The 72,089-nt window shown below is 36.9% G+C and overlaps 2 protein-coding genes across 3 annotated transcripts; both read left to right on the top strand.

The window, feature by feature from the left end:
• Positions 1 to 17,603: 17,603 nt before the first annotated feature.
• LOC132617057 (translation machinery-associated protein 22-like) lies at positions 17,604 to 30,387 on the top strand. Its single transcript, XM_060331930.1, has 7 exons — positions 17,604 to 17,897; positions 18,000 to 18,062; positions 26,346 to 26,407; positions 28,493 to 28,574; positions 28,694 to 28,761; positions 28,835 to 28,918; positions 30,037 to 30,387. The coding sequence occupies exons 1-7, from the start codon at positions 17,747 to 17,749 to the stop codon at positions 30,091 to 30,093; spliced, it is 567 nt and encodes a 188-aa protein (XP_060187913.1). The 5' UTR covers positions 17,604 to 17,746; the 3' UTR covers positions 30,094 to 30,387.
• Positions 30,388 to 38,181: 7,794 nt separating this feature from the next.
• On the top strand, positions 38,182 to 47,855 carry LOC132618102 (cytokinin dehydrogenase 3-like). Of its 2 annotated transcripts, none has more exons than XM_060333158.1 (5): positions 38,182 to 38,855; positions 43,936 to 44,063; positions 44,138 to 44,395; positions 45,963 to 46,231; positions 47,444 to 47,636. In XM_060333158.1, the coding sequence occupies exons 1-5, from the start codon at positions 38,231 to 38,233 to the stop codon at positions 47,493 to 47,495; spliced, it is 1,332 nt and encodes a 443-aa protein (XP_060189141.1). In that variant the 5' UTR covers positions 38,182 to 38,230; the 3' UTR covers positions 47,496 to 47,636. The 2 variants fall into 2 exon arrangements, with proteins under 2 accessions (XP_060189141.1, XP_060189140.1); XM_060333157.1 differs by having other exon boundaries at positions 38,183 to 38,855; positions 47,412 to 47,855.
• The last annotated feature ends 24,234 nt before the right edge of the window (positions 47,856 to 72,089 follow it).

The raw sequence follows: 72,089 nt of genomic DNA, 5'->3' as shown, positions 1-72,089 counted from the left end.
CCGGATGAAGACCTGCAAGGCTTTATTGATGAGATGCTGACAACACTGAGAATTATCCATGTCTCCGATACTGAGTCTGTAGAGTTAGCATCTTATAGACTCCGGGATGTGGCGGTTCTTTTGTACAATAACTGGATATCTTCAAGAAAGTAAAATGCACCTCCCCCAGTTTGGCAAGAATTTGTAGATGCTTTTCTTCGCCATTATTTGCCACCCGAGGTTCGAAGGAACCGAGCTGACAAGTTTCTGAATCTAAAGCAAGGGAATATGAGTGCTCGGGAGTATAGCCTTCACTTTAATTCATTGGACCGGTATGTTCCCGCTATGGTGGCCGATATGGGAGATAGAGTGCATAGATTTGTGAGTAGCTTAGGGCCACATTTGTTTTAAGATTGCTTGACAGCTTCATTGCAAGAGGGGATGGATATTTCCTGTATTCAGGCTCACGCCCAGAATTTAGAGGAACAACAACAGCCGCAGAGGGGTGAGCGTGATATTGATAGAGGGCAGAGTAAGAGGGCTAGATCTATTGGTGTTGGCAGCGACTATAGAGGGGGATCGAGGTAGTCATATTCTAGATATTCATGTCAGTCGGCGACTAGTACACTTCCTCGGTTTACGGGCAGAATATTTGACCACCTCATTCATTTAGGACAGGGTCAGAACTCGAGAGCTTCGGGTTTCCAATTTGGAGATGATTATAGTTAGAGGAGACCACCGGTCCCATGATGTAGTCAGTGCAGAAAGTTACATTCGGGCCCGTGTCGTCAAAGCTCTGATGCTTGTTATGTTTGTGGACAAACTGGGCACGTGATGCGTGATTGTCCCTCTAGGTACGGTAGAGGTGGAGTTCACCCCACAAGATCAGCAGCTGGTTGTTCTTCGTCCGTACGCCCGATAGGGCAGACTCTCCAGATTCTAGCGGGTCGAGGTAGAGGCAGAGGGGGAGCGTCCAATTCAGGTGGCACTAAGCCCCGTATATATGCTTTAGCCGGACGTCAGGATTTGGAGTCCACCCCGGATGTGGTTACAGGTATACAATCTATATTCTCTCATGACGTCTATGCATTGATAGATCCGGGTTCTACATTGTCTTATATTACTCCTTATATTGCTGGTCGTATTGGGCTGAAACCCAAGCCAATTAAGCCTTTTGAGGTATCTACTCAGGTTGGTGATCCCGTGATAGCTAGACAAGTATACAAGGATTGTGTGATTGTGGTATGCGATCGTCAGACTAAAGTTGATCTAGTTGAGCTAAAAATGCTAGATTTCGATGTGATTACGGGTATGGATTGGTTGGCCTCTTGTTATGCCAATGTCGATTGCCGAATGAAAGTAGTTCGATTCCAATTCCCGGGAGAGCCCGTGTTCGAATGGAAACGTAATACAGCTTCTCCTAGAGGTAGGTTTATTTCCTACCTTAAGGCAAGGAAGATGACAGCAAAAGGTTATATTTATCACCTAGTCCAAGTTCATGACACCGAGGCAGAGCCACCGACTTTTCAATCCATCCCGATAGTGAATGAATTTCCGGATATATTTCCAGATAAACTTCCAGGTCTTCCTCCGGAAAGAGAGATTGATTTTGCGATTGATATGTTACCAGATACTAAACCAATCTCCATTCCTCCTAACTGAATGGCTCCTGCAGAATTGAAAGAGCTAAAGGCACAATTGAAAGATTTGCTTGAGAAGGGGTTTATTAGGCCCAGTTCGTCACCGTGGGGAGCACATGTCCTATTTGTGCGCAAGAAAGATGGTTCTTTACGAATGTGTATTGATTATAGGCAGCTGAATAAGGTGACGATAAAGAATAAATATCCGCCACCTAGAATTGATGATTTGTTCGACCAATTATAGGGTGCCAAGTGGTTTTCCAAAATAGATCTGAGGTCAGGTTATCATCAAGTGAGAGTTAGAGAAGAAGATATTTCTAAAGCAGCTTTCAGAACGAGATATGACCATTATGAATTTCGGGTGATGTCATTTGGGTTGACTAATGATCCGGCGGTATTTATGAACCTGATGAATAATGTATTCAGACCTCTCTTAGATCTGTTCATGATCGTGTTTATTGATGATATTCTGGTATACTCTCGGACAGAACCCGAGCATGCAAACCATTTGCGTATTGTACTTGGGATTCTTCGGACTCGTGAATTGTATGCTAAGTTTTCGAAATGTGAATTCTGGAGGAATTCTGTAACTTTTCTAGGCCACATTATTTCAGCTGATGGCATTCGAGTTGATATTGAAGCTGTGAAGACTTGGCCAAGGCCCACAACACCTACAGAAGTCCGTAGTTTTCTGGGATTGGCAGGTTACTATAGAAGATTTGTGGAAGGGTTTTCCTCTATTTCAGCACCATTGACAAAGCTAACTTAGAAGTCAGCAAGATTCCAATGGACTGATGCTTGTGAATGCAGTTTCCAAGAATTGAAGGATAGATTAACTTCAGCCCCAGTCCTGACACTCCCAGAAGGACCAGATGGTTATGTTGTATATTGTGATGCCTCTAGTGTTGGGCTAGGATGTATGTTGATGCAGTACGGTAAAGTCATTGCCTATGCTTCAAGACAGTTGCGGAAACATGAGAAGAATTATCTGACCCATGACCTTGAGTTGGCTGCGGTTATCCATGCACTAAAGATGTGGAGACACTATTTGTATGGTGTACATGTTGATATTTATACAGATCATAAGAGTCTCCAATATATTTTCAAACAGAAGGAGTTGAATCTTCAGCAGAGACGGTGGTTGGAATTATTGAAAGATTATGATATGAGTATCTTATACCACCCTGGAAAGGCGAACGTAGTAGCTGATGCACTTAGCCGTAAATCAATAGGAAGTATATGTAAGGTTCCTTCGAAAAAAGAAAGAATTAATTCGTGAGCACCACCACCTAGCCAGCCTTGGAGTTCGCCTAATTGATTCAGGTAATGTAGAAATTGGTATTCACAACCCAACTGTTTCATCCTTAGATATGGAGGTGAGAGAGCGCCAATATGAAGACCCTCAGCTGAGTCACTATAGAGATACACTTCATGAGAAGGAGAAGTCGCCATTTGAAATTTCTACAGATGGAGTTCTTAGATATCGAGACAGGCTATGTGTTTCGAATATTGCGGGACTACATCGTCGAATTCTAGAAGAAGCTCATTACTCCCGGTATTCTATTCACCCAAGGGCGACAAAGATGTATCACGATTTTAAGCTAATGTGTTGGTCGGATGGAATGAAGAAGGACATAGCAGAATTTGTAGCTCAATGTCCAAATTGCCAACAAGTGAAAATCGAACATCAAATGCCAGGAGGATTATTGTAGGCTATGGAGATTCCAACCCGGAAATGGGAAGTGATCAACATGGATTTCATTGTAGGGCTACCCCATTCTCGAAGAAAGTATGACTCCATATGGGTGATCGTGGACAAACTCACGAAATCAGCTCATTTTCTTCCAGTCAGAACCATATATTCAGCAGAAGATTATGCAAGGTTGTATCTTAAAGAGATTGTGCGACTTCATGGTGTCCCAATATCTATTATTACAGATAGGGGAGCACAATTTACAGCTAAATTCTGGAAGTCTTTCTAAGAAGGTTTGGGTACTCAGGTAAGGCTTAGCACAGCGTTTCATCCACAAACTGATGGGCAAGCTGAACGCACTATTCAGACCTTGGAAGATATGTTATGGGCATGTGTGCTAGATTTCGGTGGTAGTTGGGATGACCACTTACCTCTTATTGAGTTTGCAAACAATAATAACTATCATTCCAGTATTCAGATGGTCCCGTACGAAGCTCTGTATGGAAGGAAGTGTAGATCCCCAATTGGGTGGTTTGAAGTAGGAGAGGTATAGCTAATAGGTCTTGAGTTGATTCAACAAGCAGTGGAGAAAGTCAAGGTTATCCGAGATCGACTAGTGACAGCCTAAAGTCGCCAGAAATCTTATGCAGACAACCGTCGGCGAGACTTAGAATTTCAAGTTAATAATTGGGTATTCTTAAAGGTATCACCGATAAAAGGGGTGATGAAATTTGGCAAGAAGGGAAAATTGAGTCCTTGATACATTAGACCTTATAAGATTGTCCGCAGGATAGGACAAGTAGCATATGAACTGGATCTACCCTCAGAACTTGAGTCAGTCCATCCAGTCTTTCACGTATCAATGCTCCGTAAGTGTGTCGGAGATCCTACTAGGATCGTGCTGGTAGATGATGTTCAAGTTACGAAAAAGTTGACTTATGAGGAGGTACACATCGCCATACTAGATAGGCAAGTACGGAGACTTAGGAACAAAGAAGTAGCTTCAGTCAAGGTCTTATGGAGAAACAATAACCAAGAGGAGATGACTTCGAAAGCAGAAGAATACATAAAGTGCAAGTACCCCCACTTGTTTCTACCCCCGGAAGAGACTCAAGATAAAATATCAACATTATGAGGTAGGTAATGCTTTCTTTTATGCTTTTGGTCGTATGTGGCCATAATTTCTTGTTATTGAGTTGTAGCCCTGTGAGGCGTGGTTATTGTGGGCTGTTTTGATAGGATGGTAGCGCTATATTATAGGGGAAACTTTGGCGAAATTTTCATAGAATTTCAGGGAACTTAACATTCGAGGACGAATGTTTTTAAATGGGGAAAAAATGTTACATCTCGGAAAATTTCATGTCGTTGCACAGTAAATATACTAACGCAGGGTGATAACGTCCAAATTCACCCTATTAATTAGAATGAGAACGGTCGTATGCAAATATAATTTACCCAACTATGAGTCGGGGTCGAATCCCACAGAGAACAATATATAGGCGATTAGGAAAAGTAGGAATTATCACCAATAACAGCTAAGCCAAACCATAGATAATATTTTGGTTTTGTTTGAGAGAAAATTATAACTAATGCAAAAATGTAAACTAACCTAGAAAGCCAGTAAAATGACCAATGGCCACAAGCATGGATATAAGGGAAACTACGCTCAAGTAACGATCCAATGTACTTCATGATTTACAAATAATGGTGAGTTTATATGACTTAGCCTCGGATAATGACTCTAAATTAGCTTCTTCCGAAGACTAACTAGACTACCTAATTGAATATCCCTAAAGCAATTACGAGCATTAAGAACACCCGAATATGGCTACAAGTAGGGGTGGGCACGGTATGGTATATACCGAATACCATATCGATACCGAAGTTTTTAATACCGCGGTTTTAGTATTATGGTATTTGGTATGAATTTAAATTTTCTTTGGTATTCGGTATGGTATTTGGTATTTATAAAATGGATACCGAAATACCGTATACCATACCGAAGTTTATACTACATATATACAATCCATATATATTATATTTACTACTGCTAAATATATAGACTAGTTTTCGTATAAAAAATTACATCACATCTCATTTAATGCCAATTTGTATCTAATAGAAAATTGTACCATCAAAGCTAACTTTTTATCCAATATTTTCATGCTTTTAGTCTTTCACATATGCTGAGGCCTAGAAGCAGCCTTTAATTTGTCTCTGCTATTTTTCCAATACATTAAGACTTGAAATGGTGGAAATGGCCTATTCTCTCTGCTGCTGAATGAAATTTTTGGTGTAAAATTGTTTAGGACCGAAGATTATGCTTAATTTTGGCTAATGTTGTTTAGACTTTGAAACTTTGACTACTCTATCGTGATTCAAATGTCCGTTGTGCAATTGATTAACGAAGAAAATTGCTTGTACTTTCTTTAAAATACGTCTATTTGTGTATGGTGTTAGTTTAATATAATTGAGAAATCTCGAAGTCATAATCCTTTATTACATGAGTATATACGTAAGTCGAAGTCAAATAAACTATGGTTACCGAATTACCGTACCGTGAAATACCGAAACCGAAATTAAAAATACCGAACCGTACCGAATTAATTTGGTATGGTAATGGTATCGTATTTTTAAAAACCGAATACCGAAGTTACCGAACCGAAGTTTCAAATACCGTACCATACCGTACCATGCCCACCCCTAGCTACAAGTGGTGTCGCCTATCCCTAGGTCGATTTCCATTAGATGAGGGTTAACGCCCCAAATTCTTGTTAATTAATCTTTCCCAATCCCGAGTTTGCCTCTTCAAGGTTTAAATCGAAATAAATGGGCAAGTCTTAGGGTTAGCTACTCCCTTAAGAATCATTCAAAATGAGATTAATTAAAGAAACAATAACCCACTTCATTAGGAATAAAATCATTCAACACATAAGCAAAACAAGAGATTCAATCCAAACTTAAACAATATATACTTCCATAAACAAGGTTCAAGTATTGAAATGAAATACTACACACATAAATATTCAATACAAAACAAGGAATTGAAGAAAGGATTAAGAAATATCTCATTAAAGTGCTTCCAATCTTCTCCTCCAATGGTGTTGGTGAAACCCTAGCCTCCAAAACTTGATGAAAAACTGCCAAAGATCTGTTTAGAAAACCCTAGTTGGCTTTTTATAGGCACTGGAATGGCAGAAATCGTCAAAGCCCAAGTTCTGGTCGAACTGGGCCGAAAATCCTTCTACGCGAACGCGCCATGTTGTTTCGCAAACGCATGGAATCATGCTCTTTATTAAGCGCGGTCGCGTGTCATTCCGGCGCGAACGTGTGGATGACCTGCGCGAACGCGCAGAGTAATTTTCCACCCAAAATTTTCAGAATGTCCAATTGTTTCCAGTTTTGCAGCTTTTTTTGCTTGTTTTCCACACTTAGGCTCTAGGGACCCCGTATTACCTGAAACACATTAAAAACCACATAAAATAACATAGACTTGCTTAAAAAACAAGTAAAACTTATAGCCGAAAAGCGTCGATTGTGGCGTAAAATCACGCCACATCACAGGGTAAGGCGTATAAGATGTTTCCGCAAGTAAGAAGTAGTACTTAACAGTTCCCATTAAGATTCCAAAGACGTTTGAAGCAAGAGAAGAGAGTTCGTTAAGAAAGGCAAAGTATACGTTGTGTTTCGGAAAGGATTTGCAAAGTACCAATTTAATGTTGACTTAATGATGTCTTAAAGAAGTGTTATAATGCCCCTTAGATTGTTAATGAAGTGTTAAACAAGTGCTAAGAAGGTTACATAAAAATTTGAGGCAAAAAGAAACGACGGAATTAATCTCGGAAAAATGGAGTTATACGACCACTTATACGGTCCGTATAACTTTATACGGTCCGTATAAGGGTCCGTATAACCTAACGGGAAGGATGTTTTCCATGATGGTGAATCACGGTCACTTATACAGACCGTATAATGTTATATGGACCGTACAAGTGTCCGTATAAGTCCCGACAGGCTGAGTTATTTTCAAGTATATAAATATGTTCCCACTTTTATTTTATCATTCTTTCACTTCGCCACTTCTCTCCAAGTCTCTAGAACATTCCACGCATTTCATATACAAGAATTCAAGGGAAATCAAAGATCAACTTCATCAAACCAAGAGAATCAAGTGTAAGGAGGCTCCTTAGGGTTCCTAGAACTCAATAAATTCTTTGGAAGAGAAACTAGGGTTTTCTTCAAGTGGAGCATTTCCATCCAAAACTCATTCCTACATAATCAAAGGTAAGTTTTATGATCATTTCATACTATTTGGAATATTGAGGGGTTTAAAGACTTGGATTATGGAAGAAAAAAGAATATGGAGCTTAAATGTGAAAATAATGATATTTTTGAGTAATAGTTGACATGAATCATGACTATTGATGTATTATGAGAAAAACCTTGTTGTAAACGATACAAATGACTTTGAGGAAGTATAATATGAGAACGAATACGATGTTGTGTGATAATGTTGGTTATGGGTGATTTGAAATGGGATTGGAAGAATTGAATAAGGTATAGTTTGATGAAGGTTGTTGATCATGATATTATAAATGTTGTTATTGACGTTTGGGAGTTGTTATATCGTATAGAGAAAGTTGTATAAATAAAGGAGATGTTTCCCAATTTTCGTTACCTTTAGCTTAAGATTAAGTATATTTCCAACTATCTAATTCTAGTAAGGATTCCTTTGAATGTAGAATTACGAACTTGGAAGGGTACGTATAGTCGGCAAGTTAGAAAGGCATAAAGGTATGTAAGGCTAGTCCCTAATTTTCTAAGGCATGATTCCTATGACATGATTCGCTTTATCTTTCTATGACCTTCTTACATTCCGAAAAATATGAGTCAATGTTTATAAAGAGCTTTCGATGAGATAAAGCTTATGCTATGTTATGAATCCAATAATGATGATGATGAGTCTAAGCCTAGAGATCCTAAAGCCCATGACACGATATTTCCACGAAGTTAATGATCCTTATACGCTTTCTTTGATGTTATTCATTATTGCTAGACCCACCTTATGATGTTAGTTCCTTCAAGGTGGGGTATGATGATTATGATTGTTCCATAATGGAATCCGGGTCCTCGACCTTACGTTACCCTGGTAGAGTTATAGTTGTCTTTAAGTTCTTATGCATGCTTTATGAGATGTATATGATGATGAGATTACACTGTGACTATAAGGCCGGATATGTCACCGCTAATGCGGGCTGCTTACGATTACAACGTGCCTAAGTGGCCGGACATGTCACCGCGAAGGCAGGCTGCTTATGAGTACACAGTGCCTAGAGGGCCGGATATGACACCACTAGTGGGCGATGGGTGATAGTTACCCGGACGCGAATTAACGATAATGGTATATATGATATGCATACATGTGTTTTCCTTTAAAGGTTAAGCAGGTTATATCCTCAGCTCATGTTTCATTGTTTCTTCACTATTCAGTACAATGTTCGTACTGACGTCCTTTCTCTTTGGACGCTGTATTCATGCCCACAGGTTGACAGGGAGACGGTGAAGATCCGTAGGAGCTTATCAGCGGATTCACAGGAGCACTCCACTATTCCGGAGGTGCTACTTATGATCATATTCTTTTGTGTAAATACTTGGGCACGACGGGGTCCTGTCCCGTCCTTATGTCTAGTACTCTAGTAGAGGCTCGTAGATACGTACGTGTGGGTAGTTGATGTTCCATGATGATCACATTGTACTTTTTTATATCATTTTTGTATCCATGAGGGATTATATGGGTCGCTTTGGAGACTATATATGTTTAGGTTGAGTATGATGATTAGCCTAATGAGAGGTGCTCGGTAGTCAGCTCTGGGTACCCGTCATGGCCCCCTAGTCGGGTCGTGACAAAAAGAGACATAGTAAAGTTCGTGTCTCGGAGTTTGAATTGTCAACAAGTGAAATATGAGCATCAGAAGCCTGGTTGTGTGATTTAGAAGAAGTGGGAGCGGATCGCTATGGACTTTGTAGTCGGATTGCCACGGACTTTGGGAAAATTTGATGCGATGTGGGTCATATGTTGACCAAATCTGCACATTTCTTACCGGTTCAGACTGCTTACAATTCTGAGAAGTTGGCCAACATCTACATCCGGGGATAGTTAGTTCACATAGGGTGCCCATTTCTACCATTTCAGATCGAACAGTTTACATCTCATTTCTAGCGGTTTATGCATAAGAAGATGGTTACTCTGGTAGAGCTCAGTATAACTTTTTCACCCTCAAACAGATGGTCACTCTGGGTGGACTATTCAAGTCCTTGAAGATATGTTGCGGGCCTGTGTGATAGACTTTTGTGGTCATTGAGACCAGTTCTTACCTTTTGTGGACTTTACTTACAGCAATAGTTATCATTGTAGTATTAAGATGACATCATTCGAGAAACTATATGGTAGAAGGTGTTGCTCTCCGATTGGTTGGTTTGATGCTTTCGAAGTTAGGCTATGGAGTACATATTTGTTGAAAGATTCCTTGGATAAGGTTAAGTTGATTCACGAGAGACTTCTGACGGCTCAGAGTAGGCAAAAGAGTTATGTGGATCAAAAGGTTTGTGAGTTAGAGTTCATGGTTGGAGAGCGGGTTCTATTGAAGGTTTCACCCATGAAGGGTGTGATGAGGTTTGGGAAGAAGGGAAAGTTGAGCCCGAGGTATATTGGCCCATTTGAGATTATTCAGCGTATTGGCAAAGTGGCCTATGATTTTGCTTCACCTCATAGTTTGTCAAGTGTTTATCTACTCTTTCATATTTCAATGTTGAAGAAGTACCATTTCGATGGCTCTCATGTGATTCAATGGGATTCGGTGTTACTTGAACAGAATTTGGCTTTCGAGGAGGAGCCGATAGTCATTTTGGATAGGCAGGTTCGGAAGTTGAGGTCGAAAAAAGTAGCTTTAGTGAAAGTTCAAAGGAGGCATCGTCCGGTTGAAGAGGCTACTTGGGAGATCGAGTCGGATATGCGGACCAGATATCTCCAGCTTTTCGAGAGTTCAGGTAATTTCTCTTCTTTACCATTCGAGGATAAACATTTATTTAAGTGGTATCTGATGTAACGACCTGTTTGGCCGTTTTGAGCTTTGGGACTTATTTTTTCCAAAATTCTCTTCCGGTAGTTTTATCTTGATATTTATGACTTGGGGGAATAGGTGACTCGATTCACGAGGAAATAGGTGAGTTTCATATCCGAATTAGAGAGATTGGAAGTTATTAAGTTAAGGAAATAAAGAAGTTTGACCAAAGTCAACATCCGGGGTAAATGGGTCTGTATCGAAGTTTTTCGATTTCAATAGGTCCGGAATGTGATTTATGGCTTAGTGGAGTCGTTGGTTCGAGTCCTAAGGGTTCGAGTGTGATTTGAGTCATTGGTTGAGAGCTAGTTAAGTTAAGGATTTGGAGTTGACCTCGGTCAACATCAAGTCATTACAACCTCTTTTCGGTGTTTTGAGTGCACGAGCAGGTTCGTAGCGTGTTTTATGATCGAAATGCATATTTGGTTTGTGTTTGGGAGGTCCCAGATGAGTTTCGGGTACTGAATAAGGATTTTGGAGACACCAGATTTTTTCATGTATGTATCTGGTTTCTTCCATCGCGTTCGCGATGCTTTAGGGTTCTAGGGGACCGTGATCGCAATATTCCGCTCGATTTCACGATGGGGGTTCGAGGTCTGGGCTAGATGATAATGTCCAAATCCACTCCTCAAAGATAAAGTGTGCACAGTCGTCGCAATAGTCAGGAATCCACAGGGAACAATATAAAGGCGATTTAAACAAGTAAGGAATTATCACCAACTAAGCTAAGCCAAACACTTTTTCAATATTTGATTTTTGGTTTGAAAACTAATAAAGATAAAACTAACTAGAAAGCGGGTAAAATGATTAATGGCCACAAGTATGAATACAAAGGAAATTATGCTCAAGTAACGATCCAATGTATTTCACGATTTTACAACTAAGAGTGAGTTTACGCTAATTAGATAATGATTTCTAAAATCTCATCAAAAGTCTCTCGACCAAATTGATGAATGTCATTACTAAGCTTTCTCAAGCCTTAGAATGTAGAAAATGTGAATGATCAATACGATCTCAAGTAACTTTCCTATCTCTAGCTCAAGTTATTAGATGAGGTTTAAAGCCTCAAATTCTTGTTAATTAATCTTTTCCAACCTCAATCTTCCTCTCTCGAGCTCAAATCGAGGTAAATGGGCGGGTCTTAGGGTTAGCTAATCCCTTAAGAAACATTAAAGAACAAGATTAATTAAAACAACATTATCTCACTTCACTAGCAATAAAAATCATTCAATGCATAAACAAAACAAAAGTTTCATCCAACACTTCAATCATAAAATATTTCATAAACAAGATTCAAGTAATGGAATGGAGTACTACACACTTACATATTTAATACATAACAAGGAATTGAAGAAATGAGTAAAAAAGTAAGAAATTTCTCATCAAAGTCTTCAAATCTTCAATCCCCAAGTGTGGATGTAAGAACCCCAGTCTCCAAAACTTGTGTTGAATGGCCAAAGATGCAAGATATTTTGCCCAAGTCTTGCTTTTATAGTTCAACAATATTCCCCATCAAAATATGACAAAAACAGCCTCCATATTTTCAGATTTTTGAATTTGCATTTCTGGCCCTTTTTTTTTTTTTTTTTGCATTTTAGTCACTTTCTCATTTTCTTCAATTTGGTCTCTTTTGACTTGTTTTCACTTGATTTCTTTTCCGATCAATTCTAAATCACATAACCCTGTAAAATAGGAGTAAACGACATTAAATGCACTATTTTCTCAATCAAACATAACAAAAGTCTAAGCTTAAAGAAGAGATAAGTTGGTAAAATACCAACTTATCACTAGGTCACGCTGGCTTTGGTGATGGCGATGGCCATGTTGCTTTCGCGATAGGTTGGGCAGGGTTGTGCTGCGTTCACAGGCTGGGATTCGCGTTCGCGAAGGTAAAGTGGAGCAGAATTGAATTCCACCTTCGAACTTAATTGTTCATAGATCAATTTTGGGAGCTCGGATTTGGGTGATTTCAAGGGCAATCTTCAAGTTTTGGCTCTGGGGTAAGTTTCTAACTTTAGTCTAAGTATTTCCCCATGATTCCATCCTTTATTTAGCGATTTCATTCACAATTAGATCTTAGAAATTGGGGTTTTCCATGGAAATATGTTTTCAAGTAAATTATCAAATTGAAGGTCGATTTTTTATTGGATTTCAATGATTTTTGTGATTCTTAACCTTCAGGCTATGAGTAAGCTGATGTAACGACCCAATTTAGCTAAGTCGCGCAGGCACCTACCTTTCCCACCTCGGTAGGCGAACCCTCAACCCAACAATAGTAAAAAATATAAACAAATAATTGAATAAGCGGAAGAGATAAAATCACGTAATTCTGACGATAATAATATAGAAAATAGCCGAAAGTAAGGAAAATACACCCCCAGAGTCTGGTCTAATCCATACAAGAGCATCTAACTAGAATATACAAGTCTGGAATATCAATAATACATCAAGTCTGAATATGTCTCGGAATTTAAAATAAGACATAAGTAAAGAAGAATCTTCAAGGCAGCGGACGTCTCATGCTCACCCTGTAGACTCTAAGCAATTCTCAGAGCGACTATCAGCCACAAGAAACAGAGGTCGATCCCACCTGGAATTCTGCATTCATAAAAGAATGCAACAAGTGCAGGTCAGTACAAACCACAGTACTGGTAAGTATCATAGGCCGACTAAGTTTAGCTAACATAATCTAGACAATAAAGTAAGATAAACAGGTAAATCAACAAGTATAAGTCAAACATAAGCCAGAAATCGAGTACACGTCATCACCTAGGTTATAGCATCTAAACCCAAGTGTGCCAAGTATCAATATATCCAATCTGAATCCAAATAACACAAGTATATCACCAAATCATCACAATCAAGTCATATATGCAATGCAATAATGTATGAAATGTAAATGCAATGCAATGCTGTGTACACATGTACTCCGGACGGAAGTATCGACGTCTCGGTAGCACAACCTATGGGGGACCCGCGGAGTCCATGTACCTCACGGTCCAGCAATAACCTGGATACTGCTACCTCACAATCCCCGCACAAACCTCGGAAATCGCTACCACACAACCTCGATTCCGGGTAACCATCGGATATCGGTCCTCACGTCACTCTCATCCAATTGAGCCCAGCTCATCACAGTGTTTCCTCAAGTATCATCAGTGTATCAACAGTATATCATGAAGGATGAGAATGCGTGAAATGAATGAGTTCAATGTCAATAATCAGATCAATATCACAAGTACCAAGTAAGGGTACGCCAACAATATCATGAAAAGGCTACATAAGCCATATAGAATACTATCCTCGTATCAATCATCAACAAGTGAGGTACTGCAATATCATCAACAAGCTATATCAATAGTCTCCAATATCTACTATCACTACGCGGCATCAAGCCAACAACAATGGAACAATCAAGTCACAACACCACGGGGTGGCTAGCCCCAATCACACAACAGGGCCCAACCAAAGACAATATTCAACCCAACTTTATACCTGAAGGTTTACATGCTTTCTCCGACAATATTATCTAAATATATGTTTCGCTAAACGAAGTCTCACCATAGGGTAAACTGTAACCTACCCGGAAGGTCGAACAACAATATCACCAACAATCACTCCTTAGGCTTTCCTTTAAGCCTCGAGATTAAGAAAGTCTAAGCATATTCGAATCATGGAATTAGAATCAAGAAGCACATCATACGAACCCTACTTCTATTCAAGACCCAAATCCCCAACCTATGGAATAGGGTTTATGAACTAGAAGGGTGAAATTAGGAATCTAAAGGTCCCAACATGAAATTAAACCTCTAGGTGATCAATTCCCATTAATAGCAAGCAAGAATAATCAATAATTCACTCAATTTCGGATTCTAGGCAAAACCCCCAAATTTGGGTATAAAACCTAACCTTAAATTCACCAATTAAGCCTTGGAAAAGGAAGACTCGAGTTACTATAGCTAATACCCATCAATATCATGCTAACCCATACTAATTCCATCAAATAAACAAGGTTTTATCATCATAAGATCATTAGAGAAGAACCCACAAAACCCCTTTTTTTTTTTCTCTTACCATTTAAGAGAAATCTAGGCATGGATTATTGATTAGGAAAAGCTAATGAATGATTTAGAGACAAGATTGCTACCTTAGAGAAGAAATCAGTGAAAAACCTCCCAAAATCGCCTCCTTAAGCCTCAAGAACGAGTACGGGAAATGATTTAATGTCTAAGGGTTTTAACATATTAAAAGGCCTTTGACTCAGCTAATATCGATTCTGCAGCAGTGGTACCGCCTCGGCGGCCAATCAGACCACCATGACGGTCCACTTACAAAGCCCTTAGTCGCTTCAGCGGCCAGGCAACCGCTATAGCGGGCACCAGAACCAGATTCCTCAAAATAACACAATATCAATCTTGAAATCCTGACTAATACTCGAGGCCATCAGCTCACAAACCACAAACAGCAGACACACATAAAAACACGCTAAGAACACACTCGTGGCCTCGGAATTCCCAACAGAGGTCTCGTTGACCGAGTCAACCCCCGATACCAAAATTCCAACTTCCCAACTCAAGTCCCAAAATGCACCCGAGCACATTGGGAACCGAACTAGATATGCACACAAGTCCTAAATGACCATTCGGACCTCCAGAATCAACGAATTCTCGAAAAAGATCCGTTTACCCAAAAGTCAACTTTGAGTCAATCATTTTTTGCTTTTAAGCCAAATTCCCCCAAAACTTATCCAAATCAACTCTGATGACGTCGGGAAGCGTGTCAACTGTCCCCGCGGGTCAAATATGAGCTAATAAAGCTCGAAAAAGGGTCAAAAAGGATCGAAAACGCAATAACGACCAAACAGGTCATTACAGCTAATTTTACGATGAAATTACGATTTTGATCTTTAAAGCTCGGGATTGTTTTTTTGCTTGACCTTTTGGACCCGGAATATTAGTATAATAATATGGGTGTCTACGGATTCGTATTCTTACGTATATACAATATTTGGACAGATAAGGCTCGTTCGAATGCTCAAAAGTAGGACAAGGTTGTGGATTGACCTTTCGGCTTCGGTATTAAGCCAAGTTGAGACTTACTAGACTCTTTATGAAGTGTTTGTGTTGGCTTAATGTAATTAAGGGGAGTAATGGGGAATTGGGGGTCCTGCACTGGTGAGGTGATGAGGACTTTTGTTGGTACCATTGCATGTTTTGGATAATACAATGAAAAGAAATAATTGTGTGAGGTAGAGAACGCCAAAGCATATTGGCATTAGCTGGTAGTGGTTAAATCTACTTGTTTGACTTGATTGTTTGCTGAAATGGGCTTATGATAGCCATACTTTCCCAATCTTTATGATACCAAGTTATTGTGCATTCAGCACTCCACTTCTCGTCTAAATTATGAAAAGAAACTATCTTTTGGCATTGACTTGATATCATGTAATTACATATTGTACGTATATTCATTCATACTTCATATGATATCACTGGCATGTTTGTTGATGGATCATATGGGATGGCCGTGGTGGCCCTATTGGATATGGTACTAGATGGGGTGATGATCACATCATAGCCTATCGGCTAGATACCCAGTATGATCTGGAGGATCTGGAATTCCGGGTGAGTATATGGACCCTATGAGTCCCTCATGTGTCACGTGAAACCTACTGCAGGAGCGTGTACATACTGGTGCATATTGTCCATTGCATCGCATCACATTTGTATTGCATACCATTCTTATTTGATTGCATTATCATGACTTGACTATTATATGGGTTCTTGAGAAGATCGGCGTTTTATGACTTACTTGATTTTTAGACTTTCTATTCTTATTTGCTTAAGCGATTATGAATTGTTGAATTGGTTATTAATGAAGTGTGGAGGTGAGTATAGGAAGGATCAACCCTCATCATCGCTTAAGTTTAGGGCAGGTCAATGATGCCTGCTAAGTACACGTGTTTTCCCGGACTCACTTTACACTTGCTGCACCTTTTTGTGTGCAGGTTCTACTCCGAGTTCGAGTAGTGGACGAGTTCCTGCCGACCGTTGAGGCATTTCTTTGGAATTATGAGACCTTGTTATTGACTTAAGGGTTATTTTACTTTACTTCCGCTTCTATGTTTTGTCGAAAGACTTTGACTTTTACTTGGGTTCTACGAGTTAGGATAGGTGCCTCAGGACCACTTTGAAATTTTAGGTCGTGACAATGTCCTAACTGTATCATATGAAAACTTTGTGCAGCTTTATCGAGTGTAAATATATGAACTGCTATCTTTATTTTCCCCCCTTTTGACGATATCAAAAAGCAAATGTAGTGCCCAAAATAAAGGTTAAATAGTGCAGAAAACAATAGTTATAAAGCTTGAAATTTTTAGTTTACCCCATCCAGTCTCTGATACCACGTTGAGGCGCCACATAAATCTACTTAAAGGGGAGAGAACCATTCGTTCCGCCACAACAACTCTTGTTGGTCCAAAAATTAAATCTCAAACTTTTTGTTATTCAATATTGAGCAAAGCACATTACTGGTTAGGGGTGTCAAATGGGCGGGTTGGGCTGAAATTGGCCCAATAAAAATGGGCTGAGGTAATAAATGGGTTGGGCTAACATTGGCCCAAAAGTTATTTGGGCTGAATTGGGTTGGGCTGAAATGGACTAAAAATGGGCTGGGTTATGACTCGCCCAACTTGACCCAATTTTTTTGAAGGGTCTATTTTCTAGAAAAATATTTTTTTGAAAAATATTTTCTAGAAATACATTTTTTGCGAAAAATATTTTCTTGAAAATTATTTTTACGGATTTTTTGTGGAAAATATTTTTTAAGAAAACAATTTTCATGGTAAATATTTTGCGAGAAAAACATTTTTCGTGAAAAATATTTCCCTTCATATTGAACACACCACAAACTTATAAGATACATGATACAAGAAAAGTGTATATATTAAACAAATAAACTAAATCTCAAGCAATAAACCCAAATTTAAGTAAATCTTAAAAATGGGCTAGTATTGGACTAAGTTGGAGCTCACTTTAAAATGAGTTATGCTGGGTTGGGCTAAAATCAGCCCAATATAAAATTATCTTAAGCCCAACCCATAAAAATTTGGGCGGATTGGGCGGGTCATCACGGCCAAATTTAACACCCCTGTTACTCCAAATTTGACACCCCTATTACTGGTTGTATTCTTTTCCTTTTTCAGTTTTTCGAAATTTGGTTTATAAAAGAAACCTCACCATTCCATTTCTTCCCATAATTAGCTTCAGAACTCGACAACATCACATAATTCCATTAGTTGAGTTCGATCTGTAATGGCAGAGAAGCCGCAGCCAGTTGAAGTACTATACTGTGGGGTGTGCGGGTTACCAGCTGAGTACTGTGAGTTCGGTGGACCTGACTTTGATAAATGCAAACCCTGGTTGATCCAAAACGCACCCCATCTCTACCCAGATCTCCTCAAAGGTTACTTATGACCCTATGAAAGCCCTGTTTATGATTTTATTTTGTAAGTAGAGTCCATTTTCCTTATCCTTTGGGATTTTGTTTCTTTGTGTCTTTTTGCAGAATCAAACGGAACAGAAACAGATAAAGTGTCTGATAAGCTTCAGTCGACTTCAATCTCTCAAGGTGAAACCCCATTTGTCATTTTAATTATAGACTAGTCATATACCTCGCAAACTTTGTGTAATATGAATATACTCCCTCCGTCCCCAAAATAAGAAAATAAGTGTCATTTTAGCTCTTTTCGCGCCCATTAAGAAAAACAACAAATACAAGAAGATGTTTCTTGAGAATTGAGCACTATTAAGAAGAAGTATTTTCAAAAAATATAAGGGTATAGTTGGAAACAATTACTATATTTTGTCTTGAATTCCTAAAGCGACAATTATTTTGGGATAAAATTTCTTTGCTAGAACAACACTTATTTTGAGACGGAGGGAGTATAATTTAATGAAATGATTTTAGTTAAACTTTCCCCACCTGGTGGGACTATACTGGGTTTGTTGTTGTTGTTGTTGTTGTTGATTTTAGTTAAACTTAGGTGTACTCTTGTTTAGTTTGATTGGCTTCTCTAAATATAGAAGGATGCTTACCAAAGTGAAAGTTATAGGACTGACGATGCTATAAAGTAGTGGACATTGGGCTGCTAAAGTCCAACATATCCACAAGATAAGTGAGCCTAGAGATGCAGATGCTAAGATGGATGTACGGTCATACAAAATTAGATAAGATTAAAAATGATCACATTTGCCAAAAGGTGCAAGTAGCACGAATTGAGGGTAAAATGTGAGAAGGTCGCTTGAGATGGTTTGGACATGTCTTTCGTTGACCCACGGGTGTGAACCGGTTCGTAGGTGTGGAAGTCGAACATTGGTAAGTGAATGTGTTCGAAGGGGATAGGGTAGACCTAACATCACATGGAAGGAAGTTGTCTCGAAAGACCTACAAGTCCTAGGTATCAATGCAGACTTAACTACAGATAAGGCACATTGGAAAGAAACGATCCATGTCGGTGATATCTACTAGTTGAGAATAGATTTTAGACTTGTTAGATAACTTTATTACTATTATTATTATTATTATTATTATTATTATTTATACACATCTATTTAACTTTATTTCACTTTTATTTTCTTTAGTATGATGATGATATGACAACAACAACCCAGTGAAATCTCACAACGTGGGGTCTGGGGAGGGTAGAGTGTGCGCAGACCTTACTCCTACCAAGGTAGGACGACTGTTTCCGAAAGACCCTCGGCTCAATAAAAAACATAAAAAGAGGTCAGATAAGGCTAAGAGATTCAAAGCGATATGGAAATGAAGTAACGCAAGCGACACAGATAACATAGAATAATCAAAGCACAGGAAATAACAGATAATAGCATAAATTAGAGCACAAGAAATTATACTACGATAATGCGACTACTAATAAGACAGGATAATGAGACTATCTACTAGCCTTCTACCCTAATGTGGGTCTTCCAAACCCTCCTATCTAAGGTCATGTCGTCGGTAAGCTGTAACTGCGCCATGTCGTGTCTAATTACCTCTCCCCAATACTTCTTTGGCCTACCCCTACCTCGTCTGAAACCATCCATGGCCAACCTCTCACACCTCCGCACTGGGGCATCTGTGTCTCTCCTCTTCACATGCCCAAACCATCTCAATCTCGCTTCTCGCATCTTGTCTTCCACCGAGGCCACTCCCACCTTGTCCCAAATATCCTCATTCCTAATCCTGTCACTCCTGGTGTGGCCACACATCCATCTCAACATTCTCATCTCAGCAACTTTCATCTTTTGAACGTGAAAAATCTTAACTGGCCAACACTCCGCCCCATACAACATAGTCGGTCTAACCACCACTTTGTAGAACTTGCCCTTAAGTTGTGGTGGCACCTTCTTATCACATAGCACTCCGGAAGCAAGCCTCCATTTCATCCACCCTGCCCCAATACGATGTGTGACATCATCGTCAATTTCCCTGCTGCCTTGCATAATAGACCCAAGATACTTGAAACTACTTTTCTTCTGGATGGCTTGGGTACCAAGCCTCAGTTCCAAGCCAACCTCCTGAGGTGGTTCACTAAACGTACACTCTAAGTACTCTGTCTTGGTCCTACTCAGCTTAAACCTTTTAGACTCCAGAGTTTGTCTCCAATCCTCCAGCTTAGCGTTAACTCCGCTACGAGTCTCGTCGATCGGGACTATGTCATCCGCGAAAAGCATACACCATGGCACCTCACCTTGAATTTGCCACGTCAATCCATCCATCACCAAGGCAAATAAAAACGGACTAAGAGCTGATCCTTGATGCAACCCCATCACAACTGGAAAGTGCTCTGAGTCTCCTCCTACTGTCCTTACCCTGGTTTTGGCTCCCTCATACATGTCCTTGATCACCCTAATGTACGCCACAGGTACACCTTTAGCCTCCAAGCATCTCCATAGGATCTCTCTTGGAACTTTGTCGTAAGCCTTTTCTAGGTCGATGAATACCATGTGTAAGTCCCTCTTCCTCTCCCTATACTGCTCCACCAGTCTCCTCACAAGATGGATGGCTTCTGTAGTTGAGCGTCCCGGCATGAATCCGAACTGATTCTCTGAAATAGACACGCCTTTCCTCGCCCTTATCTCCACCACCCTTTCCCACACTTTCATAGTATGGCTTAGCAGCTTGATACCTCTATAGTTGTTGCAACTCTGGATATCTCCCTTGTTCTTGTATAGAGGGACCCTTACACTCGACCTCCATTCTTCAGGCATCATTGCCGTCTTAAAGATGACATTAAACAACCTAGTCAGCCACTCCAAACCTGTCGGGCCCGCACTCTTCCAAAATTCCCCAGGAATCTCGTCAGGTCCGGTCGCTCCTCCCCTGCGCATCCTACGAACAACACCCTTAACTTCCTCAACCTTAATACTCCTGCAATACCCAAAATCGTGACGCCTTCCTGTATGTTCTAAATCTCCCAACACAATGTCTCTGTCCCCTTCTTCATTTAAGTGTTTGGAGAAGTATGACTGCCATCTCCGTCTAATGAGAGTCTCCTCTACCAATACTTTGCCATGCTCGTCCTTGATGCATTTCACTTGAACCACATCACGTGCCTTTCTCTCCCTCGCCTTGGCTAGCCTGAACAATTTCTGATCCCCTCCTTTCTCTTCTAGTTCAGCATAAAGGCGTTCAAAAGCTGCCGTTTTTGCCGTCGCAACCGCCAACTTCGCCTCCTTCCTCGCCATCTTATAAAGTTCCCTATTCGTCCACTGCTCCACCTCATCCTTGCTTTCTATCAACTTCGCATACGCCACCTTCTTTGCTTCCACCTTCCCTTGAACTTCTCCATTCTACCACCAGTTCCCTTGATGGTGGCCACGACTACCTGTCGAGACCCCCAACACTTCCCTTGCTACTGCCCTAATGCAACTAGCCGTCCTATCCCACATACTTGTCGCATCCCCACTACTATCCCAGGCCCCCATAACCTTCAATTTCTCTCCCATCTCCACGGCACTAGTCGTGGTCAAACTCCCCCATCTGATCCTAGGTCGGTCATCCACGACCCTCTTCTTTCTCGTCATCTTGATCCCTAAATCCATCATCAAGAGCTTATGTCGGGTTGTAAGATAGTCGCTCGGAATGACCTTGCAGTCTTTGCACAGACCTTTATCGTCCTTCCTAAGGAGTAAAAAGTCTATTTGGGTCTTAGCCACTGAACTACAGAAGGTTACCAAGTGCTCCTCCTTCTTTGGGAAACTCGAATTGGCTATCACCAACCCGAAAGCTCTTGCAAAATCCAAAAGTGAGACTCCTCCTCCATTCCTGTCCCCGAAGCCAAAGCCTCCATGCACATCGTCATAACCTCCCGAAATAGGCCCGATGTGCCTATTGAAATCACCTCCCACGAATAACTTCTCAGTAGGCGGTATGCCTCCCACTAGTTCGTCCAAATCCTCCCAAAAGAGCCTCTTCTCCTCCTCGCCTAAGCCCGCTTGCGACGCATATGCACTAATAATGTTCAAAGTGAGCCCTTCAACGACCACTTTAATCGACATCATCCTATCAGTGGCTCTCCTAACCTCTACCACCTGGTCCCTTAAATCACTATCTACTAAAATGCCCACCCTATTTCTATACTTCGACCTATATGAATGAGCTTAAATGAATAAGTGGGCATTCACATAGTGGACCCCATCTTATTTGGGATTGAGGCATAGTTGCTATAGTCTAGGTCTGACAAATGGTTAGGTATGTCGTTGAGTCGTTACCAGTTGTATTCCCTTAGTTTGGACGTTCTTCTCAATCTCTTTTCTGATGCCCCTGTTTTTATAAATTCAATTGGTTTTTTCCTCTTCAGAAGTTGAATCTTTTATTTTTATAATGTCCTATGTGGTGATCATTTTGGTGGAAGGTCTTTGTTTTTTTTTTTTTCATGTCATTGTATAGCCAAAAGAGGCCTGGTTAACAAGAAGTATACACAGAAATCTAATAAAAGAGTTTTTTTGTGTGATCTCCACGAATGAAAGCAGCATAGTCCTATGCTATTATATGATTGATTTCTCTTTGCCTTCATTGGAGTAGTGCTCCGCCATGTTATCCACATAACTTCTTGTGGAGTGATATTTGAAGCTATGTAAGTGGTGCAAGGCCTTCGTTTATTTAGTTTGGTCACAAAGATGTATAGGTTTTCTATGTATCTCTTGTTTGGGAAGGTTCCATTCGAGGTCAAAACCTCCACTTGCTTACAATTGTTAAGTAACTAACATGAAGGTCTTTCCAGAGCAACTCTGTGTAACTAGCACAGTGACCAAAGATGACAACTGCTGCTACATCCTTCTGCAGGGGGGCGTTTGGGTGTGGAGGGGAATTAGTTTGAATTCTGTGAATAGGATTTGATTTCAAAGTTACTACTTCAAATAATGTTTTGGGGCCTTAGGCTGAAAAGTGAAGAGAATGTTACATGTATTGTTTATTTGGCCCAGATTTGCTTTGCCTTCGTGAAATCCAAGAATCCTCATACTAGAAGCTGGTTTCTAGCACTGTAAAGTACTAGAGCTTGTGGGTTGGTTGACTTTTCTGTTGCCTCTTATAGAACGTTCTACTTTCACATTTTCTCTCCACCTATCCCGATAAGTTGTTTTTGCTGTCTCAGAATAAGATATATATATATATATATTGGGATGTAGTTTCATGATACTGTTCTGAAGTCTCTAAGCTCTACGTAATTTAGAAAATGCTTTTGCATATGAATATTCTGATATTGAAGTTCCTAGGTCTTAAGTTATGTAACTGAAAACAGACCCATGTATTTCTTTGAAACAGAAAAGAAGAAGAGATGAAGTTAAAATCTAAGTACCTTTCTGACACACATTTGAAGGGAAAACTGGCAGAGCAAAAAATCTGCGTAATTATTACAGAAGGGATCATCTTCTACTGAATATTGCTCCACAGAATTTCACCTCATTGGAAAAACAATTAGTAGAATCTATGACAAATGTGCACAAATTATGAACTTTAAACAGTGGGTGAGTAGTACTTGTGCCAGGTTTTACATTATATGAAGGCTCAGTTCACCTTCTTAAAAACATTACTTCATATAACCAGCAGTTTTGTTGAGAGGAACTAGGGGAGAATATTTTGGTTTTCTTTGCAACTGCTGCTCAGTTCACCTTCTTAAAAACATTACTTCATATAACCAGCAGTTTTGTTGAGAGGAACTAGGGGAGAATATTGTGGTTTTCTTTGCAACTGCTTAAGTGTTATAGTTTTTGGAGATACTTGGTAATAATGTCAATTTCTTGAATAAAATTTGAAGGCCTGACATTGTCTGTCAAGGTGCAATACAAACCAATAGGTTATAATTTATCTGGTGCTTGGTAAGCTAATGAATGCAATAACACAAAATTTAAAGCATGAAAACATTTTTCCAAATCAACATAAATTTGGTGCGTAAGCTTAATCTTCTAGCTCAAACATTTTTAAATACCTCAGTCACTTTTAAATATATGCCTAGTGTATACGAAATTTGAAAGGTGTGTAAAAAATTTGTACCATCAGGGGTCTGTTTAGTTCATTCGTTCCACTTCAATTCTTACACAGAATCATCTGATTTCAAATTTTGGTTTTGACTTCTAAGGTTTGGCAGTACTTTGGAGTGGTCGGAGAGTTCGTGATTATCTTCTTTCAGAAAAAAGAAAAGAATTATAATGAAACTTGAGCAAAATGAACTGGAAGGTAGTAGGAAGGAGTTAGAAACTTAGGAGGGGTCACCCACCCATAACCATTCCAAATCTTTGATTGAAAAAATAATTAAAAGGGGTCTAACCCTCCCAATCTCCCATAACCATTACAAATTTTTTATTGAAGAGAATTATGGTCATTGCTACCAAGTTGAAGTGGTTTGCTGGAGAAGATAAAACTGCAGCGGATGGAGTTGGGTCGTGAGTTGTGGTTGGGAATCAGTGATTCCCCAAAATTAAGGTGCATGTGAGAGAGAGGGCTAAAAAGAGTGTGATTGAAGATAAAGATGATGGCAGGAGGAGATCGACGGTGAGATCAAAGGATTTTGTTTTAGTAATCCAAATAATTTGTTAGCTGATGTTTTTTCAAGTTGTGAACTCATTAATGAATAATCAATCATGTGTTCTAGGTTTCCTTCAAAACAGGGACAGCATGTTGGGGCCCTTTTCTAAGCTGACTCGGTAGTTTTATGAGTTTTTTCCCAGAACCTCCTTTAGTCACCAAACAACTCTGTCCTTTTTGTTCTTTTTCTCCAACAATTGAGACAAAACAGAACAATCTTGTCAACCGAGCACTACCTAAGTACTAGAGCTTCAAATATGAGAAGCTTTTTTAAAGTAGGCTGGAAGCTTCTTTAAAGCACTGAAGCTGGCAGACCATATTCCCTACATTATAGTGATAAAGGGAGAGGAATTGATATTCATCAGGGGAAAAAAAAAAAAAGAATTGATGCATAGGAATGTAAAGAGACGTCGATTTCCCTTTTGAATATCAAATTTTCGTTCTACAACTTTGAGTTGAAATATTTTTGTTCTCGTTATTGAGCCATGCCTGTTGGTTTATAAATTACCATATTCCATTTATTCTTTTTGTCCCTCTTTGTTCTTTTCCCTTTCTGACCTCCTACTGTATGGTGATAAGATAATCTTTTAATGTATCAGTGTTATCTTTTCCGACGGCCTTTTACTTCTTATTGTGTTTTTGAACATCATAATATTCTGTATCATGTCCAATTTCAAAATAAATATTCTGTTATCATGTCAAGTTTATGCTGGATTGGTTTTCGTAACGGGGCCAATAGTAGTAAATGACCCTTTTCAACAAAGAACTCTAGGATTAAGAGGGTGTTTGGCTAAGCTTATAAGCTGATCAAACTGGCTTATAAGCAGTTTTAGCTTATTTACGCGTTTGGTAAACACTAAAGTACTTAGGGCAGTCCGGTGCACTAAGCTCCCGCTATGCGCAGGGTCCGGGGAAGGGCCGGACCACAAAAGTGCTTATAAGCCAAAATTAGCCAAAAGCCATATGCTGGTCATCCGTAACTTATAGCTTTTCAGCTTATAAGCACTTTTGGTTTGATCAATATTTTACTGTTTTATCCTAAATAGTTTCTCTATTTCTCAAAATATCTTTCCTAAAACAAAATTCCTAACTTCCTCTGTACTTCGTATTCGTCATCACTCCTTTTTTTAACAAGGATATTTTTAAATTATAATTCTTAGCGAACTTTACCCTCCCCAGACCTCACATTGTGGGATTTCACTGGATATGTTGTTGTTGTTGTTGTAATTCTTAGCGAACTTTTTAAGGTATTTTAGTCATTCTGATAAGAGAACAGCTTATCGGCACTTTTATTTTTTGAAAATTGGTAATTTGTATTCCTCAGCATTAAGGATATGTTGGAGACCTCCAAAAAGTTGTCCACAAGGAGCAGTAAGATAAAAACTATTTACATGCTTCCTAAAAAGTCTACCAACTGTTCTGCTCCCTCTACATTTGCTTCTTTACACCAAAAATGAAAATTTGCAATACAGTTCCACTTAATTTTCTGCAGAGTATTAAATTTATCCTCAAAACACCTCCCATTCCTCTCCTTCCAAATTGTCTACCATATGCATGATGGAACTGCTTATCGGCACTTTTATACCAAAGAAATCAACTGCTTATTAGCAGTTTCAACACTTTTATCCGAATACATAACTGCTTATATATAAAATCGGTTTCAGCGCATTATGCTTTTCAACACTTAAAGCTCATCAACTATTTACAATTAGCCAATCCAATTGGGCTCTAATTTTGGAATTCTGTTTAATCTGCCTTTTGAATTTGCATATTAAAATTGAATTTTGTTCTTATCCATCCTCTTTCTTCCTTTCGTTGGATCAGGTTATTCAGCATCTAAACCAGAAGAAGTCAAGCGTCTTCCTGGTGGAAAGATAAAAAAGAAAGTAAGAACTGTCAAATACTTCTTGTTATCTGAAGCGTGGAAATTTCTCTTTTAAGGTTTCTATGGCTCCGTCCCATCCCAATGATAATACAGGACATGGCACAAATTTTTTGTGGTGACTTTCTTGGAAGAATTCCTCCTGTTGATTCCAACAACAGCAGCATACCCAATGTAATCCCACTAGTGGGGTTTGGAGAGGGTAGTGTGTACGCAGACCTTACCCCTACATTGGAAGGTAGAGAGGTTGTTTCCGATAGACCCTCGGCTCAAGGAAAAACATTTCAAGCAGTTCGAGAAAAGGAAATAACTACAACTAAGTAAGACAATAATTGAGGTACAAGAAACAATAAATAGTAACTGAAATCGAATAACAAGGAACTACAAGAGTAATACTCCAATTACTAGTATAAAAGAAACTCTAAGAGACAACACTCTCAACTACCGACTAACGTACTACCCTAGTACGCGTCCTCCACAACTTCCTATCTAAGGTCATATCTGTCTTGTCTAATCACCTCTCCCCAATATTTCTTCTGCCTACATCTACTTCTCCTGAAACCATCTATAGCCAACCTCTCACACTTCCGTACTGGGGCATCCGTGCACCTCCTCTTCACATGCCCGAACCATCTCAGTCTTGCTTCCCGCGTCTTGTTCTCCATCGCGGTCACTCCCACCTTACCCGAATATCTTCATTTCTAATCTTATCTCTCCTAGTATGACCACACATCCATCTCAACATCCACATTTCCGTAACTCTCATCTTCTGAACATGAGCGTTCTTGAGTGGCCAACACTCCGTTCCATACAGAGTCAGTCTAACCACCACTCTGTAGAACTTGCCTTTAAGTTTTGGTAGTACCTTATCACACATGACCCCGGATATGAACCTCCACACCTGCACCAATACGATGTGTGACATCCTCGTCAATCTCCTCGTTACCTGGGATGATAGACCTGAGGTACTTGAAACTTCTTTTCTTTTGGATGGCCTGGGTATCGAGCCTCACTTCCACTCTAGCCTCATGTGTTATGTCACTGAACATGCACTTCAAATATTTTGTCTTGGTCTTGCTCAACCAAAACCTTTAGAAACCTCCAGCTTAGTGATAACTCTGTCATGAGTCTCGTATAAAATTTTGTATTACATATGTGTCAGCTTTATTCCTCAGTTATGTTATTTAGCTTCCTTTGTATGGTTATACTTTGACCAACATATTGTGAATGTGGACGATGCTAATGAAAAAGTTAAGACTTTTGCCATCATGAAAAAATAAGTTGCGATGATGCGTTTATTCTTCATTATGACATTTTCCTGGATGCTATTTTGCCTGGTTGAACATACTTGAAAGCTGGAGCTACTGTGTTTTATAAGGGTTTTTTTCCTTGTCAATGAGAAAAAAGGAAAGCTTGCTCAGGAGGTTGGGGTCAGGATCGACCTTTCTTGTCAGAAGGCAGTGTATAAGGACTAATTAAAGTACTACACTAACTGAAAGCAATAGTGCTTATAAGAATCATTTTTACCCACAAAAATCCCTGTCAGCTAGTATTCAGCAACTGCCAAAGACACTTTCCATAATCAGTTCGCGTTTATAGGTTTAGGCTAGAGTTTCATTGCAGAGATGAAAATCATTAGTACCAAATTAGTGAGTTAAAATTGTTTGACTTAATGTATCGATCTTTTTCAGTCTTCTAAATCAAGCATTTGCTTCTTTCAACCAAAGCTATTAAACCTGGCAGAGAGGGGTCCTCTGTTCTGTAACCCTCGGTGTAAAGATAAAAAACATAGAGTAGGTTTCTTAAAAGAATTCTCATCTCAGATGCTTCAATCGATTTGGCGACTAACTTCAACAATGGAATAATCAGCTAATAAGTACAGGTACGATTTCAGAAGTTTTTGTATGGCAGTATGACTGCAAATCATTTGGCATGATCTAGTTTGCCATACAAATGTAGAACGGCGAGTGACATATCCACAAGTGATCCACAATGTTCCAACTTCCTACAATCAGCCTTTAAATGTGCCCAGGACTAGAGCTCCTGAACTTAGCTACAATTGGTGATAAGTTGTTGAATTATTTTGTAGGACAAGCAAGAAATTATTATTGAAAAGGTGACGCGGAACAAGCGGAAAAGCATCACAACCATCAAAGGCCTCGAACTTTTTGGTAGCAAATACCTATAATTTAATGTATATTATGTTGCAGAATGTGTGTTCTTTCTTTAGATCCTTTTAGATTTCCAAGTTGCTGCAATTCTTAGCTTCGCTAATTTTTTGACATTTAAGGTGTTAAACTAAGCGATGCTTCCAAAAAGCTTGGTAAAAAGTTTGCTACTGGAGCTTCCTTGGTGAAGGTGCGTTGAGTTATGGTTTCTGATTTTCTCTACTACAAGTTTGTTGTATGCCTGACCTGCATTCACCCTTTAGGGACCAACTGAGAAGGAGCAGATTGATGTTCAAGGAGACATAGCTTATGACGTTGTGGACTTTATTACAAAAACCTGGCCCGATGTAATGTTAATTTCTCTCTTATCTTCAGATTTTTGCCTTTAAATGTGTTTTTTGCTGGTTATTTACTAGTATTACAGAATATTATGGCTGATTTTATAGCTGTATTTTTTAACCATCAGAATGAGTCGGTTGTGGAAAAAAGGTAATAAAAATATCACCAGAATGAGTCAAATTTCTTCCTCTTTATCTTAAGAAAGAAAGTCAAATTTCTTCCTCTTTGTCTAAGAAAGAAACTGCAATTGACAGAGATTGCATTCCTCTTGCCAAATATGCGGTCAAGGCAAAAATCTAAAGTATAGAATAAGGCATGATTTCAGTCTACTTGAAATTTAACATTTCTTTGTGTCCCCTCCAGTCTGATAAGAGCTTCACCAGATCTGAAATTTATTCTATACTTTAGATTTTGGTCCATTTCTTACGTCAACAGTACTTTAGTGCCCTCAGAATTTAACCAAATCGGGAAGAAATAATTAAGAGGCTAACCATAACTTCCTCTTTCCTGCTATTTCTATTTTCTGAGCCTGTGGGTGTACTCTTTCTCTAGTACTTTGTTTCATTGAAACTTCACATAGATGGACATGGAATTGTGTGGGAAGTTCCTTATTATTTAGTAGGCCTTTGGACATGTGATTTCATCTCATGAGATGAAATCCCAAATCATCTAAAAAGGCATGATTTGGAATTCAAATTTAAAGTTGACCCATAAGTTTATATTTTGTAAAAATAGATCCATAAGTTGATAGATATATTTACCAACCATTTATATGAAATATTAAAAGATCTACAAGTTGGTAGTATATTTATAACAAATGTATTCTCACCAACCATGTGGGAGGATTATATTAAAGAGTAGTTACACTATAACTATTGATGTTGTAATTTTTAGAAAGGTCTTCTAGTAGCGTATTAATTTTGTTATGAACTATGACTTGCTCATTTGGTAAGATTGTATAAGAATTAGAAAGTTTTTGTGGTTTTCACAACTTGTGGGGTTTTTATGTCTATAAGAAAAAATACAGTTTAAGAAATCCAAATTGCATGTCCAAACAAAACTTTAACTTCAAATCATCATGGTTTCATCTCATGATTTCTTAAGATGTTTTCTTTGTGGTTCTCAGGTTCCAGAATCTGCAATATTCTTTATAGAAGATGGAAAAAAGGTTCCCGCTGCATAAACTTAGGAGATTCTTTGTTCTTGTTTGCAGCAAGGTGTTTTATTAATGTGATGCTCATATGAATACATAAAATTTTGGAATGAGAGTTTGTATTGGAGCTATTGATGCTCCTATCCCGTCGAACCCTTTTCCCTACAGCAACTAAGGGAACCCAAAAACAGAATGAGTTTTTGCAGTTTAGATATGGTTTGGTTTGCAGCATATCTGCTTGTACAGTTGCTGCAGTACTATTTTATTTCTGAAATTTGGTATTATACTGTATTTAGTGATAGTTTGTCTCTTATTATTGAATGATGATAGTATTTATTCTTATATCAATAATTGCGAACTAAATTGGTTATCAGTGAGATGAATAACCCTATAGTAATTGGAGAGAGGAATACTGTAGGAACTATGTAACTTTTGTTTGTGTGGACTAGATTGGTTATCAGTGAGATGAATAACCCTATAGTAATTGGACAGAGGAATACTGTAGGAACTATGTAACTTTTGTTTGTGTGGACGATATTATCTAATCTTAGCCCAAAAAAAAGGAAGTAAGGTTGATAGGGCAAATGGATCCCCCAAAGTTGTAATGTAAAGCAGCTCTTTGCATTATCAATTTGACCCAACTCAAAGTGCATTTATCTGTACTCTGAGTCATAATGAGAGGAAGAAAGAAGAGACACGTGTTCATTTGATTGATGAATCCAAATACGTGTCCACTGTGCTGTAGTCTTTGTGTTGCTACTCTTGAGTAGATGATACGAATCCTTCGTAATACTTCAAACCTTTGACAGAGACACATCAGTGTCACACTAGTTAACAAGGAAATGAAACAATCCAAAAGAAAGAAAGGAAAAAGAAGCATCACTTTGTATTTTGGAATAGACGCAAGAGGGGTCCGTCTCTACAGCAGGACAACATTGTTCCTGGTTGTGGATGGCTGCTCGCCAGCTACACAAAAAAGGAAAAAATCATAGATGGAGCTGTCTTTCAAAACCAATAGGAATATATGTATCTGTTTTTCGTTAAAATCATCATCTTGATTGATTGAACCCCTTACCGACAAATTATGTGATGTGAAGAACTCTGCAATATTTCTTCATTTTGTCATTCTGTTTCTCGACACTTAACCAAATTTGGTTTCTTCCTCTTTGTGTCCATTTTTTAGCGAGTTTGCCCATGCTACTACTTGATTAACCTCCTTAAAGTCTTAAAACTCATGTTTGATTCTTGGCCCGGCCTCCATTAGTATAATTGGAGTCACTAACAAGATGTGTTTTAGACTGAAGGAATTTATGAAATTTAATTACAACAACATACCCAGTGAAATTTCACAAAGTGGGATCTGGGAAGGATAGAGTGCACACAGACCTTATCCTTATCTTGGGAGGTGGAAAGATTGTTTCCGGTAGACCCTAAGGATTTATGAAATTTATTGAGATGAAAAATTGTCTATATTTTAAAGTTGGGAGACAAACTTTGATTTTTTCAAATAAAGTTGGAGGAAAAAACAATTTGAACTTATTCAAGTCTCTATCTATTTACAATTACATAGTTATTTTCACTTTTCCAATAACTACAATAAACATGTGCGCACGAATACCTCAGCTTTCCTCTAATCTCCCCTATTGGGTAGACTTCAAGAGCTCTGGCCAATTTGTAGGATTGCCCTTCGCTGAAGGCGGTCTTTAATTTTTACCCCTCAAAATGGTGGTCTTTAAATTTTACCCTTCAGGTAGAATTTCTGCCTACATAGGCAGAATTTCAGCCGGTGTAAATTCTGCCTTAAGGCCCAAATAGGTAGAATTTGCATGGCAGAAATTCTGCCTGTGTCCATGCAAATTCTGCCTTAAGGCCCAAATAGGCAGAATTTGCATGGCAGATTTGCAAAATTCTGCCTACTTCTGCCTCGCGAAAATTCTGCCTTGTGATTTTTTTATTTTTTTTACTAAGCTGGAGTTCGAACCCACAACCTCAGAGTGTTAGGAGAGGGGCAATACTTAAAGACCACCAATTTGAAGGGCAAAAATTAAAGACTACCCCAAATGAAGGGCAATCCGCGCAAAAAAAAAAAAAATTCTTCGCCTCCCTTTAAAGTCCTACCATCAGATTTCAGAAAATGAAAGTGGTCCCGAATTTCCTTTTGACATCTTGCCTTTGACGACTCAAATTAGTACTAGTTACTTTATTTACGGATTCAGAATATGAAGTTTATGGGTTTTATATTCTAATTCTTTCAGATTTTATATATAAAATTTAAACACAGAGGTGGATTCAAAATTTACAAGTCATGAATTCCCACAGTACACCTCAAGTTAATATATAATAAAACTAGGTTCGCAGTCAAGTATTTATAAATATTTAGTGAATTTTTAATACATAATCAGAGCCTGGGCAAGAATTATTGAGTTCACATGAATCCATAGGTTACAAGCTGAATCCGCCTCTGTTTGTACATATTAAATGAATTTCTTAAAAATAAACATAAGATTTGGACCAAAATTACTGGGTTCTGCCGACCTTCATGGTAAATCTGCCCCCGGAGTGATTTTGCTCAACCCGCATGCTTCATTTGATGATGTACAAGGTTACTTGTCTAATTTTTAAAATTACTAATTCTACTTATTAGTTAATAAGGTTTAATAGTTATCTATATTTATCTTTTAAATGATATAATAATATAAACTATTTTATGTATTTTAATTTAGATTATTATAAAATAGTGTCAAGGTGGAAAAAACAACATGCTCCTGTAAATTAATCTACGAATTAAACTGCTATCAAGATTCATACAAATGCTATGTTATCCAAGAAAGTCTTTAGCATAGCTGTCTACCTCCCCCTCTTCCCAGCACATGTACAGTTTGCATAAATACATGATAGTAGATAAACTTAAACTTGTATATTGTATTAGTATGTATAGAATTATATGCTATTCATGCTCCTTTTACTTTTTAGGAGGGTCACATTTTGCCGTGTTGTTCATTAAGGTTTATATATGCCAAAGCATTTTCAAGACAGTATCCACTTTCCATATCCAACGAATTTTGTTTTATTTTTCAAAACTCTTTTTCTTCATCGCTTTTACGTACTAATGACAATGTAGTGGCATACACAGAATTTTGCTCACACTCCTTGTTGTCACATATTGACTTGTAAGTGAGTCTGAGTCTAGGACAATGTTGGTTCCCTGGCTTTACCTCTCATATATACCAATTTGATATTTACTTCGTATTATTTTCAAATGGTGGCAACCTACTTAATTAGTTTAAAATTAGTTAAATTAAAAGGCGCCATTTGATTAAATTCATGAATTAACCCACTATGAATCTACTACATTTTATTTTTACAAATAAATTTATATAGTATGTCTATTATTTTCTTTAAAAATTACTCCTATTATTTACATGCATAAATTAGGAAAATACTTTGGAAAGTGACGTTGGAAGACTTTTTGCTCAGACATCATGTAAAGCGATATTCACTTGATCTATCTTCAGTTCATTTACAAATGCAGCCTTAATATACTTGAATTGGTGCTGTTGTAAAAATAATGTTACTAAAAGCATAGGCTAAAATAGTGTGGAACTGTGTAACACCGATTCTTCTCCTTTTAACCCAAAAGTAAGCCCGTTAATCGGTTTAACCGGAACCGGACCGGTAACCGGTTAGGGAACCGGCCGGTTTCCGGTTAAAAAACCGGAACCGTTTAACCGGTTTCGGTTTACCGGTTTGAAACTTCAAACCGGAATCAGTCCGGTTCAAAGTCTCCAAAACCTTTTTTTTATTATTTTTTGTATTATATATATATATATATATATATATATATATATATATATATATATATATATATATATATATATATATATATATATATATATATATATATATTATAGTATTTATTAGTATATTGTAGGTATATTTACATATGTTATACAAGTTTATAAGTAAAGTTTAAATATTTACTGACTAACAGGCTAACAGCAAGTCAGCAATACATAATATACGTGTATACATATATATATTAAGTTATATGCTTAAGTTATAGTGTTATACTACATATACCTAAAATATAGTAAGAATATACGTATATATATCAATATACTTAGGTTATATAACTTATATATATATATATATATATATATATATATATATATATATATATATATATATATATATATATGTTTAAGTATACTATATATACTTATAACTTATATATTATAACTTATGTTATTTATAGCTTAATTTTTTTCTAAGTTTATAAATTCGTATATACGTATACATATATATATATATATATATATATATATATACCTAAAATATAGTAAAAATATACTTATATATATATATATCAATATATGTATCAATATACTTAGGTTATATAACTTAATATATATAAATATGTTTAAGTTATATATAACTTATATATATGTTTAAGTTATACTTATAGTATACTATACATTATAAGTATATTCTTAATATATTTTAGTTATTTTTCAAGTATATAACTTTCTAGTTTTTATTTTTAATATGAACACAAGTAAATAGAAGAAAGCTCAATGAGCCATATATTTTATTCATTCTTGGATAACATTTATTTGCAAGTTGTAGTTTTTTTTAACTTGCAAATAATACATGAGTTGTACAGAAATAGTAGAATAATAAAATCACTAATTTTGAATCATTTCGTTAATTTCCCCCATATCATATTCGGTCATGGAAATATCTTCAAAGTCTTTCATTTGGTCCGGTCCACTAGCTATCAAATCTTCAATTTCTTCCTCTTCGCCTTCCTCCGCTTCTAAGTTTTGGTTGCGTCGCTCCGATCTTATCCAATCGCGAATGCACACTAGTACTTGCAAGCTAAAGCCGGATAATGAATGTCTATGGTCTCCAATTTGCTGTCTTCCTTGGCTAAATGCGCTCTCCGAAGCCACGGTTGATACTTGAACCGTAAGGATATCTCGAGCCATTCTTAAAAGTACCGGATAACTTGCCTTGTACTTCTTCCACCATGCTAAGACGTCCAAGTCATCCAGTTCCTTGATATCCACATTTGGCTGCATCAAATAAAAGTTATATTCATCAAAGTTTGCAGTACAAGAAGAAGTTGGCTGTGAATGTAAAACTTTTAAACCCTACAAGCCCTTTTTGCTACTCTGAGAAGTAGTAGGGCGTGGAGCAACGGGTGTAGCACGTTCTTCCAAACTAGAATAATGAGTAAAAAATTTTCTAAACTCATCATCAATAGCGAGTTCGGCTTCAGCTAAAGATGGTTGAACTCCCTCTTCAATTTCTAAAAATGTATAAATTTGACTAACCAAATTTTTAGTATAAGACACTTTTAAACAAGGATTTAAAAGAGAACCCAATATAAATAAAGTTGGGATGGGAAAAAAATACTTCTTAAATTTGATTATCATTTCAAAAATAGCCACTTGATAACCGGGTTTATATTTATACTCTTGTAAAACTCTAGCTATTTCCGCTAAGTAGGCTAAAATTCCGGTTACCGTGGGATAGAATTGTCTAGAAAAAGCAAGAGTTGCATTATAAAAAATTTCTAAGAGTTCAACACATTCTTTAACATCTTCCCAATGCGTAAAAGTTAACCAATCATCACTATTAATATTATATTTGTTGTGAACTTATTGTATAGGAATCCTATACTCATATGCTTGTTGTAGCATAATGTAAGTGTAGTTCCACCTAGTCTCAATTTCTACTTGAATTTTCCTAGGTCTAAGGTTATTTTCCACACAAGCATTCTTAAAATCTCTAATTCTTCCCCTATTAGCATTACAAAAAAGAAACGCAACCGCATCTCTAACTTTTCGAACAGAATCTTCAAAATGCACAAGACCATCTTTAACAATTAAGTTTAAAATGTGACAACTACATCTTACATGAAAAATATTTCTTAGCGGAGGGTTTAGTTTTCTTTTTATAAGACCTATCGTCTTTGTATTATTAGAAGCATTATCTGAAGCAATACAAAATGTTTTTCTATAAATGTTATAAAATCTCATAATAGTAGACATTGAATCCGCTAAAAATTTTCCATCGTGACGACCTTTTCCTTCATCATATAAAAAAGCTATAATTCTTTTTTGCATAACCCAGTTCTCATCAACCCAATGACATGTAATAGCAAAAAAATCTAACTTGTTAAGACTAAGACCCAAATCAGCGGTAAGACAAACATTACAATTTAAAGAATTAAATACATGGCGCAAATAAAATCTATATTTTTTAAACAAATCTATAACATCGGCTCTACAAGTACTTCTAGGAATACCCTCAAATAACGGATTATAACAACGTTAAATGTAAGTAATAAACTCCAAACCCGAGGGAAAGGAAAATGGTAAACAATCATAAGCTACCATTTTAGCTATTATAGCTATTTCTACACGCTCTTTTTTCTTGTCATACTTAAAATTTCTACCGGTTCGTGGGTCTATTGTCATTTGAATACCCCCCACATTTGAACCCGTTTGCTCTCCCCAAAAATCCATATGTTTGCTTTTCATATGACCATTTAGTGTACTCGTTCCACCATCCTTACCAGTTCCTTGCTTAAAACTAAATACTTGTCCACATAGGGTACATGTAGCTGATTGGTTTTCCCTATTCTTAGTCATAAATTTCCAAACTTTAGCTGTTGGCTTACGAGTTCTAGGCGGTTTGTCTTGTGTATGTGATTGTGCAAGACATGTATCTCCTATGGAATTTTCGGGGGGTTGTGTTTCATCATCATCATCATCTTCATTAAAAGTGTCGGTAAAATGTTGTTGCATTGCCTCATGACCTAAAAGTGGATTATTTCCACCAACATCAATACCTAAATTAGGTATTTCTTCCACAAATGTTTCCTCATTAAGCCCACCCCTAACAATACCACTACTACTACCGGCACCACGTCTTAATCTCTTTGACATTATTAAATAGAATTAATTTAAATCACAATCAAATAAATCACAAGAAAATAAATTACAACAAATTAAATTGCTAGAATTAAATTGCGAAAAATAAAGATAGAGTTGGAACGAAGGTACCAAATTGCCGGATTAATTTCCAACAAAGTGAAGGCGGCTAGAATTGCAAATCCACCAAAGCTACTTCGGATTGTTGCAAAATCACCAACTCCACCAACAATATTATAATTGCAAAATTAATAATTGAAAGTTGAAACTATAATAAGACTTTGTAATATTTATTTGAGAGAAATATAAAGTGGCTAATTATTGCAAAGTAACTATAATTGAGAGATTGAGATTTGAGAGAAAGAGAAGAGTGAATTGGTGTGAATTAAAATGAATATGAAGAAGGGTTTATATAGGGGTGGGGGATGGGTTAAAGTGTTAAAAAAAAGTTTGGGGGGTTGGGGGGCCAAAAATTAATTTTATGACCGTTTGGCAACGGCCATTTTTGCAAATGGACCATTGCCAACGGTCCATTAACGGACAAAGGCCCAACGCCCAACGGCTATAATTTTTTTTTTTTATTTCACCGGTTTAATCGGTTTAACCGGTCCGGTTTCGACTTCAAAAAAATCAAAACCGAATCGGTAATAATTACGGTTAACCGGAACCGGTTCTACCAGTTCCGATTCCGATTTTACCGGTCCAGTTATCGGTTTTAACCGGTTAAATCGAATCGGTTGATAGGTTTACCCAAAAGGCAAAAGGTACCTCGAATTATATCAGCAGAACACTATACGTTATTCCCAAAAGCGTCTATAAATTACGTACGTAATTGTGATTGTGACATTTCCTTAATTGGATATAACAAACAAAAGCTTAACTCCAGACCTTTTCCATCTAAAAATATTAGTGGATCTCGTTCAAAGCGGAAGATACCTTTTACCTAATGCAAAAACTAACGTGCTTAAATATTTGGTCTTGTCAGACTAACAATTGTGCATATACACCAGCCGACAAGAATTTTTTTCAAAAAAAAAGACAAAAACAGTGCGTGGCCTAATTTTCTCCCTCGAAACAAAGCTATCAAAGATTTCCTAAATTGTCCACTGCTCTCCATACATATATATATATATATATATATATATAGCTTCTATTTTTTCCTAACTACCAACTTCTTCTCCTTTTTTCCCCTTCTCTTATAGTCTTATATTGAAGTATTAATATATATGGCTAAACTTTATTCCCCATGTTACTTAATTATTTTCTTCACTATTAGCCATTTAGTCATGTCCTTCATAGGGAAGTTACACTTGAAGCCATACGATGTTTTTTCTCAGCTTGATATTGCAACCAGACTCATCAGTAGTGCAGATTCAGCTGCCACAGTGGCAACTTCCACTGATTTTGGAAAACTTGTTCAAGAAACCCCAGCTGCAGTTCTTTACCCTTCCTCCACTGACGACATTGTCAAGCTCGTTCACTTCTCCAATAATGGCATTTCTGTCCCTTTTGGCATCGCGGCGAGAGGGCATGGCCATTCTGTGAGGGGACAGGCCATGGCACCAAATGGAGTTGTGGTGGTCATGAATTCTTTGAAGAATAGTAATAATATGATTGGAATTAGGGTTTCTTGGGACCCTATTTTAGGGTTTGGTTATGCAGATGTGGGAGGTGAGCAACTTTGGGTTGATGTTCTGCATGCAACGTTGGAGCATGGGCTTGCACCTGTCTCGTGGACTGATTATTTGTACCTCTCTGTTGGAGGAACTCTCTCTAATGCTGGAATTAGTGGCCAAACTTTCCGCTATGGTCCTCAGATTAGTAATGTTATTGAAATGGATGTTATCACAGGTAAGGCAGAATACGTAAAGACCCTTTAAATTTATACTTGGTCCTAATTATTCTAGTATTTGGCTTTTCTATAATGATTACCCCCTCGAACAATAACTGGTCTTAATTACCCCTCATATACTTGACTTTGTTATAGTCATTACCCCCTCAAAAGAAAAATGGTAAAAGAAGGAAATTTGGGTTGTACTTTACGGAGGAATAGAAAAGATATATGGAAGGAGATAAGAAAATAGCCGTTGGATGACTAAATATAAAAGAAAATGTATTTTTAGATTTTCTTACACATCAGATTAAGAGCCCGTTTGGATTAGCTAGAAAAAAATAGCTTTTAAGCATAAGTGCTTAAAGTACTTTTTAAGTGCAGAAAATTATTTTATTAATAAGCAATTACGCGTTTGGGTAAAAGTGCTTAAAGGGTTTTTAGAAGTAAGGGTAGTATTGGAATTAATAAAAAATATAAGGGATAAAAGGGTAAAGTTGTGGGTCAAACCAAAATGGCTTTTAAGCCAAAAAGAAAAAAAAATAAGTAGGGGTTGAGCAACTTCTTGGATTTTGACTTATTTTAAGCATTTTTAACTTAATTTAAGTTGTTTTTTATTTTACCAAACACCCAAATAAGTTTAAAATGACTTATAAGAGATAAAAGGGTAAAGTTGTGGGTCAAACCAAAATGACTTTTAAGCCAACAAAAAAAATTTTGGGGTTGAACAACTTCTTGATTTTGACTTATTTTAAGCACTTTTAACTTAATTTAAGCTGTTTTTTATTTTACCAAACACCCAAATAAGTTAAAAATGACTTATAAGCTGGTTTGACCAACTTATAAGCCAATCCAAACGGGCTCTAATATGATATGATTGTTATTTTATACTCTCACATGTCAAACATCACTTGAAATCACTTGGATTATAAAAAAAAAAAAAAAGAACAGGAGGGTAATTAGGATCAGTTATTGTTTGAGAGTGTAAAGATTATTAAAAGCCAAGTACAGGCGTAATTAGGACCATACATAGCTTAAGGGGATTTGAGAAAAACCCATCAAGTTTAGGAGGGTCTTTAGGTATTCTGGCGTAAAATTAAATAGGGCTTTTAACATATTTGGCCGCTTGGCCGAAAACAATTACAGCCGCTAGCATATATAATGTTGTACGAAATATGTATATTATTGATATACAAAAAGTATACATTTATCTGAGTATTATTTTGGTGGGCAGCCGTTATGCCAATTTCCTAATGAAATACACTTACATGTACCCTTTAATGAGAATTTTTTATAACCACATAAACGTTATGAAAAGTTCAAAACCACAAGTTTCAAAAGTTTTATGGCCACACAAATGTTATGACATGTTTTAACCACAAATTTCAAAAGTCTTCATCTATTTCTGAAACTTAGCCTTGATACAAATTATGTCCATAAATTAAACGGAAGGAGTAAGTCAACCTATTTAATATACTAGCTCCATTCCAATTCATGTGACATATATAGTTTGACTTAGCACTGAGTTTAATTAGTACTAATAAAGAGAGACTTTTGAAATATATTGTCCTAAATATTTTATAATATTTGTGTGACTATGACTACTAGTTTTGAAACTTTGTGTTCTTAATTATGCCATAATATTTTTGTGACTATTAAAGCTTCTCATTAAGAGTAGAATGAAAGTTTACTTATCCTTAAATGTTTTTCAATATAAAAATGTATTATTTTCTTTGGACGAACTAATAAGAAAATAATGTGATATCAATAAAGGATATAATATTTAAAAAGAATTTGACAAATAACAGGAAAAAACTGTTCTGATTCCCCAAATTGTGATATTGCTCGACAAAGGGAGTACAAGTTAAACTTTGAATAAATGTTATTCTTTTGTTTTGGAATTTAATTTTCTCTTACTTTTACATTACTTTTTGGGTAACTCCTTGGAAGTAGAATATATACTCCCTCAGTTTTAATTTATGTGAATTTATTTTCTTGTTAGTCTGTGTAAAAAAAAAAATGATCTCTTTTTATATTCGGAAACATTTTACTTTTATACAATGATTTATAACCACACAAAATATATGAGACTTATTTAACACCATAAATTTAAAAGTTTTCTCTTCTTTCTTAAATTTCGTATTCAGTCAAATAGGTTCACATGAATTGAATAGGAGGGAATAATATTTTATGAGGCGATTGTCACTTCCAAAACCTCGTTAAGGTTATTAACATGTCTTATTTGGGAGCCACCGTGTAAGGGTGTTTTTAGGGAAATTAAAGTAAATCAAACAGTTTCAGTTTGGTCTGTTCCTTGCAAGAGATGTGAGTGATACCACCCCCAATCCCCACCCCCTCGCCCTGCGCATATCTTATAGGTACCCTCTTTTTAGATCCTATACTATGAAATTTTTTTATGATGGGTGAGGCACAAATATTAAGTGGCAGACAAAAATTGTGTGAGATTCCTCTCATAATTTGCCAAGTGGAATTTCGTATCCCACTTTCAGAAAAAGGGACCAACGTCCCTATTTCTCTCTATTTCTTCATTTTCCATTCGGTCCAGCTGCTTTCTTTTTTTTTTTTTTTTTTGGCTTCAGCAGATGCTTTACTTATTTACTCAAACGAACGTTTTTTTTCCTACCTTAATATTTCTATCCACTGAAAGTCCTTATAATTTCTGGCCTAACTCTTCTATTTCTAACATTCTTGCACTGTAAAATTAATTCGTTTTCTTAGCAATTTCATCATTTTTCAAAGAAACTTAAATTCATCAAATACTCTTCAAAAAAAAAAAAAAAACACACCTGGATCCTAACAACTAATTACGTAAGTTTTGGCATTGTTTCCATGAAATCTTGAAACGAAAAGAAGTCATAAACACCTACATAAAAAAATCATACACCTTTCACCTCAATTTATGTGATATATTTTGTTTTTCAAAATTTAAATTATGTGAACTTTAAATAATATTTTAGAATGTATTTTTTCATTAAGATGAAAAAAATTGCAACTTATGGAGTAGTATTTTTCGTAAAGCCTTTGAATAGTTAAATTTTAATCTTAAAATGTTGAGTTGATCTAATCTAATTTAGTTTCGGTAATTAATTAAATTAACTTTCGTTAAATGATGCTTGGCATTAAATTGAGACGGATAAGTGAAAGATGCTCCATGTAGATCGGTTTTGGTCATGAATTTTTTCTGTTCACCAATTTTTTTTTTTTTGCATATATTTGTCTTCTTCGTTTGATGTTTGATAGTCAGAGGTGCATATAAGAGATTTAAGTTTTATGCATTCACTTTTAAGGTTCTTAGCATTGAACTCATTATGTATTTAAAATTATGAATTTTATCTACTATTTATTGTAATATCTTAGTTGATTCTTACATATAAATTTATACTTTGTGTAAAACATACTGAGGTAAAAGGAACTCAACATTAGAAGGTTAGATCTGCATCTGTGTACAATGACACTTCGATACACTGCGTTAGCATAATGACTGGAAGGTTACTTTAGTGGATGTTTTTTCTTGCTCAGATATAACCTATATTTAAGAGTAATTCATATTTGTATTCTTGTCATTATCCTTCTTTCTTTTAAATGACTTTCATTAATTAATTACGAAAATACAATTTTCTGGAAATTAATACTTCTATCAATGTCTTAGTGTGTTTTTAAATTTGTGCAATTAAATGGTCGTATTAACAAACTAAAAAACATAAAAAATTATGTTTTGTTAAGCTTTAGGCAAATGGAGATAGTAATCAAGAATTCTTGATGTAAGTTAAGGGTGGGGTGCTGGTAGGGTGATAGGAAGAAAGGGGTGGGTAAAGAGAGAAGGAGAAGTAATATGGTGTGGGACCCAAAATGTACACTTATTAATTAATGAAACCCTCACAAAATTATGACATGGCATGCATCACCCACCATAAGATTTTTCCTATACTATGTACTTATTTGCTTTGGAAAATGGCTAAATATATTCTTGTATTATTAGAAAAGTGTCAAATATACTCTTATTATATTTTGAGTCCAAATATATTTTTACCGTTAGACTATTAGTTTAAATATATTTTTATCCGATAATTTTACACTGACAATTGATGACGTAGCATGACATTGTCATCTCATCACCCTTGACCCATTTTACTCCTCCATCTTCCGCCACTAAAATTTACCCCCCTCCACCACCGTTACCACCGTATAATTACAGCTCCAGGAAAAAATTGTCCTTCCAATTATATCTATCTTATACTTCAGATATGTCGATTTATGTTGGAAGGAATAATACAAGTGATAAGGTCCATTTTGATCAAACTTTCCGGTATTGTCAAATTCGGAGTTGGATAAAAAGGGTGAGAATGCAGTGGGTTTTGGTAAGGTCCGTGAAATTCAAATGAAGGAGAAGGGGAGGAGGGATGTAGGACTGTAAGGGAGGTGGTGGAGAGTAAATCGGATCGTGTGTATAAGAAGGAGTGTTGCAAGTAGCGGTGAACGGCGGAGCAGAGGCGTATAACGGTGGTAAAGGAGCGGGGTTTGGATCAGATCTGAGTTATGGACGGTTCCTGACTGTGTTAATAGTAAATGCAAAAGTTCCTGACTTGTTTTGATGGTAAATTACCTCTCTGATTTTTTGGTTTTTCATAGTTCAAGTTGTGGACCAAAGTAATTCCAATTTAAAATTTTTGATTTCAGAACGTCAGAAAAATGAAAATATCAAAGGGCCAATCCAATTTGAGGCATTGCGATCAGGTGGGATTGAAGGATAAGATGGTGGTAATGGTGGTGGAGGGGTGGAAATTTTAGTGGTGGAAGAGGGACGGAGTAGTTAGGGTGATGAGATGACACTGCCACGTGGCATCCACATTATCAATTGTCACGTGGGATAGGATGTTCAAGGTGCACAATTTTAACAGAAGAGGGATAATTTTAAACAAATAATATAACAATAAGGGTATATTTGGACCCAAAATAAAACGAAAGATATATTTGGCTATTTTCCGTATTTGCTTACTGATACGGCATACCAGCTGGAAAAAGATAAGTCCATTATATATTGCACGTATGGACTGTTCTTGTTTCTTGTGTTTATTTCAGGTAAAGGGGAATTTGTGACTTGCTCCAAACACACGAATTCAGAGCTGTTTTTTGCAGTTTTAGGAGGTCTAGGCCAGTTTGGAATCATAACCAGAGCAAGAATTATCTTAGAGAAAGCACCAACAAGAGTACCATATATACATTTTCATGTCCTTTTTCTTGTTCAATGGAGATTTTCTAAAGATACTTTTTTGGCTTGCAGGTGAAATGGGTCAGAGTGTTGTATGCTGATTTTTCAAAATTCACAAGTGACCAAGAACAACTTATTTCCATTGATGGCATGGACTATGTGGAAGGCTCTCTTACGATGAATCAAAGTCCTCCAAATAATTGGAGATCTTCCTTTTTCTCACATTCCAACCAATCCAAAATACTTTCCTTGATATCCAAATACGGCATTATCTACTGTTTGGAAATGGTCAAGTACTATGATGATCAAAGTGCTAGTACAGTTGATGAGGTACGTACCCTTTATTACCATTTTTTGTACCACTTATTACTAGCTAGATCTGTAACTTCATAAAGAAACAAATAAAAGACAAATTCCTAAGATGATGTAAATTGGGTAATTTTGTTATGTTTTGCGTTTTAATGTATATGAGCTAACAAACCTCACCCTGTACTATATGATACATCATCATTATTTATCTAAGGCGAATTCGTTGAATTATATAGTATGGTTATGTAAACCTGGCTAGATCTCAGCCATGGAAATGATGGAGTAGGAATGATTAGAAGAAGAGCGGAAAGTCACATTTCGTACACAACAATTCTAAATTACAGGGAATGAACTTACAACAAAAATATCGAACTCCACTAACTATATAACGAACTACACAATAATCGACTTGATTAAGTTAATTAACTAAAGCTAAGTACTCTAACTACTGTAGAACTCCTCCATCTAACTAATACTACAATCAACCAATTTTTTTTTTTAAAAAAAAATAGCATCTCCCCCTTATGGTGGCGGGTCCCTTGTATATATACCCAAAAGTTATTACATAAGAGTAGGTCTAAATATCCTTAACACTTTAGCCAGTTCCTGTACGGAAGGAAAATAGAAAGCATATCTTCTATGGGACAAAAAAAAAAAAAAACTGCTAGAAAACAGGAAAAAAATATGCTTCCAAACTTACGGAAACTGGTTTCTTCTGTGAATATGTCTAAACGCCGCCATATGAACCAGGTCCAATTTGTAAGCTCCTTTCACCAAATCAGGTAGTCTATTAGGAGAAGAGATCACTCTGTTTGTTCTTCCTTTACTCCATTTAGCCAACGAATCCACAACCTGGTTTGCTTCTCTGTAACAATGTTGAATCTTGCAATCGCCATGTTCAATTAGTGTCTTGCCCTGTTGTATCGTGTCTTTCATCTGCCATGGAATATTGCTCTTTCCCAGTAACATATTTACAACCAAAAGAGAATCGCATTCTAGAATGATATGCCTCAAGCCATTGTTCCTGGCCCAATTCAGTCCAAAAGATGCAGCCTTTGCCTCTGCCAAGTTGCTGCTGATATTACCAACAGGGCAATGGAAAGCCATTATCATTACTCCATTCATATCTCTCTGCAGATGCCTCCTATCCCAGCTCACAGGTTGCTAAAATGTACGATTTCACACAAGGGGGAAAGGTTATACTATATATGCTAGCTCTTGCCTGTTTCAACGAGCTATATAGCGTACTACTTAAATCACATAAAAACAAACCACTTTTTATAAATAACATGTACTAAATTGGTGTAGTGTGTGTAATCATCTTATCGAATAGTTTAAAGATTTTAATTAGCACTTAATTATGTCTTCAACACGCTCCCTCACGTGTGTGGGCTTGGTTTTATCTTTCATGGCAAAGCACGTGAAAATCATGTTCGATAACGGGTGTACTGCATGCATGTGACCATCTAATCTAAGAGGTTAAGACGTAAGAGAGAGAACACTTTTAATTATTTCATTATGTTTTCTACGTAAATTAATATATTTGGAAAGACCATATTATGATATACATAGATATGCTTTTATGCAGGAATTGCACAAGATGATGAAAGGGTTGAACTTTCTGTCTGGACACATATTCAAGAAAGATGCAACCTTTGTAGATTTTCTTAATAGAGTAAAAAAGGGGGAGCTAAAGCTGCAATCAAAAGGACTGTGGGATGTTCCTCATCCATGGCTCAATCTCTTTGTACCAAAGTCCAGTATCATGGACTTCAATGCTGGTGTCTTCGTGGACATCATTCTCAAACAAAACAAGACCACAGGGTCCATCCTTGTGTACCCAACAACCGGAATAAAGTACTCCTAATACTCCACCCGCATTCATTTTATATAGAGATAATGGTCAAAACACACTCGAATTATCACTTTTTCGCGAGTTTCATACCCCAACTATCAGCTGTTCTATTTTTCTACCTGAAATATCATCGCCTATATATTTTTCTAACTGAACTATCACCATATATGTATTAAACACACCTAGTTGAGTAGTTCGTGATATTCAGTAGGAAAAGGGAACAGTTGATAGTTGGCCTACTCAGCTTCAAAGTGTGTTTTAATACAGAGATGATGATAGTGCAGGTAGAAAAAGGGAACAACAGATAGTTAGCGTGTGAAACTCGCGAAAAAGTGATAGTTCAGGTGTGTTTTTAACCATTAACTCTTTTATATACATAATGGTGCTTGACTAGGGGGCACATAATTAAGAAACGACTTTGGTACTTATAATTAAAAGTTTTTTAATATCATGTGGTCTTGAACATGTCACGACAATTTTAAAATAATCTTTACACATTATTTCAGATAAGTACTTATTTGTGTAATGATCTGATCATTATTTCAAATTTGAAACGTGAAATTGAAAAGTTGAAAAACTTGTTTAAGGAGTATTTCAAAAGAAGTAATATTTTTTACTCCCAAAACTACAAATCTCTGAATATCCTTCAACTTTCAAATACCCTTTTCAACTTCAACTTTAACCAAATCAAGTCCAAATCTACTAATTATCTAGAGATGTCAAATTTTTTTTTTTGAAAGTACTTCTTTTGTCCCAATTTATGTGGCATATTTTGCTTCCTGAGATTCAAACTGTATGAACTTTATCATCATTTTAAGATGTATTTTTTCATTAAATTGATATGAGAAAAGTTACAATTTATAGTACTTTTCATGTAGTTTTCAAATATATAAATTTTAATGTTAAAATATCAAGTTAATCTAATCCAATTTAGCTTCAAAGTTTAGTCAAATTGACTCTCAAAAAACGAAAAGTACCACATAAATTGGGACGGACGGAGGGAGGGAGTATCATATAAAATGGAACATATATAGTACGGAGTATGTTCTTTTCACCTTCACCTTCTCCTTACCCTAGCACTACCCTTCCCTTCTCTTTTTTTTTTTTTTTTGGTTTTGTTTGTCTAGCATGTATGTAGAATATAGTTTGTTGAAATTGATTAGTGCTTTATAAAAAAATCAGATGGGATGATCGGATGTCTGTTGTGATACCAGAGGAGGAGACATTCTATTGCGTAGGGCTGTTGTACTCTTGTGGATTCAATGACTGGGAGTCTTTGGATGGTCAAAATGAAGAAATCTTAAACTACTGTGAAAAAAATGGTCTCAAGATCAAGCAATATCTTCCACATTACAGAACTAAGGAAGCTTGGATGAATCATTTTGGCAAAAAATGGGAAGTATTTCAACAAAGGAAAAGTCAGTTTGATCCAAAGATGATTTTGTCACCAGGACAAAAGATTTTCAATTAGCTCATTTTTACTTTGGTGAAGGTACGTATGGCAATAGTAGGATAGGGTAAATGATCTGCACGGAATAAATAGAGACATCAAGTTATGGTATATATTGTACTTGTGACTTTTTATGTCACCTAGAAAAGAAATTAATAGTTCACTATATGACAATATACTGTCTCGTACATGTCGCTTCATTTATTAAATGCTTATTTTATTATCCCCCACCATTCCACGACCTCCAATAGAGGGGGGAAAAGGAAAACAGATAAACGGACTCTTTTCTCCGATGGCAGACAAGATTGAGATGGTAGATTATTCATACGAGGCAACAACAACGAATGTAAACTTTTTGTTGTTTTTAATTAAAAGCCACATTTTAGTAAACTTTCCGGCTAAACTTTTTTCACTTACATTTTAATTCCGGCTCTTTGTAACTTGTAAGCAATAATAACTTGTCTTTGCTTACTTGACATAAAATTCCATCCGAGTGTCACACCCATTTCACATAATCAGCAGCATTCGACACCGTAGAAACAAGTAATTCAAAAGTTAGTTAAGTTAGTTAGAAGAGACTTCACAAGTTAGTTAAGTTAAGTTAGAAGAAACAAGTAATTCAAAAGTTAGTTAAGTTAGTTAGAAGAGACTTCACAAAGTTAGTTATGAAAGTGAGACATTAAGTGTAATCAGCAAGTTGTTAGGTAGTTATTAATTTCAAGTTAGTTAAATGACCAACAACTTAACAAGTTGATCCACTCATGTATATATACATGGTATACAGCCTGCATACGAACACACCATAATGAGAAATTCATTCCTTCTTCTTCCTCTTCATTTCTTCTTCTTCCATTATCAGATTAGGATCAACTACCTAATCTTCTTCTTCTAAACACTACATGGTATCAGAGCAATCAAGCTTGAAATCCTAGCTTGATCGATCGATTTCGTTTCTGTTAAACTTCCGCAAAATATACAATGTTTTTGCTTGAAATCTTGAAGAACCAAGATGGTTGTTGATGATGCTACGAATGTTGCTAATGGTAGTACCCAGACGAATGATTGTTGACACCCAATTTTGTCCCGCCTCTCCTCCGAAATACCTGTTTACGCTTCTAATATTTTTGAAAAATTATAAAATATATATTTGTATTTTTTACTATAATTATTAGCCTCTTATCAATACCGGCGTTTCATTATTCTATTGCAGTTACTAGCCATCATTATCATTATTATTATTATTATTATTATTATTATTATTATTATTATTATTATTATTATTATTATTATTATTATTATTATTATAATTCACAATTCTATCATTCCGGCATTTTACCAGCTTACGCACACGCATCACATTTATCTTTGCATAATTAAATAATAGTGTTTATTTCCTGTGGATTTTCGAAATATTATTGCACGGCTATTACAAAGCCATTTTTTATCTGAGCACTAATAATTGCATATTTTATATTAAGTAATACTTTAACACAAGTTATTTAAATAGGTTTTTTATTTAAATGTAGTAGCCCAATCAACTCATACTATTTTCGGACCAATTCACAAAACCAGTCCACATTTTAATTTACCTGGCCACATTTTAATTCAATCAGCCCATCCTTTTAATTCAGCCCAACCCACATTTATTCCTAGCCCACATCTTCAAACCACCAGCCCATTATTTTAACCCAATATTCAGCCCACTACCCGAATTTACCCGACCCGACCCGGATTTTCATTTAACAAAGGAAACCCTTTTAGGGTTTCCCTCATATTTTTCCTCACCAGCCGCCCCATCCCCTGTTCCCTCTCTCTCTCTCTCTCTCCCTCAATTTTCTCCTTCGTCTCCCTCATCGCCTCCACCTTCTCTTGTCCCCCCCCCCCCCCCCCCCACGCTCACTGCCGCCCCATTTCTCCCTGTTCCCCATGCCTCTGCCATCCCCACGTTCCTCTGTCCACGCTCCTCTCAAACAAAACCCTAGTTCGCCCTATACATAATGATTTTCTAAGTCAGAAAAGGGAGGATTTTTCGGTTCAAGAAACTCCCCCCCCCCCCCCCCCCAAGAACCAAGAGGTTTTCGATTAAAAAATTCCCCAGGAAACTGAGGTTTTTCGATTCAGAAACCCCTAAGAAACACCTTAATACTTCTTGATAGTCATTTCGAAACACAAGTCTTTGATTGTTCCAGTTCTTCTTTCAAAACATCAATTTTCAATTTTTCTCGATATCGGCACAAAATATCGAATCTGGTTTTGTTCTTGCTTCGAGTGTTCGTTCAAATTTGAGCACACACGATTTCGAATTTCGAAGTGTTTCGAGGTATATCGGAAGCTCGAATCCCATTTCGCTGCACCTGAAGAAGGTAAACTCTTCCCCTAGTTATTTTCTGTTTATTTAAGTTGTTGTTTATACTGTTTATGCTATGTGTTTAATACAGCGGCAGTAGTAAGTTCGATTAGGAAATTATTTTATTCTGTTTTTAAGTTATGTTCTTTGTTTAGTTATAACTATAATAGCAAGCATGATTAGTGGTTAGATACTTATATGCCTAGGTTGCTCAGCTAAGGTTATTGTTTAGATATTATGTAATGAGCACGATTAGGGTAAAGACATGCTAATACGATTGTGCTGTTTGATTTAAGTCATAAGAATGTCATTAACAAGCTTGTCTGGGAGTCTTTAGCAGGTTGTTCAACTAAATTCTTTCACTAAAAGTCTATTTGAGTACCCTAGTTGTTGATTATTAGGATCATGTATAAGTCTATAAACCCTGTTTAATTGCATATACTGTCAATATTAGTATAAGTGATATAAGGGGTCTGTGAAAACCATTTGGGCTATCCTTCTATGTCTTGTGTTCCCATAAGTGACAATCTGAATTGGCTTTCTATGTTATTATTGTCCAAATGCAGTCATGCCCACCTGTTTACCTGATGTTTAACCTGTATAGGATGTCTAAGAATGTCTAATCACTTATTTTACTGATATCTAAGATGTTGTCATATGTTTGAGATGTTTTGCATGAACACTTTGACTTTAAATTTCTGTTTCAACTTCAGTGCTGTGTTATTTTAGTCCTAAAACACATTAAAGGACATCACCTGTATCCTTTGGGTTTACCCATACCTATGATTTGAACACTGGTTTTCGCCTAAACTAAACATGAATCCCCATATGCCTATATACTATCAGTAACGGCCTATAGTGTTCCCCTTTGTGAAACCAGTATTCCTCATGCCTATTCACATACTAAGTCACTTCCTTTATATCATTTGCATATCCTCTAGTCTCTTTCAAAACTTTAAGTGGTCTGAATTTTGTCTATGGGGATAGTTGCTGGCGTGGTAACAGTGTTTAGAGATTCACTTCTCTGGATAGATGATAAGTGTGTAAATTACCATAGCAATGTTTGGGCTGAGTTTTGTGTGAAAGTTCATTTTCCTGAAACTAAAACTGGAGCTGTCTAACTGGTGCTTTCTAAATCAGTGTGTATGAATCATTAAGTTATGCAACTCATGAACTAATAATATCACTAATAAGAGTTTGCGTGCCGTTCCCCCATACTGTGGTTGTTGCCTTGCCTGAGATTCAAATTGTTGATCTTGTCATCTGTAAACATGATTTGGTCCAGACCCACTCATATAAGACTATTGTGACCCCCATGTAAGCTAACATATTTACCATCTTCATCCCATTCCTGAACATGGTCCTGCCTGTATCTGATATGTGCAAAGATTCCAAAAAATGATTCCGAACTTATCATGACCATTTACTGCTTTGCTATTAATTTTACAGCATAGTTGTGGTTCTGCTCAGTTCAGCTGAGATTGATGGCCCTTTTGTGACTTGAGATTATCAAATCTACTAATGCCCTATCTTAAGTATATATGTCATAGACTAATTTCTTGAAATATCTGCCTAAATGACATGCTTGCTAGACTATACATTGCATTATGTTATCATGAGTGTTTGGACTAGACTATCTGTAACTGCCTGCTGTCTCCCTCTTTATGACATAAAATGTTGTGGGTTCTGTTTGTTTGCATATGTAAGTAGCGAAACTGAAAATGTAAACTGGCAGTTGTCTAGACACATTGAAGCGGTTTATGCTGATTAAAACACACGATATGTGGCTGTTTGAGTTTCTGTCCATGTCTGAGTATTGTCTCGCTTATATCGTAACACGTTGTGCCTGAATCATGTATACGCGTGTGTATGGCTGGTATACCTTCATTGAAACACGTAAATATACATAATCTATTGATCTGTTTTTTGAGTTTATATTTCATATGCTTAACATTATTTATTGATCGTATATTAATCATTTTCCTTTCGTTTCATGCATGACCATCGCATACGAGTCTGAGGGACTCGTTCTTCTCCTGCATTCTGTGTTGAGCTAAAAGCCCAACGACGTCTCCTCCGTATCCAGTTCTATCCGCAGCCAGAAAAAATAGAAAACAAAATTCCGGGTCAAAGCCCAATAGACAAGAACAACAGCAGCAGTCATAGAAAAATGGGTTGAGCCCATGTAACCTCATTTATGCCTCTGCTTTATTTTGTGCCTTTAGCTTGTGTTATTTGACTAATACTTTTCTTATTTTGTTAGTTTAGACGAATTATTGGAAATTGGTATGGACAGTTTTAGAAATAATGGGTAGTTAATTTAAGGAAAACCAATGATTAATTCCACAAATTTTCATTTTTTCTTCTTTTATATTAAAGTTATTTATAGTATCCATAATATTTACTTCTCATTAATATGCAAATATAAATTCAAACATATTTTAAACAACTCTTTGAATTTTGAGTCAATCACGCATTTCTTAATTAAGCATAGTGGATAAAGATAATAAAAATGGATAGAGGAAATCTATTAGCTATTTTATATTTTACTCACACTTCTAAAACTCAAATTCAATTAATACCTCATTGCTTAGTTCGTTTAGATATTTATTAAAACATCGCATAAGTTCGCATCTTCTTCTATTTATATGTAAATTATCATATTTTGTAAACTTCATTTTTATTATGCTACTTCCTTTAAAACTATTAGCAACTATTATAAATTTTATTTCAAATAGCATTCTAAGATTCCCCTTTATACAAAATATTAGTCTTATTTTTAATAGCCTTCTTATTTAAAGCCTTAGTAATATGTATAAGTCTTATTTTTAAGCAGTTTATATTTTCCATCTTTAACTTCAATTAATTGACCTAAGTTTGGTCGGATAACCGTAAGTTAACGGATTCTAAAGGATGCCTAATCCCTTCCCTTTAGGATAATATAGAGCCCTTACCTGAAATCATATTGGTTAAGCAGACTATTCATAGAGGTTTAGTTTTAACTTTGCCTTAGTTAACATCTAGGTGTCCTAATCCATACAAGAATTGCCGTTTTAACTCAAGGCACCAATTCTGTGTCTGTATACTACTCTAAAATCAAAAACTTATGGGTAGAATTTGAGGCCTTGGTTCCAACACCTTCTTGTAATTGTGACAAGTCAAGAGAAAATGTAGTGCTTCTGCAAAAATTAAAGTTGTTTCAATCTTTAATGGGGTTGAATGATACATATAAGGCAGCAAGAAGTCAAATCTTGTTGATGAATCCCATGCCTACTGTTAACTAAGCTTATTCAATGATCATGAGTGATGAAGGCCAGAAATCTGTAGTTGCAAATGCTGGTGTGTCAGGGGAAAATCCTGGAACCCAGGTTCATATGAGTCTGCATTATATTCTAGAACAGGCGGAAATCAAAAGTTTAGGAAGAACTACAATTTGCAAGAGTAAAGGTCATACTAGAGAAACCTGTTTCATGATACATGATTAATTAAAAGATTTTTAGTTCAAAAAGAAAGGTGGAAACAATTCTCCTTATCATAGAAATAGTTCTGCACGTAATGTGATGTCTGATGATTCTGGCTACAATTATGGAAATGGACAATTTGGCAATGGTCATAATGGAGGAAGTGGTTCTACTCAGCTTGGACAAGTGCAAATGCAGCATATGAATACAAAGAGCCAAGGTTTTGGATATGCTGCAGGGCCATCTTCAGCATCTGATCAAATGAGTCAAAAGGAATATTGTCCATGCTAACTCAGGATCAGTATCAGCACATTTTGCAGCTGTTGTATAGACTATCAGATGTTACTCACTCAGTTAACATTACAGGTATTATGAGTACTGCATTGACAGTCCAGGATCAGAAATAAGAGTGGATAGTAGATACAGGTGCTACTAACCATATCGTAGTAGACGTGAAACTACTAGACAAACTAACTGTTTAAAAAACTGGCAATCCTAAAAGAGTATACCTACCAAATGGATACATTTCATTGGTTACTCATATAGGATCAAGTACTCTATCTCATAAAAATACTGTTAATGATGTTTTGTATATTCCTCCGTTTAAATTCAATTTGTTATCTATGTCCAAGCTAACCAAAGAGTTGAAATGTTTAGCTTCATTTTTCCCAAAACTTTTGCATTTTTCAGGACCTCTTCAATGGGAAGGTGAAGATGATTGGTAAAGAGGAAGGAGGCTTATACATACTCTCAGACAATATTGACAGGAAAGAAGTCATCTTAGCTCTTGTAAACTCTAGAAATGTTGTGTGTAGTATAAATGATCAAAACTGCAAATTAGATATAGATATATGGCATAAGAGATTTAGGCATGTATCCATTAATTTTATAAAGAAATTACTTCCTGCAAGCCTAGATCATATTACTAAAACAGTGAATAAATGCACAGTTTGTCCTTGTGCCAAATAAACTAGATTGCCTTTTCCTATAAGTACTACTCATAGTTCTAGCAGTTTTGATTTAGTCCATATGAACTTGTGGGGACCTTATAAAGTTGCAACTCTCGAAGGAAATAATACTTTTTTACTGTTGTTGATGACTATTCTAGATTCACTTGGGTGTTCTTGTTTGTCACGGCCCAACTTAGGATCGCGCGGGCACCTACCTTTCCCTCATCGATGGGCGAACCCTCAATCAATAACACATTAATCAAGTAAAGACAATTCGAATATTCCAATAAATAAGTACAATTAACAACGAGAATCAATTATCTAATAAACTCCAATATTGAAAATATTTACAACCGTTAAACAAATAAAGACTCTTTTCAAGTTCCCACGACCTGGTCTAGACTAGTACAAGAGCGACTAAGTGCTACGGATTACAACAACACTGTAAGACTCAACCTCCATCTCGGAATGAAGTGGGAGGAGGCCTTCAGATTAGGCGTCGCGCATCTCCGAACATGTTGCAGTCAATCACCTAAAACACTCTACACCGGAAAATGGTGTAGCAAGAGCAGTATCAGTACAATCAACGCGTACTGAGTAAGTATCATAGGCCGACAATGGTTAGAAACACGTATCAGTAAAAGAAGCCACAAATAAACATGATCAGCAACTAAATCAAGTCCTACGTCTATTTACCGCACAATATGACACCAAGACCCTTAACTCAGTCACCTTCCGCTAATAACCACAAGTCAGATCCACAACAATATCACGACAATCATATATCATTAATACCGATCGTTTTTAGTCTAGGAGTCGACTCTTCACTACGATATCTTTATTCTACATCCTTTAGAGGCCAAACATACAACTGATCTTACGAACGATCCACAAGATAAACCAATCAATAAAAGTCACAGATAATCGAGGATAAGTATACATCATCGCCTAAGTAGCATCTAATTCCAATTGTGCCAAGTCTCAATATATCAATCCAAATCCAACATCACAAGTAAACACCAAATCATCTCAAACAAGCCATAATGCAATGCAATGCAATGATGTATGAATGCAGTGCAATGTCATGCCAATGCTGTGTACACATGTACTCCGGATGGAAATATCAACATCTCGGTAGCACAACGCAGCGTGACTCGCAAAGTCGAAGTGCCATCCGTCTCGGATCTTTGCCCAACAGACAGACGGGACCCAGGATCGTTGCCCACGGGGGGTTCTCACCCGCACCACTCTGGGGGACCCGCGGAGCCGATGCACTCACTCAATACATGATTCCGGAACGAACATCGGATATCAGACTCTCACGTCATAAAACCGAGCCCAGCTCATCATAGTGTCTCATAAGGTATCATCAGTATCTCAATAGTATATCATGAAGAATAAGAGTGCACGCAATGCATGTATCATCATCAATAATCACGCTCAATATCACAAGTACCAACAATGGGTACGCGGACAATATATCCGAATCACAAACACCAACAATGGGTGCGCCATCAATATATCAGGGTCATAAGTACCAACATGGGTACGCCAACTAAATATCAATAGCTACACAAGTCATACGGAATTCTATCCACGTATCAACATCAAATTTAGGTACCACCATAACACAAACAAGTTGTAATAACAATTCTCAATACCAATTACTCACTCGTGGCATCAAGCTAACACAATTGATCAAATCAGTCGCAATACAATATTACCGTTCTTCCTTTATTAGCCTATTAGCTTAGTACAAGTAAATTCACCTCCTACTCACAAGGCATTCATTCCTACTCAGTCTAGAACTCAATCGCAACCGTTGGTACATTTTATCCTTCCATTTATCAACTAGATTCACTATTAATAGCATAACACACTTAATCACATATTACGAAAATTCTCATCGTGAGACACAGAAAATAGGTATCACCCACTACTCTCAAGGCACATAAAATCCACTGATACTCACGAAAACCAAATCAAGCATCCTAAAGAATCTACAGGCCACAAGCCCGAACATACAAATCACACAATAATACTATCCTAGGATTCCATCCCAAATCTCCAATTCCTACACATGCATTCTCCGTTCCTTCTAATACATGAATATAGGAAACTAACCGGAGTCTACCGAAATGGAAGCCATAACCTACCTCAAGGCCGAGTGGGTGCCACGAACATCCATTGATTCTTCAATTCGATCACCACATCGTAAACCGCACGAAGGAGCTTTGAGACAACATGAGGCCCAAGAATAAAAATCATCGTTAGAACCCTTATAAGAGATTTCAGATTAAAAAGAAGGTTGGGAACTCAACCCACCTCTAGATCCCATACCCAACAACAATAGGTGATTTATCAACATCTATTCATGACTAATGTCAACTCTTCAAGCCACTAGCTAGGTCAAATTATCATTTTTATCTATCCTTTAGAAACCTATTTTCAAGATTCATAGTAGAGACCCATTTGCAATCTAATAGGGAAAATGAGAAGCTAGGTTAGTAACCATTTCTTGGTGATGAACAAGGAGGAATTAACCCAATGAGTACATATTAAGAACAATTAAGTAATCGTCTTTTTAAGCCTTAGGAGATTGAGATACCCATTTTGTGTTTTCTAGATGAGGGACTGTTAATAAGAATCATTAAAAGGAAGAAATGAATGGGAGGAGTTAAAGGGATTACCTTTCCTAACAAAATATAAATTTTGGCTCCATAAGGCTCCAAGGGCGGCTGGACTCTTTAGGGTTTTGAAAAATGAGGTCCATTCATGAAATGTCACTTAAATAGGGTAAATCACTGCTTATAACCGCTGGGGTGGTCCGAGTCACCGCTCCAGCGGTACCGCTTCTGCGACCGTGGCACCGCTGGGGCGGCCCTCAAAGGAAATTGTTTGTACCACTTCTGCGGTAAAACCCCCGCTGCAGCGCCACCGCTAGGGCGGCATGGAGGACGCTGTAGCGGCTCAATTGGACCCAGATGGCCTAGATCCTATCCCTTTTTGCGCAACTCGTACGATTTTCAGAAATATAAGATGGACCAAGCAGGTCTCAAGGAGTTAATGCCACGGGCCTTAGACAACTTTGCATTCCATTGTCTAGGGCCTCAAAACACAATGCAGAAATGCAAGATGGACCTCGGACAACTTTGCATTCCATTGTTTAGGGCCTTAAAACACAATGCAGACTAGGGGTGGGGGGGGGGGGGGGGAGGGGGACATTAGTGTGCAACAAGTTAAGTTACAAGAAGTTGAGTTATCATAAGTCAACCAACTTGCCGAGATTCCACCTAAAAATGCTGCACCAGTACCACAACCACCTCAAATTCCTGCACCTGAGCATGTACCAGTAGATGTGCTAGATCACCAAATACAAGAGTATCACAAAGAGATAAAAAAAACTATCAGTATGGATGAAGGACTTCATTTCACTACATATACATGATGAGCCTTATGCTATGGCCAAATACCTTTCACATGACAAACTATCACCCAAATATCAAGCCTACTTATCGAAGATCTCAAATATAGCAGAACCTAGAACATACAAAGAAGCAGCATCAGATCCTAAGTGGATAGAAGCCATGAAGACAGAGATTATACCATTACAACATAATCATACATGGGATATTTTTAGTCTACCAGTAGGCAAGTAACCTTTAGGGTGTAAGTGGATATACAAGGTGAAGTACAAGTCAACATCTGAAGTAGAAAGGTACAAGACAAGACTAGTAGCAAAGGAATATAGCCAAAAGGAGGATATTGATTACCAATAGACTTTTAGTCCAGTTGTGAAAATGAAGACTATAAGGACAGTGTTGACTATTACAGCACAAAACAAATGAAACATTTACCAAATGGATGTATTTAATGCGTTCTTACATGGTGATTTACATGATAAAATTTATATGGAATTGCCTAGGGGATTTAAGAGTCAGGGGGAGAAGAATCCAGTATGTAGACTCATTAAATCCCTATATGGTTTGAAGTAAGCACTAGACAATGGAATGCAAAGTTGTCTGAGGCCCTACTAAGTTTTCAGTTCAAGCCAAGTGGACATGACCATTCTTTGTTCATCAGGAAAACAGCAAAGAACTCCGTTTTTATGCTTATATATGTAGATGATATGCTTATCACTGGAAACAGTCTACAGGTTATTGAAGAAACCAAGAATCAACTGAAACAATCCTTCAAAATGAAATATTTGGGTGAACTCAAATACTTTTTAGGAATTGAATTTGCAAGATCAAGACATGGCATACTTATGCACCAGATAAAGTATGCACTTGAACTCATTGCTGAGACTGGGCTGAGTGCTTCAAAAGCAGTTGTAACACCTATTGATACCAACATCAAGTTGACCACAAAGGAGTATGACAATTTTATCAACAACAAAGTTAGTTCAAGATCAAATATTACGCGCACTGCTCAATTTTGAACTATGATCTTTATTAATAAAAAAGTTCTGACAGGCCTGGCCTGGTAGAACACAATTTAATTAAAAAAAAAAAAGACTGAGGGGAGGCTAATAGAAAGATTATTGTACTTGACTATGACTGGTCCTGACATATCATTTGGGGTACAGACCTTAGGTCAATTTCTTTAGCAACCTAAGAGATCTCATATGGAAGTAGCCTTGGAGATAGTAAGGTATTTAATTGGTCAACCAGGTCAAGGAATTCTATTATCAAGTATTCAGAAAAACAACATTACTACATTTTGTGATGCAGACTGAGCATCCTGCCCACATACTAGAAAATCAGTACCAGGATATTTTGTGAAGTTTGCAAATTCTCTTATATCATGGAAGTCAAAGAAGCAGTCCACAGTCTCAAGGAGCTCATCAGAATATAGGAGCATTGCTACAGTGGTTACTAAGATTATCTGGTTACTAGGATTGATGAAAGAATTGAATATTGAAGTTTAGAAACCAGTTGATAGACAATACAGTTGGCTGCAAACCCAGTCTATCATGAAAGGACCAAACATATTGAAATTGACTGCCACTTCATAAAAGGAAAGATAACACAAGGATTGGTTGCTACTAAATATGTTCCAACTCAAGAAGAACCAGCAGACTTGCTAATAAAAGGATTAACCAAGGTCCATCATCACTATCTCAGCTCCAAGCTAGGAGTTCAAAATATTTTCTCATTTCCTAACTTGAGGTAAGGGGGAGTGTAGAAACAACTGATTCAAAAGTTAGTTAGAAGGGACTTCATGTAGTTATAAAAGTGAAGGACTTAAGTGTAATTAGAAAGTTTTTAGGTAGTTATTAATTTCAAGTTAGTACATGTCCAACAACTTAACAAGTTGATCCACTCTTGTATATATACAGAATATACAACCTGTATACAAACACACAATAATGAGAAATTCATTCCTTCTTCTTCTGCTTCATTTCTTCTTCTTCTATTATCAGATTAGAATTAACTACCTAATCCTCTTCTTCTAAAAACTACACGGCACACAATTCAATTCGAGCAAACCAAACTCATGCCTCAAATCTACATTCAATTACACCAAATAATCTAGTGCTTGATGGTTCTTGACCTATAGGACAAAAGAATTGATGTCCTTTTATTTCACTTGAATGGCACCACCTTGTATTTTACCATTAGGCAGTTTGCTATCATAAGTGGTCTAAAGTGTGTTAGTGATGAAGACATCAAATTTTCCTCGAATGCACCTAATAGGTTGATGGGTACCTATTTTCAAGGACATATTAGAGTGTCAAAATCAGATTTGATGTTATTTTTTTGGCAACAAAGGTGGCAAAATGATGATGACATTTTTAATATTGCAATTCTTTATTTTCATAAATACCTTTCTATTCTCCTTTAAAAAGAATGGACATTCATTCCAAAGCACCATTTTGATTTGGTGGAGAGTGGCAGATACAAAAATTACCCATGGAATAATAATGATGTGTTACAGAGTTTATCAAATCTGTGAGGCACATCGGTCTGCTCTTTGCAAGTATCGTTTTATGAGTATAGACTTGGGCATTTTTTGTTGAAAGTTACGAGCTAAAGTTGATTTGAAATAGATCTACACTTGTTTTCTCATTTTAAATGTTGAAATTGTGATTTAACATAAACGTTTCTATTTTACATCAAATAATGTTGCATTGATTTCTTCATAAAGTTTTGTCTCAATTTCGAATTAGAGAGTCATTGATACTTATCGAGTACTGTGACGTGACGGTGTACTCACCTCTCTTTGAGCCCCCTCTGTTTTTTATATTTTAGGATGAGGATTGACATGTGACGAATGGACAAGGCTATGGTGGCCCTCTCTCTAGATATATGTTGAGGCACCACTTTTATTCCATGGTATCTAGTATGTTTCTTCTTCCTTTCATTAGTGGACAATTGTTCCAAGAATTTAATTCTATTTTGTTATAAAGCGGCTCCATAGATAGTTGATGTTGGGCCATAATAATTATAGTGTACACGACATACATGAAATGACATTTATTTTGTTTTGAATGCGTTATTCTAATGAATTATTGATCATGTATGAATTTTTGAAATTTGAGAATGTTTCATGATTATATTTGAAAATTATAAAATTTTCAAGTGGCATCATTCGCACAAATGCCTCTATTTCGAGGTGGTCTTTAATTTTTGCCCCTCAAGTGATCTTTAATTTTTGTCCTACAACACTCTTGGCGCGGCATAACTTAGATTTTGCTCGGCAAAGTTTACGTTTAACTTCGTCATATGTATCATAACATCCTACAAGTTATGTCAGACAAGGCAAAACTATTAACACTCAACATAATCTAAAAAACAGCTTAAACTTAGATTTCTCTCCGCAAAGTTTACATTTGGCTTTGACATATGTATCATAACATCCACACTAGTTATGCCGGAAAAGGCAAAACTTTCAACACTCAACAAAATCTGAAAATACTACACAACTTATGTTGCTTAACTTAATTCCTACACAATTTGTGCTGAGCGAGACAAAGTTCAGAATCTAAAGATAAAAATTTTACAAAACTTATGCTGAGCTAAGAAGGTCTGAAAATTTTCATTAAACAGCCATCCTACCTTGGTAGGAGTAAAGTCTGCGTACATTCTACCCTCCCCAGACCCCACGATGTGGGATTTCACTGGGTTATTGTTGTTGTTGTTGTAAGCAGGGGCAAAAAGTAAAGACCACAAATATAAGGGGCAAACATTCAAGGCCAGTGTTTTTAAAGGGAAATCCGTGCACAGTTTTCATGGATATGATTGGGGTTTATCATGTATCCATGTATATCTACTATAAAATGATAAATATAGCTATATTTTGTATTCATTTAAAAGCATTAATATAAAAGGGTAATTAGGGAGCCTAATCAGTTAGATCATTTCCATTCAGAATACCTACTGCCTAACTAAGCCTGTCGAACGGGATGGGACAGTTTTGATCAGACGGGATGGGACGCGAGACTAAAAAAAGTGGGGACCCGATGGGGACCGGGATGGGATGAGTCTCACGGGATTCGAGGATTTTTTTTAAAAAAAAATAAACTTCAAAGTTAATAATTCAATGTAAATTTGTAATACTTATATTCTTTAATAACTTCTTTAGTTATAAGTTAATATTAGCGTATATTTTTATAACTTATTACTTTTAAAGTCTTTAAGTTTATTTAGCAATGACTATTTTTTTAAATTTTTAATGGCTATTTTTTTTTAACTTATAACGGTTAGTTTTTTTAACTTACTAGTTTATGTTAAATATAATTCAAATATTTATAAGAATTACAAAGACTTCGATTTTTTTAGTATTTATAAAAAGAAAAATAATTTCAAGTGAGAATTAAATGGAACTTAATAATTTCATTGAAAATGACACAAATACAAGAAGAGTGCCTAATCTACGCAGCCACCTTCTAGGAAGGGTGTTACGGTCCGCTTTTACACTTGCGCATAAAATCTTATAATAAATTTGGCTCTTTGTCGTGAATAAACAGAGTCGCTACCTAATTTATTGAATGGGAATTAGAAAACCAATTTAAAGGTTAATTTTTGAAAACCTTTATAAAAAAATATCCAGAGAACGGGTAAGGATTTTGGTGATCCCCCGAGGAAGGTGTTAAGCATCTCGGTATTAAGGATCCGCCCAATGCGGTTTACCTAAGGATCTAACATTTTATGGCTAAAAATTGTATAACTTGTTTGTAAAATGTGTTTAAGGTTTATATGTATAAGGATTGAAAAAAGAATTATTCATGGCTAATTAATTCAAAAAAGAAAGTATATCTTGTTTGGAAAATGAACTTGAGATGGTTTTTGCTTTTGAAAATCATTTTTAGCATTTCAATTATATCTTCAATTCAATTAATGAATTAATTCTATAATTGGCTAATTATGAAGAACGAATCTCTTCAAAATGTGTACGGCTTATTAAGACTTTAAATTATAAGTATAATTCAACTTCTTAATCCATTAATGAAATCACTTTGATAACTATAAAGACTATTATCTTTAAGTCATTTTAAGCAAAGCTTAGGCATTATTCCCAACTTTGAAATGAGTTGGACTTCTGAAATTCGTTATTACGGGCTTCAAAACAGCCCAAACAGATTTTTGCAGAAGAAAAACATTAGAAATTATTTAAAGTAAATTCTGGAAAATCATTGTTTTATTTAAAAAAAAAAAAAAAAAAAGAATCACTTTGAGCCTTAGGACAATTTTGAAGAATCTGTTTTCAATTTTCTAAAGATAGAAACCCCTGGGTCACTATCAAACCAAACCTCAAATATGGTTGTTTCCATTTCCTTCAAAATCAATTCCGGAAATCTACTAGCATTCTGAAAATTGTTTTACTCTTTAAATTTGCATAAAAGAATTTGCATTTAGAGACTACAAATAATTCACGCTCTGCTCTGAGAATTCAACCATATTAAGAAAAGAAAACAAGTAAAGAGTTAGTCAAGTAATACAATCCACGAATACGCAAAAACAAATTAGAGTGAAGAAGACTTTAACTAATTGGGCTCATAGTCCATTTCTGTTGTTGCTTCTCGTTTAGCGGATACTTCTAGACCATTTGGGCTTCGAACCCGAACTCTATTGTTTCTGTTCAGTTGAGAGGAGGGCTGACTCGATATAATAATATGTTGGGCCACCAGCCCAACACATAATGCAAAGGCAGCTGAAGTCGTGCTCGGGCAATTTCATGCGTAAAAAGGGAGAAAAAGAATTAGTACTGAGATAAAAAAAAAATTAACCTTTATCCAACTCCCACTAAAATAGCACAAATCATAAACCCTTTAACATAAAAAAACTCTGATCAATACTTAATCAAAACCAATTAATCAAAGCCGACATCGGCTTACTGTTAAATAGAGGAGGTAGACGAGTTCAAACTAATTCTTTATTAATCATTGAACATTAAATGAGCAGAGGTGAGAACTGGTTGGAAGCTGAACTCATAGACACATGATGTCAAACAAACAGGAAACTTTATTCAATTTAAAACCAAAAACTTGAAGTAGATTTCCGGGAATATAGTGATTCAAATCTATTGCCAAACAAACTAAACTTGACTCAAACTCATCAAACATATTGAATTGTTCATCAACCCCCAAACTTGACAACTAAGAGGAACAAAGTGACATCAAATACCTAAGTTCATACAAGATTAATGACAGCTGATATTTAAATAGACAAGGAATACTAGTGAAGCTCACATTTTAAGCACAAATAAACCATCTCACTGTTAACTTATGGAACTAGATTCAAAACTTATGTATAAAGAAAATATGAACACAATCTTCGAGGCTATCATCTAAAGAGTGAGTAGAAGGTTCATAAACTTAACTAACTCAACTATCATTAACCCTTGTTAAAACATTAAAACAAAATCTTAGTAATTCAGGCCAAACAAACTTACGTTTACTATTTCAGCATTATCAAACCAGAATGGAAATGAACCAAACAAATTCATGCTTTGCATACATCTTGCAGTAATAGGTAAAACCAACACCTAAACTTATAAAAATGCAAACTCAGTCATGCTAAACTTTTAAGAAGAAAATCAGAACTGGAATTCAAACAAATTATGAAAAGGGGAGGGAAATAGACTTAAGTAAAGACTCTTTTAATTTATCAAAGCATGTCGTTATTAACTATATCCTTGTAAACCAAAAATTATGATAGAGGTTCTATGTCGTGAGTGAGAAAAAGGCCATATCTTGAATGGAGATCCCAGCATTACTTTAGGGGAAAACACTTAAACAAGATGAGTCGAAAACAGTTGGACCAATACTTATTTGGAAAGATGCTTTACCCATGAAACTGAATTAAAGAAAATTCAAGTATCACACAACTCAGGAAATTTAATTATAAATTACATTTCTATCAAGTTTTGAACAAAGAAAAAGGGGGAAATGACTGAAGTGCCAACCAAAGAGAGATTTTACATAGAGCTGAAGATTACTTTTTCTAATCTCAAACAAAGTTGTAACTGGACTAATTTACCCTAAACTGAAAACGCACAGAACTGAAAGCATAATAAAAATTTATTGAGATAAGAGGAAATTGCTAAACTAACAACCTAATTTACTTATAATACAACAGCTAAACCCAAACTAATTTCATGGACAACACTAGAACTAAGAGAATAAATGTTAAACCCTCTACACCAATCAATCCAATGGCAGTTAACAATATTGTTTTATATCTCACACTAAAGTTAAGAACTTTCCATTTGAAATGCTACTGCTTAGCCATAAAAAATCAAACTTACTCAAATAGAACACAAAAACATTACTATACTAAACTAAATATGTGGATTAAGGGGAAAACAAAAGAATAACTCGTACATGCCAAAAATTAAAAGAAAAGTAAATATCTAAACTCGACCATGCTTAATTAATACCAGATTTTTAATAAACAAACAAAGCTAGAGATTAAACACAAAATACAAACAGAACTAGAAGTAAACAATTTATCTTACAGTTGGCACAAAAAGAACTAATCATAAATTTGTGCAGAACCAAAATTAAAGAAAATATTGAGGAAAATTACATGTTGTTGAACAGCGACAAGTTGCGATTCTCCAGCTTTCACCAACGATTTGAACATTTCACTTTAAGCCAGTGAAGAAAAATTAAAAGAGAGTTAGATTTTTGGGAGATTTTGAACCCTTTTTGAGAATGAGAATTGAGGGTAGAACTCCAAGTAGCTAGGTTTTGAGAACTTGGGACGGACCCAAAATCTGGATTTCAACTCAAAATTTGAAACCTGAGTTGTGACAAAGATCATTAATATTCTCTGCCCATGGATTCTACCCGAAATCAGATAAAGGAAAATAGAGATTACCGTTTGAATGGCAAAGAAGAGAACAAAAGCATTGCCCAAAATAGGCGAACAAGGTCTGGAATCGCGAAAACGCGTTGAACTATTGGCCGGAGACAGCTGGTGATGTGAACTGGAAATTTACACAGCTAGATAACAATTTGAATGATCCTAAAGAGGGGGAATTAATCCCTCTTGAACAGATTCACTCTAGAGCAATTGGAAAAATAGGAAGAGAATGAGAATAGACTAGAATTGAGTTATTCTTTCATTGATCATCCAAAACATGCCTTACACAATGGAGAAGTAGATCTATATAGTTGAGTTAGGTAGCAAATGCAGTTACAGACTTGTAACTGTTTTTTGGATCTGTAACTAACTACTTCTAACTGATTTTCTGGACTTCTAACTGATTCTAACTGACTGGACTTCTAACTGATTCTAACTGATTTGTCCAGCTAAGCTACATCCATTAGTTCTAACTGTTTTAACTGATTTGTCCAGCTAAGCTAATTACACTACTACAATTTGAGCTCATAACAATACCCTCCCCTTCAAGCATCCTTGTCCTCAAGGATGAAAATGAGGAAACCTCTTGGTGAAATCCTGGAGATCCTCCCATGTACTGTCCTCTTTAGCACAGTTCAACCACTGCACCAATACTTGACTGATTGCCCTTCCCCTCTTTTGAGCCAATCTCCTGTCAAGAATAGCTGCAGGGGTCAGCAAAATGTGACCAGAGTCTGAGTGAACCTCTGGTAGTGTGGTAGATGCCATGTAGGAGCCTATCTTCTTCTTGAGCTGAGAGACATGGACGGTTGGGTGAATGTTTGACCCCCTAGGTAGAGCCAAGGTATAGACAACAGGTCCTACTGCAGCAGTAACCTGGAAAGGGCCAAAGAACTTAGATGACAGCTTCTGAAAGGAGTGATCTTTGAGAGAGAGTTGCCTGTAAGGCTGCAACTTTACAAAGACCCAATCACCAATCTCAAAAGACCTCTCAGTCCTGTGCTTGTCGGCCTGCATCTTCATCCTGTTTTGAGCCTGGGCCAAGTGAAATTTGAGTTTCCTGAGGGTAGCTTCCCTTGCCTGTAGACTTCTATCAACCATGTCCAGCTGAGAGTCCAAAGGGAGGTAGGGTAGTAAGGGGGGGTGGTTTTTGACCATAAACTGCTTCATAAGGGGACATGTTAATAGCAGAGTGATGGGAAGTGTTATACTAATACTCAGCAAGGCCTAACCAGCTAGGCCACTCCTTGGGTTTATCAAAAGTCATGCACCTCAAATAACTCTCCAAACACCTGTTCACCACCTCAGTTTGGCCATCAGTTTGAGGGTGGTAGGCACTGGATGTGAGCAAGGAAACCTTCTGTAATTTGAATAACTCCTTCCAAAATTTGCTGATAAAAACAGGATCTCTATCGGAGACAATAGTCTTAGGCATACCATGAAGTTTGAATACACCATCCATGAAAAGTTGTGCAACAGTATATGGATGTTTAAGAGCCAAAAAGTGTGCTGCTTTGCTGAGTCTGTCTACCACCACATAGATAGCCTCTTTACCAGCAGCTTTAGGTAACCCTTCTATGAAGTCCATGGAAATATCTTGCCACACCCTTTCAGGGATTGGCAAGGGCTGTAGCAAGCCAGGATATGGAACATTCTCCCCCTTGCACCTTTGGCAAGTGTCACATTCTCTCACAAATGTGTACACATCCTGCTTCATCTTTTTCCAGTAGAACTCATGTTTGAGTCTATGTAGGGTGGCAGAAATGCCAGAATGACCACCAGAAGCACTTGCATGAAAATGCAGCAACAATTTATTCCTCAAGGTAGCATCCAACCCAACCATCATCTTGCCCTTCCTGCTGAGCACACCAGCAGTGAACTGATAGTAAGGTTTGTGAGGTGCATTAGATTGTATGTCATGAATCAGTTTCTGAAGTTTGGTATCCTGATACCAAGATTGCTTAACCTCATCTATTAAAGGAAATTGCACACCTGAGATGCTGAATAGTTGAACCTCCTCAGGTTGCCTTGATAAGGCATCTACAGCCACATTCTCCTTACCTTTCTTATACATGATAGAGTAGTCATACCCAAGTAGTTTGATCAACCATTTTTGTTGGCTTGGTGTGGATATTCTCTGCTCAAGTAAATACTTGAGACTATGGTGGTCAGTCCTGATAGTAAAGTGCCTACCAAGCAAATAGGGCCTCCACCTTTGAACAGCAGTAACCAAGGCCAGCAGCTCTCTTTCATAGACAGAAAGTGCCATGTTTCTGTTAGACAACCCTTTGCTAAAGTAAGCAATTGGTTTATGGTCTTGTGCCAGTACAGCACCAATGCCATGACCTGATGCATCAGTTTCAATTGTGAATTCCTTAGAGAAATTAGGGAGAGTAAGCACAGGTGCAGATGTGAGTGCCCTTTTAAGCTTCTCAAAGGCAATAGTGGCCTCCTGATTCCAGTGAAAGTTGGCCTTCTTGAGCAAATCATGTAAGGGCCTAGCAATGACTCCATATCCTTGGATAAACCTCCTATAGTAACCAGTTAATCCCAAGAATCCCCTAAGTCCCTTTAGTGTTTTTGGTTCAGGCCATTGGGACACAGCATCTAGTTTGTGCTGATCCATTGCCACTACTCCCTCAGAAATCACATGACCTAAGTAGTCAATCTTAAGAACTCCAAAGTCACATTTGCTCTTCTTCACAAACAAAACATTGCTTCTTAGGATTTTGAATGTCTCTTCCAAATGCAACAAGTGATCAGACCAAGTGGAGCTATAGATAAGTATATCATCAAAAAACACAAGAATGAATTTTCTGAGGTAGGGGTGGAAAATTTGGTTCATCAGGCTTTGAAAGGTAGATGGGGCATTTGTAAGGCCAAAAGGCATGACTAGGAATTCATAGTGACCATGGTGTGTTCTAAAGGCTGTTTTAAGGATATCAGGCTCAAACATTCTGATCTGGTGATAACCAGATCTGAGGTCAAGTTTTGAAAAGAATCTAGCTCCATATAGCTCATCTAATAATTCCTCAATAACTGGTATTGGGAATTTGTCCTTTACTGTGAATTTGTTCAACTCCCTATAATCTACACACATCCTCCATGATCCATCTTTTTTCTTCACCATGACAATAGGTGAAGAATAAGGGCTAGTACTGTTTCTGATTACCCCAGAACTTATCATTTCATCAATCATTTTTTCAATTTCATTCTTTTGGACAGCAGGATATCTATAAGGCTTTATATTGATTGGAGAAGTACCTTCCTTGAGGATGATCTTATGGTCATGCCCTCTAGCAGGAGGCAGTTCAGTTGGAGTTTCAAACAAGTCTGAATACTTGTCCAAAACATTTGTCAAGTCCTGCTGTTGTGCTTCTGCAACATCCTCGCCTTCCATGGCACATAGACTGATTCCATCCCCTTGTCCTTCTTCAATAAGCATTCCTACTGAGATCATGCAGAGTTCAGTAGGTTGAGCAAGCAGCTTGTGCATTTGTCCTGCTGGAATCATTTTGGTTGCAGGTGGTTGTGCTCCTCTTAGTGAAACTTTCCTTCCATTCATGCAAAATTCCATTTTGAGTTTCTTGAAGTTCCACATGATATCCCCTAGTGTGATCAGCCATTGAATTCCAAGGACCATATTGCACCCACCAATGGGTAGTATTAGCATATCAGATTCAAAGCAAACACCTTGCATTTTCCATTCTACCTTTTTGCACACATATGAACTTGGGGCTTTACTACCATCAGCTATGGACACATTAAAAGGGGTTATAGCTGTCAGACTGCACCCCAGCCTTTTAGCAGTGTTGTAGTCTAGGAAGTTATGAGTGCTTCCAGTGTCAATCAAGACTTTAATGGATTTTCCCCTTACAGATACTGTTACCCTCATGGTTCTAAAATCATGAGTACCAGTCATGGCATGCATGGATACATGAGGTAAGATAGCACCCTCAGAGTTTGTTTCTAATCCTTGAGCCATGACAGCTAATAAGTCACCTGGATCCATCATCACCTCATCTCCTCCTTCATTTGATTCCTCATAATCCTCCACTTCCATTGAGAATAACTGTCTCTTCTTCTTGCATATATGGCCAAATGAGTATTTCTCATCACAGTTGTAACACAGACCTTTACTCCTCCTTTCTTCCATCTCAGCAGGAGTAAGTAGTTTTGGATTTCTAAAAGCTGGTTTGGGATTGTTGGTACTGTTAGTGTTTTGGGTAGTGGTGTGTATTAGTCTAGGGACATGGGTTGATTTAGGAGGGTTATATGGCTTGGAGTAAGGTTGATTATGAGGTTGAAAAGATGGTGTAAATCTAGTGGTATTTCTGGAGGTTGACAGATTAAAATTTTGGAAGAAAACTTGTTGTTGAATGTCTAGTGTCTGTTCTTGGATCCTTGCCAAGCTAATGGCCTTAGCCAAACTCCTTGGCCCTAACATCTTAACTGTCATCCCAATTTCAGGTTTCAACCCTCTCACAAAGCAACTAACTATATAATCTTCAGAAAGATCAACTCTAGTAAGTAATTCATCAAAGATATCAACATACTCCTGAACAGAATTTACTTGCCTTAAATCCTTGAAGTCTCCCATGGGATCATCAAAAAGTTCAGTACCAAACCTAGAGTACAGGCACTTGATGTACTCTCCCCATCTCTGCCAATCCCTTGTTAGCCTTTGTTTCATATATGCTTGATGCCACTGTAATGCCTTGCCTTCCAACCTACAGGAAGCAATCTTTACCTTTGCATCATCAGGAATTTCACTTACTTCAAAGAACTGCTCACACTTGTATAACCATTCTTTCAACTTAGTGCCATCAAAACTTGGGAATTCCATCTGGTATCTATGGTTTGTGAGTTGATCTCTAAGTCCAGCTTGCCCTCTATACTCAGCCTCATTGATTTCCACATGAGGTCTTCTGTTTGCTCTATAGTTGTCTTCCTCCTGTACTCCATTCCTATCTACTTCAATTTGAGCTGGGCCATTTCTGTTTCCCACTAACAACTTCTTGATTTCCTCCATTGCTTGTGCCATCTTAGTGTCTACAGCTTGTTGCATTTCTGCAACAGAACTGACAACTCCTTCTATTGAACCTTTCAAAGAATCAACTTCCCTTCTCAGTTCTTGCATTCGAGTGTTGTGGTCTCCCATTTTACAGATCAGAAGATCGAGGCTCTGATACCAATGATGTGAACTGGAAATTTACACAGCTAGATAACAATTTGAATGATCCTAAAGAGGGGGAATTAATCCCTCTTGAACAGATTCACTCTAGAGCAATTGGAAAAATAGGAAAAGAATGAGAATAGACTAGAATTGAGTTATTCTTTCATTGATCATCCAAAACATGCCTTACACAATGGAGAAGTAGATCTATATAGTTGAGTTAGGTAGCAAATGCAGTTACAGACTTGTAACTGTTTTTTGGATCTGTAACTAACTACTTCTAACTGATTTTCTGGACTTCTAACTGATTCTAACTGATTTGTCCAGCTAAGCTACATCCATTAGTTCTAACTGTTTTAACTGATTTGTCCAGCTAAGCTAATTACACTACTACAATTTGAGCTCATAACAGCTGGGATTCGCGTGGCACCGTTGATTGGTTTTGAGATCGATTCGTATACTAATGAAAAGGAGAAAATGAGACTTTGGGAATAAAAGTGTTACCCCCTGTGGATGGTGATTTCCAGTGTATCAAAACATGTTTATTTCTATTGTTCTTAATACCATGTGTAATGAATGATATTCTAAATTCGTAATTCATGTAATGATTATATAACCATGAAAAGTCCCAATTTTTATAACCACGGATTTGGTAATTTTTTCGTGGTTACATATTTCATTTTTCCATTATAACCCACCCTCTACCATCCACCTCACCCCACCCCCACTCCTGCTCCACTCTCCACCATCCACCCCCACCCCACGCACGCCACTTACCCCTACCCCATCCCCACCTTACCACCCACCCCCACCCTTATCCCACAACCACCCACCCCCACAACCACTCACCCCACCCCTACCACCCACTACCCCCATCCTCATCCCGCAACCACCCACCTCACCACCACCCACCCCTCCACCACCTACTACCCCTCACCACCACCCAACCGCACCCCCACAACCACTCACCCCCACCCTACCATCCACTACCCCCACCCTCATCCCACAATCACCCGCCCCTCCACCACCCCCGCTCACTACCTACTTATTTTTTAAAGTTCCTATTTTATTATTTACTTGAATTTTATTAATATTTATTGTCTAATTTCTAATTAAGAGTTAAGGATACTTTTGTAAACTTACAAGTTATTATACAATACCATA

The sequence above is a fragment of the Lycium barbarum genome, chromosome 11, assembly GCF_019175385.1.
Source record: "Lycium barbarum isolate Lr01 chromosome 11, ASM1917538v2, whole genome shotgun sequence".
In the NCBI taxonomy this organism is placed as follows: Eukaryota; Viridiplantae; Streptophyta; class Magnoliopsida; order Solanales; family Solanaceae; genus Lycium; species Lycium barbarum.
The sequence above is the reverse complement of the archived record's forward strand: the minus strand, read 5'-3'. Positions and strand labels throughout refer to the sequence as shown.

Coding starts and splice junctions, on each gene's coding strand:
- LOC132617057 (XM_060331930.1), top strand. CDS start 17,747: ATGGCAGAGAAGCCGCAGCCAGTTGAAGTACTATACTGTGGGGTGTGC. Junction 18,063..26,345: donor GTCGACTTCAATCTCTCAAG/GTGAAACCCCAT, acceptor TCGTTGGATCAG/GTTATTCAGCATCTAAACCA. Junction 28,575..28,693: donor CAAAGGCCTCGAACTTTTTG/GTAGCAAATACC, acceptor TTGACATTTAAG/GTGTTAAACTAAGCGATGCT.
- LOC132618102 (XM_060333157.1), top strand. CDS start 38,231: ATGGCTAAACTTTATTCCCCATGTTACTTAATTATTTTCTTCACTATT. Junction 38,856..43,935: donor TGAAATGGATGTTATCACAG/GTAAGGCAGAAT, acceptor TGTTTATTTCAG/GTAAAGGGGAATTTGTGACT. Junction 46,232..47,411: donor TACCCAACAACCGGAATAAA/GTACTCCTAATA, acceptor TAAAAAAATCAG/ATGGGATGATCGGATGTCTG.